Source organism: Pristiophorus japonicus, chromosome 3 (assembly GCF_044704955.1).
Source record: "Pristiophorus japonicus isolate sPriJap1 chromosome 3, sPriJap1.hap1, whole genome shotgun sequence".
NCBI lineage: Eukaryota > Metazoa > Chordata > Chondrichthyes > Pristiophoridae > Pristiophorus > Pristiophorus japonicus.
In genome coordinates, this window is record NC_091979.1 from 37,460,165 (window position 1) to 37,532,253 (window position 72,089).

Consider the following 72,089-nt stretch of genomic DNA (forward strand, 5'->3'; position numbering starts at 1 on the left):
CAGATGCAGACCTGGAGGAATCTGTCACCGAGGGGAGAGCGGCTAAAAAACTCGGTGGCAGCAGGCGGTAAGGCCACCAATTTCGGCCCCAAAATGTGTTTTTTAGTGATGTTGAGGGTTAAATATTGGCCAGGGCACCAGGGATAACTCCCCTGCTCTTCGAAATAGTGCCATGGGATTCCTTACACCCACCTGAGAGAGCAGACAGGGCCTCGGTTTAATGTCTCATCCGAAAGACGGCACATCTGACAGTGCAGCACTCCCTCAGTAATACCCGCCCTCCTGTATGGCTCAGAGACATGGACCATGTACAGTAGACACCTCAAGTCATTGGAGAAATATCATCAGCAATGCCTCCACAAGATCCTACAAATCCCCTGGGAGGACAGACACACCAACATCAGTGTCCTTGTCTAGGCCAACATTGAAGCACTGACCACACTTGATCAGCTCCGCTGGCCAGGCCACATTGTCCGCATGCCAGACACGAGACTCCCAAAGCAGGGGCTCTACTCGGAACTCCTATCATGGCAAACGAGCCAAAGGTGGGCAGCGGAAACATTACAAGGACACCCTCAAAGTTTCCCTGATAAAGTGCAACATCCTCACCGACACCTGGGAGTCACTGGCCAAAGACCGCCCTAAGTGAAGTGCATCTGGGAGGGCGCTGAGCACCTCGAGTCTCATCGTCAAGTGCATGCAGAAAACAAGCACAAGCACCGGAAGGAATGTGCGGCAAACCTGTCCCACCCTCCCTTACAACTATCTGTCCCACCTGTGGCAGGGATTGTGGCTCTCATATTGGACTGTTCAGCCACCTAAGGACTCATTCTAAGAGTGGAAGCAAGTCTTCCTTGAACCCGAGGGACTGCCTACGATAATGACTCCCTCAGCACTGCACTGGAGCGTCAGCCTAGATTTTTTTTTGTGCTCAAGTCTCTGGAGTGGGACTTGAACCTACAACCTTCTGACTCAGAGGCGAGAGTGCTACCCACTGAGCCACAGTCTTATCAGCTGTGGGAGCTTGCTGTATGCAAATTGGTTGCTGTGTTTCCTACATTACAACAGTAACTGCACTTCAAAAAAAGTACTTCAGTGGCTGCAAAGCGGGTTGGGACTTCCTGAGGTTGTGAAAGGTGCTATACAAATGCAAGTCTTTCTGTTTTTTCAAATGTGATTTGTTCAGTGCATCCTGTCGTACCCCCTCCCCCACCCCCAAGGTTGATGCAGCACTCTATTAGAACAGTATTATTTCATTTGTGGGGGATGGATTTCGCTGCAGTCGAGGCAGAGCGAATTACTATCTGCTGGGGCTATGAAGTCTTGGGTGTATGTGTGTGACCAGTTTTAGTTAGATCACACACACACACAATACATGTGAGAAAATAACCAGGAACTAGCAACAACGCTTACGTACGTGGGACTTCATAAAGTTGCAGCAACTGTTGTGGGTTCCGTGCAATGATCGTTCACTCTGTATTTAAAAATAATAAGAATGGGGAAAGAAAGGAAGAGAGAAAGAGGAAACTCCTAGGCAGCACGCTCCTGCGAAAGAATCATTGTGGCACACCCCAAGCAGCTCTGTGTGCCCACCTGACTGCGCTCTGGAGCAGTCCATTTTTCAGTGTGAGTCTGTGGTGTCAGCAGAAAGATTCAGTCAGGCAGCCAGGGCGGTGGAGAGAGAGAGAGAGAGAGAGAGAGAACACTATTCAGTAACGTGAAGGCAGAGAGAGAGAGAGAGAGAAGGGGGGCGGTTGTTCGACTTCCCAATCGTCTGCTGCAGCCTGAATCCCGGTTTAAAAGCTGCAAGGGAGCCCCTTGATGGAAGGGTTACTGCCCCCCTTATCCTGCGCTGCTATTTTTAAGCATCAGCTGTTGCAATATAAAGCAATGGATTAGAGTGTGAAGCCGGGGCAGGTTTGTGCAGTGATCAGGAGGAGGGGGGGAGGGTTTATTTTATGATTAAAGGGAGGTTTGCAGCGCCTGCATTTTTTTTAAAGAGGGAGAAAAAGCAGATCGCTTTGGAGCTGTGTGTGTGTGTGTGGATGGCAGAGATTCAGCCCAGGGGGGCTTTGCTACAGTCTTGACATGTTGGCCAGACCCGTGTAGAGAGAAAGAGAGAGAGAGGCAGCGGCGGCGGCTTGGGGGTAAGTTACTGGGCAAGAGCCAGGTCTTGTTCATTTCAGCCCCGAGTGTGGCGATTTTGTTGGATTTAAACCATTTAAAAAAACATTCTTCAGTTTCCATTCGCTTGTCTTTCTAATCCCCCCCCCCCTCCTCTCTCTCTATGCTATTTCATTTCCAAAGTAACAATCTTTCACTCAATAACCTGCCTCTCCTTCCATAGCTGGGAATCTGTTCCCAATTGCAATCCACACACATTGTGTAATGATTGTAATAATTCGAGACATTTATACAATTTGAAATAGGGTTTCTCACAGATCAGTGCCCACGCTGTATTTGACTGTAGACCTGTCTTAATGTAACGTTTTATTTAATCAAAATGATACATTTCAAGGGTCTGAAACTTTTTTTCTTTTACTTGGGAAATGTAAGTGTTGTGTTTGAGTTAATTTTGATTTCGGGATGTTTTGCATTGCTTGTGTCTCCTATCTTCTCTAACTCTGATGTGTAATACATACATACAGGGAGAGCACTTAAAGGTGCTGAAGCAACTGCAGGCCGATTTATGCTTGTTGTTCAGTGAAATTCAGCCAAATGTGAGAGGATAGCTGGTTTATGGATGGAGTTGAACTTCAGTTTCTGATCATTGCAGTATCAATTTACTCGGGCCTCTTTTTAGGCTTCTGGTAAAATACACAAAACAAGTGCATTTTTAAAAAAACTTTACATTGTTGTGAATATTCAATTGAGTGTTTTTCCTTTCTTTTATTAAACTTTATTGCAGTTGCCTGCTTACCAGGACCCCCTCCCTTTATCAGTAAATAAACTAGAGAACACCAAGATCATTGGCTGGTTCACCTTGAAGTTGAAAAGAGCCATTTAAAATTTACACCAGGAAAGTGACCTTACACCAACATTTAAAAGCAGGTTGACTTTTAAAGGAATTTGGATGTTCTATGTATTTATCACATGGTGGCTGTCACTCTGGAAAATGAAGAACTAATTCTGAAGAAGATCCTGTCAAATGACCTGATATTCTTTCAGATCTTGCCTCATTACATTGGTAATCCCCTATTACCACCTCTCTTAAATTCTTGGGGGGTGGACCTGTCTAAGAAATGGAACTGCCACAGTAGGAAGAACTATAAACCGAAACAGCACTACTTGATGTGCATTGCAAATGTGGATAATGTAAAAATGAGTTGCAAGGCAGTGGTTCTGATTATTAAGCCTGAACAGCTTAGTTCGATTATCTGAACCCCAGACAATCCTGGGGTTCAGATAATTGAGCTAAGCAGTTCAGGCTTAATAATGATGGTCCGGACCCCTCAATTAGATATGGTCTTGTAATTCACTTATGGAGTTATCATTTAATTCAAGCTTCTCATTCTCTATGGCAAATATAGTGTAGGTGAGAGAGGCAGCGGTCCAACAACTGGGTTAATTTCAATCAAGAGGAATTAGTCCTGCTCTAAATTAGGTCAGAGAACAGTTATATCAATTGAATATTTGATTGAGCTTAGCTCTGCTAACATGATAGTTAACCGACGCTTAAAACAGCAGTATGCCATGTTCGACTGCCTTTGAACAGTTGGACAACTTGATTCTTGTTTTGCTGATGAATTTTTAGCAGTCATTTTGAGGTATTTAAAGTTTAGTACATTATTATTTATTCCATTTTGTGTAACTTGTCATGTAAAAGTTAATGCATATTCTCAATCAGACCATACCGGCTTTGTTATCCTTTGTTTCAAAATAGAAAAGGAAAAGTAGAATTTTTAAATGTATAATTTTTGCTTAAATATATTGCAGCATTTCAGTACCTTAAATTAAGCATTACTAAAGAGTTGCAATGTGTATTAGGATTAGTGTTTACAATCTGTCATCGTGGACCCTGATTATGTGATTAAGTTGGCCTGTTAAATTTTACATAAACAATATAACTGCTGTTCTTCTAAACTAACCTATGCACAGTGCAATGGCCTTTTCCCATGCAATAGGCCAAGACACAGAAAAAAAAATATTCACGTACCACCAAACTTCAATGCAATAGGACTAGCCATACCAGAACCGATTTTAAATCAGGAACCACTTTAATGCTGGGTATCTATTTATAATAATTCTGTTTTCTGTCAAAAGTTTTCTTATACTAGGCTTGCATGTATCTATTACGTGGGTTTGGATTTGACTGCAGATAGAAATCAGTGGTTGGCTGGCCTTGTATTTCCGAAATCAGGCCGAACTAGTTGAAGGGCGTTGCGGCTTTGAGACATCTCTTCAAACTTGGGTTTCTGATCATTAACAGCGTAGCATTTTATTTTTTGAAGAAATAAAAATTCTGATCTCGGGATGAGTGTGAGATCATTGACATTCAGTTTTTATGTGGAAGAGAGCAGGAAGCTGTCTTTTTCCGAGAATTGTTGTAAGGAAGTTGGGGGAGGGAGTTGTTACTTTTGCCTACAGGATAGGTTTAAAGCTGCTTTTTCAGTAGCTTGTAAGGTCATTTTGGGTCATTGTGCTTTCCTTACTCTCCATGACAACCTTTCTGTGTCTTTCTTAGATTTTTTTTAACAGTTGTAAGAAATTCTCTTTAAACATGGTGCTGTGAATCATATCAGACATGGAACGAAGCGTCAAGGCTGTTGAGACCATCCTCAGCTGTTTCTTTACACAAGTTGTTTTTGCTTGACCAGTGTCGGATTTCACTGTTCAAAGCTACGACAGAGTGTTGAGTCATTGAGAGCTAAAGCATACAGTAGTGTATATGTACAAAGGCTTAATATAATGAAACAATAGTACAGAAAAAAAAATAATAGTCACATTGTTAAGCAAGAAACAATATATTGAACGAATTCCAGTGTCCACTGTGTTTCTCTGGGTTAAAGTACTGCCTGCAAGTTCTGACTTAACATGGATTGTAAAATGCATTTTGAAAGACTAGTGAATTCAATACTGATACTGCCCATCTTGAATTGTGTGAAGTCAAATAATTCAATAGTAAACCAACCAAGAATGTTGTTTGCAGAGGAGGAAAGGGAATGTGCAGTCCAGGTGACTTAAATTCCTCCCTTTGACATAAAATTGAAGTTAATCCCAGTTAAAATTGGATTGGCTTTATGATTGTTGAAGCAACCTTTTTTGTTAATGTACTGAGACATCATAAGTTGTAGAGAGCAGTCAGGAGATGCAATCATATGTGCAAGAATTTATTCTCGTTAAACATAAATAGGCAAACCAAAATTTAAAAAGATGACTGAAACTAGTGATTTTTTTTTTTTGCAAAGCCTTCTGTCTGGCTGCTTGTAAGGTTTTGCACAGAACATCAAGACATATCTTCACCGCTTTAGTGATCATGGGACATTCTTGGGAATCTCTGTAGTCAGCCTAGGATTTTTTTGTTGTTGTCCAGATCTCCTCTATGGCCTCGTATACTCTGCTGGCTTCTGCACAAAACAGGAAACTTAAGTGATTATGAAACCATAGAAAATGATGGCTTCCATTTTTGGATTGAACCCATTTTGCTCTCGATGCCTGAATACTGAATGCAGCTATTCCGCCAGTTCCCCATAACAACAGTAGACCAATTGCCACCATTGCATAATTCTTCCCAGAGTCATCCTAATGTCACGTCCACTAATTGTTGTGAGGGTGTGCCTTTTTTAAATCAGCGCTATTTTATAGGGCTGTTGCTGACAAGAGAAACAAAGTAAGAGTGAATCTGGTGGACTGGATTCTAGATTCTAAATGCAAACGTCTCCGCCTCTCTACCCCTCTCTCCTCCTTAAGTCGCTTATTTTAAAAAGTACCTTTTTTTCCAACCAAACCTTTGGTCACCTGTCCAAATATCTCTTTCTTTGGCTTGGTATCAGAATTTTGTCTGATAACTGTCTTGTAAAGTACCTTGGGAAATCTTTACTACGTTGGAGGGTCATGAATCTTTGGAATTCTCTGTCCCAGAGAGCTGCGGAGGCTGGGTCATTGAATATATTTAAGGTGGAGCAGGCTCGAGGAGCCAAATGGCCTGCTCCTGCTCCCATTTCTTGTGTTTTTATGTTTAAGGCGCTATATAAATGCAAGTTGAAGTACCTGAAGTTGGTTCTGATGTGCATGGGTACTGTGTTCCTGGAATATTTTGGAATCCTGGAAAATTATATTGGATATTTGCCTTTCTGGTAGTGTGCTATTTCAGGCTGTTACCTGAAGTACTGGCATGGAGTCAATCATGTTCCTCAACTGTCTCTTCTTTAATGAGGGTGTCTTGATATTAAACAACACCGCTGAGAAAAGCAGCAGCATTGCACAAAACTTCCAAACTGGTCAAATTAGCTGATGTGCTGGTTTTATGGATAAACACCTTATCTTTCAAAACACCAATCTAAATTCCATCCTTTCAACACATTACAGACAGATGATCACTGGCTGTATTTTATAACAGTGGGCTTGATTGCATAACTCATTGCAAGTATTGTGTCCAAATAAGCACTCTTGATGTATAACGGGCTTTTTCCACCTACACATTTTACAATGTTGTATTTCTTTTCAAAGGAGCTGAAGCAATGCCTGACGCTGGTTGAGCATGTGTCATTGTAATGATGTCACTGAGATTCTCACTGGTCCCATGAGATGCATCACATCGAGTGAAGAGCTATTTTCATTTTATTAAAAAAACGATTGGTATAATGAGTCATGGGCCTAATGCACCATTGTATAAGATATCCAGCTGCCTAGCCATCAAAGTTGAAGTTTGTACATGAAGGAAGAGAAATTTTGTTAGTGTACTTGGTCCAGTTTTTGAGTGGCCTTTCAATCTTTGTACAGGATCAAGTCTATAAAAAAGAAAGACTTGTATTTAGATAGTGGCTTTCACAACCTCAGGATGTCCCACAAAGCGCTTTACACCAAATGAAGTACTTTTGAAGTGTCGTTACTGTTATAATGTGGGAACCACGGTAGCCAATTTGCGCACAGCAAGCTCCCACAAACAGCAATGTGATAATGACCAGATAATCTGTTTTTTGTTCTGTTGTTTGAGGGATAAATATTGACCAGGAATAACTCCCCAGTTCTTGTTTGAAATAGTGCCGTGGAATCTCACCTGAGAGAGTAGACTGGTCCTCGGTCTCGTCTGAAAGGTGGCACCGCCGACAGTGCAGTACTCCCTCAGCACTGCCCTGGGAGTGTCAGCCTAGATTTATGTGCTCAAATCTGTGGAGTGGGACTTTAAAACCACAACGTTCTGACTCCAAGGCGAGGGTGCTACCCACTGAGCCACGGCTGAACTCGTATAATGATGTTTGTTAAGTATCCCAAAAATGTTATACATTTGTATCCTTTCCTGTTGGGGATGCATGGTGTCTGATTAGTCCATTTCCATGACCGCATAGGGAGAAATTGTGTGCAGTGAATTGAGGAGTTAATTATTGACCCCCATTTCTTAATACCTAGTTACGTCATTCAGTGGAGCAACAAGAACAACAGTTTGCATTTATATAGTCCCTCTTTTTAATGTAGAAGAAATGTCCCAAGGCGTATCAGAGGCATAAGGACAAAAGGGACACCGAGATTAGGTGGGTTTTAATAAGGGTCATAAAGGAGGTGACGGATTTCCAGAGAGTGGAGCACGCAGAAGCACAAAATGATGGGGTGGGGCTAATGCACAAGAGGTTGGTGTCGGACGAACAGAGAGTTTAGGAAGGAGAGGCTTGTAGCACTGAACCAGGAGATGGAGATAAAGAGGAGTGAGACCATGCAGGGATTTAAACATGAGCATGTTAAATTCTGAGGCAGTGGGGACTAGAAGCCAAAGTGGATCAGCACGGACAGGGCAGAATGGGATTCAGCTTTTGGATGAGTTGGAAGTTTATAACGGATGGGAGATCACCCAGGAGATTGTTGGAGTAATAGAATCTGGAGGTGTGGCTCAGTGGGTAGCACTCTCGTCTCTGAGTCAGAAGGTTGTGGGTTCAACTCCCATTCCATGGACTTGAGCACAAAGAAATCTAGGCTGACACTCCAGTGCAGTGCTGAGGGAGTGCTGCACTGTCGGAAGTGCTGCCTTTTGGATGAGACGTTAAACCGAGGCGCCGTCTGCTCTCTCAAGTGGCGTAAAAGATCCCATGGCACTATTTTGAAGAACAGGGAAGTTAACACCAGTGTCCTGGCCAATATTTATCTCTCAATCAACATGACCAAATAATCTGTTGTTTTGTTATCATATTGCTGTTTGTGGGAGCTTGCTGTGTGCAAATTGGCTGCCGTGTTTCCCACATTCCAACAGTAATTACACTCCAAAAGTACTTCATTGGCTGTAAAATGCTTTTGAGACATCCGGTGGTCGTGAAAGGCGCTATATAAATCCAAGTCTTCTAAGGCAAAGGGGAAGATTTAGTAGTAATGGGCTGAGATAGGGGTAGAGACGAGCTATGTTATGAATTGGATGTAGGCAGTCTTGGTAATGGAGAGGATATGGAGTCGGAATCTTCACCTAAGGATCAAATAGGATGTCGAGATTGCCAACAATCCGGTTCAGCCTGGGACAGTGGCTGGGAGGAGGATGGACTCCCCACCTAAGGGCACAGGCTCGGCGGCCTTCCGTGCTGTAACCATTCTATGATTCCATAACAGTCAAATCTAGATTGATTAATTCCACTTGTAATTCATAAATTAGCAATTCAAAGTAATTCTCCTTAAATTCTAACGATAGGACTACAGAGACGGAGCTATGTTAACATGCGTTCCACCTTAATTTATACAATTGAAGCACAGAATGGGGCTATTTGGATCATCACACCCATGCCGGCTCTCTGAAAGAGCTCTCCACTTAGTCATATCCCCTTGCCCTTTCCCCATATCCTTTTAAATTTAGCTTTTTTTTACATGTTTACCCACTTCCTTTTTAAAAGCTATTAAAGATTGTGCTTCCCTTATTATTTATGGTAGGGCATTCTATGTCCTGCATTCTAGGCCCTAACCACTCTCTGCATGGAGAATAATTCTCCTATCCTCCCCCTTTGTCTCTCTAGTGACCTTAAATTGATGTTTTCTACTTACTGACTGACCAAATCATTTTTTTTAAATTTCCCCCTTTATCTTATCCGAATTGCGAGGTTTTGATATCAGCTGTTCTGGTGAAAAGAGCACCAGTTTCTCTTGTCTTTCTTCATAACTAAAGTCCCTCATCTCTGGTATCATGTTAGTAAATCTCTTCTGTACCCTTTCCAAGGCCTTGACATCCCTCTTAAAGGAGCACCTTCTATTTGGATCATCACACCCAAAAAGAAGGTGCTCAAAGCTGGACATAATCTTCTACCTGTGGCCTAATCAATGATGTGTATAGTTTTAGCATTCCATCTTTACTATAGTACCCTGTGCCTCTATTTATAAAACCTAGTTTTGTTACAGCTTTAGCAATTTGCCTTCTCACTTTCACCGATCTATCTATCCCCTAACGCCCCGATTTTAACCTGGGGCAGGTTTGAGCCGGGTAGAGTGGGAGGCCTCCATGGACTCCTCCGCATGAGACCTGGGCCACTTTAACTCCCGGGTCTCACTTTTTTAAAATATGATTGTGATGTCTACCACCCAAAGGCAGCAGGACCAATGGTCAGAGCTGGCGGCCGATGGCGTCGGGTCCTAAGGGAACATTCTACCGCACGAGTTAAGTGCTGGGAGTGAGGGTTTCCAAAAGGAGGAAGGGAGAGGGAAGGCCGGGGCTGAGGAGGCCTGAAAATTCCTTACAGGGCCTGGGATGAGCACAAATGCTACAAGGAGTCCTCACAAAAATAAAAATATATATACTTGCCTTGTTGACCATTCTGCTGTTCTTAAGTTAAAATCGTGGCGTGGCGCCGGTTATCTCATTGGGCCACAACTTTGACACTTTAATTAGGCCGCACCTGCCTGTGACGAGGCCTCCACACTGTCAGAATCGCGGCAATTAAAATGTCAGGAGTGCAGAGGCTGTAGCCGTACTCATTTTACCCCCCCCCCACCCCAAACCCTGGAGTGCTGGGTTAAAATCGGGCTTTAAATCTCCCTGCTCTTCTACATTATTTTTTTCCATTTATTCCTTATTTCTACGTTGGTTGAAAATGTTCATGTTGTGTCCCCTACATTCAAGTTTTTTTTTAAAAAGAGGTTTGACATTAAGCGCAGGGGACATCACTGTTCACATCCCTTCTGTCTGAAAACATCCAGTAACCATCGCTCTGTCCTTCAACCAAATTCCTGTTGCTGCTGCTACATCTTCTTTAATACCATACATATCAATTTTATTAACAAGCCTCTATGCATGGTATCTTTCCAAACACCTTTTGAAAATTCATATGCACAACACCAATTGCATTTCCTTTATCAAAACACTGTTCTTCTTCTTGAATAAATTGATCATTCTCTCCTCCAAGAACTGTCAACAGTGACCTGCCTTTTTCAAATCCCTGCTAACTATCCTTTGTTAACCCATGCCTTTCTAAGTGAGTATTAATTTTATCACATATCTAGATGTTGGGATAAATTGCTGAATATTTTGGTACTAGATTTTCAAAGTTGAGTGATGAGACATAACCAATTTTTATATTGAATCAAATTAGCTAAGCTAACTAGGAAACAAGTGTATTAGAGTCTTGTGTTGCAAGCTGATATAGCAGACTTCTAGAACATGAAGAAATGGTGTCATACACAGAATGGAGAACAATCAGGATTGGTGAATAGTAGGTTTGAGTAAACACTAAATATTTGAAGACCACAACCCTTATTTATTTTTCTCATCTATGCCTTGTTATCTCTAGATTTGATTATTCCAAAGCACTCCAGGCCGGCCTTCCACATTCCACCCTCCGTAAACTTGAAGTCATCCAAAATTCTGCTCATCCAAATCATGCCCTAATTTGCACCAAATCCTTTTCACCCATCACCCCTGTGCTCGCTGACCTGCATTGATAAGCAATGCCTCAATTTTTAACATTCTCACTTTTGTTTTCAAATTTCACCATGGCCTCGGCCCTCCCTATCTCTGTAATCTCCAGCCCCACAACCCCTGAGATGTCTGCGCTCCTATAATTCTGCCCTCTTGCGCTTCTCTGATTTTAATCACTCCACCATTCAGCTGCCTGGGTCCCAAGCTCTGGAACTCCAGCCCTAAGCCTCTCCGCCTCTCTACCTCTCTTTCCTCCTTTAGGATGCTCCTTAAAACCTACCTTAATATCTCCTTATGTGGATCGGTGTCAGATTTTGCTTTATAACGCTCCTGCGAAGCGGCTAAAGACAGTTTACTGCATTAAAGGTGCAGTATAAATACAAGTTGTTCTTATAATCCATGTAACTTTGTCCTTTTGCTTTTATACGCAAAGGAATATCTCAGGCTTTCATCCATTATACATTCTCAAACCTTTCAGAAATAAGTGACCCTAGCTTGGTGGAGTTTAGTTTCTTCCCAGCAACCTCCTCTCACTCGCTGAATTCCCACGCTCTCCGATTTCCCAATCACAGCTGGGCCATCCAGTGGGGGGAAGGGAATGCGTATTAATTTATACACCTCTCAGTGGCTGCATTAGGGTGGACTTGGCAATGATCTTGACGAGCCAGTCACCTTCCTGCCAAGTCGACGAGTTGTGCGTTGCATGTGAGCGATTTAATGAGGCAGGGAATAGTAACTTGTAAAGTGAGGAAGGAAATGAAGACATTTCCCAATGTGACCTCACTGGCACTCGACACTTTGTGAAAGCTATTAGCAGTGACTGGGAGAACCAGGAACTGGAGGGGGGGGCAACCCCAATGGAACCCCAATATGGTTCCAGTCAGCACCTTTTTAGGAGAGAGGGCACGGAAGAAATGCTGCAGTAGATTATTTTTTCCTATTGCGAAGGAGCTTCCCATTGCCCACTTGGATCCTTTGTACACAGTAGCTGCATGCCTACCTCTGTTACCTAAGCAATAATTGGTAAAGATTGAAAAGTGATCAAAATTTGAGGGGAAAATTGCCCCTTTTTATATAGCCCCGTTAGCATCTCCTGGTGGTGCAAGACATTTTTCGCCTGGGGAGGGGCGGCACTACAGCCTCCCGGGAAATTGCCCAGGAGTTTGCGAAGGCGTTGGCACAGTTAGTGCCCCCGGGCCGTTGCAGAACCGACAATGCCATCATCGCCGTACGCGACGACCCCTTAACATCTCGTGAGGAAAATTGCCCTGCGGGCCATGAGGCTGGCGGATGTCTGCTCTCTGGGTGCTCCTTAAAGGGGAGGACGCAAGCACCCCGGGCTGCCATCTATTTTTGTTGGCCGACTCTCTGGTCGGCTCAATGATGGCAGCACTAGTATGGTCCGGGCTGCCATCGTGCAGCCTGGCACTCTGTCTTGGCTGCCAGGCTGCAGGACCAGTCGCACGCTGACCTGGTGGCTTAGTGCTGGTCATCAGAGGCCGTGCAGAGTGTGCAGTGGCCCTCCCCTTTAATCAAAGGGAAGGGGCGTTGAAGCGCATCAGAGCTACGCGGAGCATCTGTGTAGCGCTTCCTTCAACGCCCCGGTAACTGCCCCCAAAGGAAGTGGAGTGTGCGAGATTGTGCTCCGCTTCCTTTGAGGGACGGTAAAGGCAGTTCCGTTGCGGGGGTGCAATTTCTGCGCTGGGCGCTAAAAGTCCTGGCCCCAGAAGGTTACCGCCCTCAACCGGGGTGCAGGACAATTTCACCCCCTTTGTTTTTAAAAAGTAGATTCTTAATACAGTAATTCCTCCCATGCGCTGATATACCAGGTCTGCGTTTAGGACATGCATTGTTTATTGATTTCCTTGTTGGTAGAGAAACAATATAACACAGCTTTCTCTAGCACAATTTTTATTTCGCTCATAAAGCCACTGTTATACTAAAGTGGTCTACTGTACTTCAGACTCCTCAGTAATACTAGTGCTTCTCTGTAAAAAGCTGGTCTGAATGCCAATTTTTGCTCGGCCCATGAATGTGACACTGTGTGGTTTCTGAAGTACTACAGTAATCTGCTTTGTTTAAGTTTGTTTATAATTAATTTTAGATTGATGCCAAATGTTGAAAATGTAGATGGGTGGTTGTTGTTGGTGTTTAATAGTATTGAGCAATTCCAAAGAAGTTTGCTCACTGAACCACTTTTTGAGGCTCACGTCCCCCAAATACTGCATATTCTTTAGTGTTTTCAAAAGTGCACATTCAATCCTGCCAATTGTCACTCATGACCGGCAACAATCACTTATTTTGGCTTTTGAAAAGGGACCTGCTTTAAGTATGCAACTCTTTTTAAAAAAAAAAAAATGAAACGACTCCACATGTCCAAGTGTATATTCAATCTGTCTGAATCACAGGCACAAATATCACACCTAAATTTCCCTAATGTCAGTAACTCGGTATATTTTCTCGTGTGTGGAAATCTTTGCAAACAGAATTTCATAGTTTGGAAGTTAAGTATTTATTTTTCCTCCATGTTTCAGTCTCCAAAAGCTGAATACTTTACATTGCAATCGGGAGAAGGTAACTGCTATGAATTCAGGTCTGCTGTGGATACCTTCTCCTGGTTCGATGGAATCAGTCACTCCCTTAAGTAGTCCAAGCACCTTGCTTTTATGGGTGTTAGCTCCCACTGCCCTATATCTACTTGTCTGATATTGTGGCCCAGATGTGTCACAATGGAAGTTTCTTGTAACATGAAATGGGAAGGGTTAGCCAAAGGCTTGATGAAAGAGGTGGATTTTAGGGAGAGTCTTAAAGGTCGGGGGGGCGAGGGGGCGATGGGAAGGGGGAGAAGGGGAGAGGCATAGAGGTTTAGGGAGGGAATTCCTGAGCCTTGGGGCCTAGGCAGCTGAAGGCACGACCGCCAATGGTGGGGCTAAAGGAGGGAGATGAATAAGCAGTCGGAGCGAGCTGGACGGCGCGATCAGGGAGGGAGGACATGGTTGCAGCACTGGAGGAAGTGGTAATGTTAGCATCGTGGTAATGTTTTTGGACTAATAATCCAGAACCCTGGACTAATGATCCAGAGACGTGAGCTCAAATCCCACCACGACAGCTGGGGAATTTAAATTCAGTTAACTAAATAAATCTGGAATTTAAAAAGAAAAGCTAGTATCAATAATGGTGACCATGAAGCTATCGGATTGTCGTAAAAACCCATGTGGTTCACTAATGTCCTTTTTTAGGGAAGGAAATCTGCCGCCCTTACCCAGTCTGGCCTATATGTGACTCCAGACCCACAGCAATGTGGTTGACTCTTAACTGCCCACTGAAATAGTCACTCACTTGTACCAAACTGCGACAGAGAAGTATCACGGTCTGCAGCTGTTCAAGAAGCTGGCTCACCACCAATAAGGGCAATCAGGGCTGGGCAATAAATTCTGGACATGACAGCACGCCCACATCCCGTGGACACATACATTTTTTAAAAAGTTATAGATGAAGAAGAGAAAGGCCATGGATGATTGAAACATCAGAATTAAAATGTAACATTTTGAGGAGTTGGGCGGCAGCGAGGCAGAGTGTTTTAGGGAGCGAATTCTCAGAGCTTGGGATCGAAGTAGCTGAAGGCACGGTTGCTAATGGTGGAGCGATTTGAAAACCGGGGATGCGCAAGAGGTTAGGACTAGAGGAGTGCAGAGATCTCGGTGGGTTGAAGGACTGGAGGAGGTTACAGAAATAGGGAGTGCCGAGGCCAGGGAGCGATTTGAAAACCAGGATGAGAATCTTAAAATGTTTAGATAAACAAGTACCACCTGACTTCCCTCCTTTTAGCGTGCGTACTTTTCATTTTGTGTCTCCTCATGTCTGAACCCTTCAGAAAAGTAAATAACAGTTACGGGGTTAATGCTGTTTTTTTGTCTTTTTTTACAGGTTGAATTAAGACATGGCAACAAGTGCCGTTCCAAGTGATAATCTCCCCACGTACAAACTTGTGGTGGTCGGGGACGGGGGTGTTGGAAAAAGTGCTCTCACCATCCAGTTCTTCCAGAAGATTTTTGTGCCAGATTATGACCCAACGATTGAAGACTCTTACTTGAAACACACAGAAATCGATGGGCAGTGGGCCATTCTGGATGGTAAGTTAGTTGTATGTCAGCTACAGTTTGATCAGAAGGCTTATAGATTTATCCATCTAATAAGCACAGTTTTCTAAGTTACAGAAAGGATATTGATGTGGAGCACAGTGTTATGGACAGCAAAAGCTTTTTGTCGAAAAGGAGATATCTTGATATCTGGAGTTTTTTTTAATGTGTTATGTATATGGAGGTAACTTTCAACTTTGGCAGATAAGTGGCGGTATCTGATCGATGGCTCATTCTTCACCGGGCAGGCTGTGTAACAGATGGCAGTTTTCCACCCTCACCAAAGTTTCAGTTACCCCCCTTCCTGTTAGAAATCTAGTCTTGGGCTTGCACTTTCTATCTACAAACATTCCTATTGTCAGAAATTTTTGGTGAATATTCAGCACTTTATATTGCTACACCAACATTTCCCATTCATTTTTGCTATGTCAACAGTCATGCTGTAATTGCAGGCTCTGGCCACTGGGTGACTCTGTGGAGAGGGTTTCTGAGCTTTGTCTGCAACCATCTTGTATTCATCAACTGACTGTGGGCAACACCGCAGGCAATTTACTAATTGTCATAAAACTCAAATGCTACATGCCAATAACTCAGCCATTCATTTACACATTGAGCCGAAAATTTCGGTACGAAATGTGCACGGACGCGGTGGGGCCTCGCAAAACACAGTTTTCAGGGCGCAATGTGCATACACCAAAAACCGGCTTTTCTGATCTGCCAAGATTTCTCTTGACAGGTCCTCCACATCACCGGAAGAAGGACATCTGCACGGGAGAGATTGGGCTATTTGCCCAACACGCGCCCAGAGAATGTCCTTCAAACTTTAACGCCTGATAAAAGCAGGCGCATAGCTTACTTTTACCAGCATAAGAGTTTTAAAACATATAAAAATAACATTTAAACACTTACCTTAATGGACAGGGTTTTTAATATAAAAATAAGTTTCTTTTTAAAAAAAATTTTTAATTCCAAAAAATATATTTTTTTAAAACATTTAATTACATTTAATTTTAAGTATGTGAGGTGTTTTATTTATTTTATTTATTTATTGTGCAGTTTTTCGGTGTTTGTGGTTTTTCTCATTGATAGTAATGGGAGTCCATACAAACAGAGCTCCCATTTTTATCAATGAGAATACTGCATCGTAATTGGTGGTCCAGGCCCACGTGACTCCAGCATGTACATATGTATGTACATACGTACGTATGTACGTCCTGAAAGACATCTCCCTGTGCGCTGCGCAGTGAATCTAGGCCTCCGACCGGGAACCTACGTTGCTCTAGGACCACCAGGTACTTTTGTAAATTTTTGGGGGGTCGGAGGCATTGGTATGAAGGAAGCCCCTGACCGCAGTTTTCCTCCCATTATTTGCTTCACCGAGCCTGCATTCTTTTTAACTGAGATTTTTGTTTCTGACAGTGTAATTGGTTAATGTCTGAAGTTATCATTCGTTTTGCAGAAGCTGATCAATGCACTACTGCCCACGGCAATAATTTCTGTTTTGATTTCAAAGTTTTCTCTCTTCCCCTCCAATATTACAAGTAACTACTGCCCTATGTACTTCCATAGGGTTGTGGAGTAGAATTGTGCCAACAGATGTGCTTTGGGGGATTCTACATGCAGAGGAAATCGTATCCCTGTTGTTGGAGGCTTGTTCTCATTTCTTCTAAATCATATCCTTGCTATAGGTGTTTTAAAAGGTTGCATGTTAAATTCAGTGGTTTTTTAAAAATGCCTATCATTGTGAATAAAGAACAGAATTCTCCCCCACCCCCTCATGTTGTCAGCTGTGCCTCAAATGGTTGCATACTCACCTCTGTGTCAGAAGGTTGTGGGTTCAAATCCCATTCCAGGGACTTGAGCACAAAAATCTTGGCTGACACTCCAGTGCAGTGCTGAGGGAGTGCTGCACTGTCAGAGGTGCCATCGTTCAGATGAGATGTTAAGCCGAGGCCTCGTCTGCTCTCCTTGGGTGGCTGTAAAAGATCCCATGGCAGTATTTCAAAGAAGAACAGGGGAGTTATCCCTGGTGTCTTGCAGCTAATATTTATCCCTCAATCAACATAACATTAAAAAAAACAGATTATCTGGTCATTATCACATTGCTGTTTGTGGGAGTTTGCTTGTGTGCAAATTGCCTGCCACGTTTCCCACATTACAACAGTGACTATACTTCAAAAGCACTTTGAGATGTCTGGTGGCCTTGAAAGGCATTGTATAAGTGCAGGTCTTTCAACCACCCACATCAAGCATTCTTGAACACAAAAGGATACTGAGCAAATAAGGTTTGTTAAAAGTTGTTTTGGGTTTTTTTGCCCCAATTTTTTTCAGGCATTTCTTTAGGTTCTATTTTAGCGCACGGGAGAATATCGGAGAGGAAAATTCCCATGTCAGTTCAGCGAAAATTAAGTGTAACATTTAAAACTCAATAAAAGTAGCATGAGATTCAAAATAAGGCGCGGTTAGTCGAAATGACAGCCCACAATTATTTCCACAGCTCTCATGGACATAGTTTCTATGGCTCTCAATGGCAGTCGTTAAAAGTCTTTTCAATTTTACTTTTCAAAAAAAAAATAATAGACCTTTTTAATGTTGACATTACTGTGGGGAAAGAACAAAATTGACTGATTGAAGTCAAATTTGTATAAACCTGAATAATTGTAAGCGTAACCAATTTCCATATTAAAGTCTATTTGGCTTGGTGTATAATAGTGCAAAGTATGTCAAATTATATATCTAATCATCTTTAATCAAATTTCGGTTTGTTGAAACAAGTTAGCGTTATCTAAATGTACACTCGATACGCATTCATATGTTACAGAAACATTTGATCTCTCGTCGCAACACAATTTGGAGCTGAAAATTGTGTCTTGAGATGTGTTGCATTTGTGATGGGATGCACGTGCACCATGCACAGCATGTAGAAGGCACAGTGTGCGTAATGTCGAGTACAATGCACCACATCTTTGGACCCAGTTTTCATTGTGACGAACAAGGAGAATTTACGTGTTTTTTCCCACAAATACCAGGAAAGAATTGTTTTTTTTAAACTGATTCATAACCCGCATCCCGAAAAAAAAAATCCAAGAACTGATTGACTTTTTTTTTCATGTGATCATGAATATTCCCTCTATGTACCTTAACCTGCCCCACCTCTACCCTCCGCTTGTAAGAGTGTGATGTTTTATCTTGTACTTTCTCCAAGTAAGACCAACAGTCTTATTGCCCATTTGCTTTAGACTCGCAACTACTTTGCTTGAGGCTGGCCAAAGGTTCTAGGGCCAGAGAGGAAATATTAATCCCAGCAGTCTTGGCTTGATCTGAGCCCAGGCCCCAGAAATGGGGAAAAAAACACAAGTGAACCATTCAATTCAAATACAAAACCTTAAATCTTGATCGACATCCATCCTCAAAATTTACTTTGCAGAGTCAGCTTTTTCAAATTATTTTGAGGAGCATTGTAGTTTGAAATCGTGCAAATTATAGAGATCAGAGATCTGCAGTTTTCAGTGATGTTCGTTTTTTTTTTTAGAACAACTAATAAAGCAGACGGAGGCAGATTTAATTAATGAATTATGAAAGTTTTCACCATCCTGGCTATCTAGCGCCACCCCCCGCCCCCAACCCCGGCCCCACTCACCTATATGAGGGTTCCTGTAAGATGACTTGTTTGTCTCTTGGCAACCACTAATGCAGCAAACTCATTGTGCATACGTTAAGAACATAAGCAGCAGGAGTAGGCCATTCGGCCCCTTGAGGCCGAATGGCCTACTCAATAAGATCTTGGCTGATCTTCTACCTTGACTCCACTTTCCTGCCCGAGCCCCTCATCCCTTGATTCCCTTGATAAACAGAGAAGTAAAGCCGCTGGGAATGCAAGGATACAAATTATTTTTGGCCAACTAAAAACTTGATCTGAAATTTTGCAGAGGGTGGTCGGGAGATTGTCTCCCCATAAACGAGGTGGTTCAGGTTTGAATCCAGCTCTGATTTACATTCGATGTAAAATAAGTTTGAGTTGCTTTGATGCAGTTCCTGGTTGGTGTAGGGGCCATAGTGCAAAGCTGCTCTTAATTCAGCACTAAATAGCAATTTTACTGAGAGAGGCCAGTGTAACTGGCACGGAATTGACAAGTTGCATCGGTACTGTAGGAGGCGTTCTTCTTGGTTCATTGGATATATATTTGAAAAGTTGATGCTAGGTTTTAAATCTAAGATTGATAGATTTTTGTTAACCACAGGTATTAAGGGATATGGGGCAGAGGCGAGCACATGGAGTTAGGTCACAGATCAGCCATGATCTCATTGAATGGCAGATCAGGCTTGAGGGGCTAAATGGCCTCCTGTTCCTAAAACGAAAAGCTTGCAGGACTATGGGGAAAGGGCAGCAGAGTGGGTCTAATTGGATAGTTCTTTCAGAAAGCTGGCACAAGCACGATGGGCCAAATGGCCTCCTTCCGTGCTGTACAATTCTACGAAAGGGATGGTGTCCCCAAACTCCTGATATTTAACGCTTGAGTGCTGGGTGAAGTTTGCGCTGCAAGTTTTCTTTTCCAAATCATGCACATAATTTTTTTTTAAAAATAGAGCATCTAGAAAGGATCTTCAATCGTATTGCAGAGCTTGTCTCATCCTCATTTACACACGTAGGTGCTGCAGGACACTTTTACCATGGCAACAGTACTCCATGTAATACAGTGTATGTCACTGACTTAGAAAATCCCCAATTTGGGCAAGCTTAAAACCCATTGGCAAAGTGTGGTTTCTTAACTAGATAGTCATGAGCTTAAGTTCCAGTATTCAGTCATCAGCTTCGCATAGCATCATTGTAACTACCTTCAGATATTTGATGAAACAGTATATTATAACGTCCCATTTTCACCTCTATGCATTGAATACAACCAAGGATAATGAAATGATGGAGGTAAGAGGGAAAGAGAGACTTGGATTTATATAGCATTTTTCATAACCACTTGATGTCTCAAAGCATTTTGCAGCCAATGAAGTATTTTTGGAATGTAGTCACTGTTGTAATGGGGAAAACACGGCAGCCAATTTGCGCACAAGCAAGCTCTCACTAATAGCAATGTGCTAATGATCAGATAATTTTTTTTGTGATGTTGATTGAGGGATAAATATTGGCCAGGACACCGGGGATAACTCTCCTGCTCTTCTTCGAAATAGTGCCATGGGGTCTTGTCGAGCCAGACGGGTCCGCGGATTCGTGTCTCATCTCTGACAGTGCAGCGCTCCCTCAATACTGCACTGGAGTGTCAGTCTAGATTTTTGTGTTCTCAAACTTCTGACTCTGAGGCGAGAGTGCTACCCACTGAGTTACGGCTGACCCCAAGGGTCCTTGTGGGTTCAATCCTACTCCTAGCTGAATGTAAATGACCCATTTACACAATTGGCAATCTTTCTCCAATAGCTGGAATGGAAAATCACTGGAGAATTACAAGGTTTCTCTGAGGTTGGGATTGAAGAGCATTAGCAATGGAAAACCCAAAAACCTGAAAGGGGAGGGAAGCTCTCAGGTTAAGTACTTCTGTTGGTAAGGAGCAGACGCACTGTTGTCATACGAGCAGATTATCTTCACTGTTTCAGAAAAAAGTGCTTAAATTGAGTTTTTGTTTCAAAATTTGTATATAATGGATGAGCTCAAAGTAAATCCTATCAAAAACCACGATCTGCGCAGTGCTCTGCCGCTCTTGTACGGTCCGGGACCAGCGTTTGCAATGTTAAAGTTTGCACGTGTGCATGCACCCCCAAAAAAAGAGTTACGGGGAACCGTGCTGGTGACATCGCCGGAACAAGTTTGCTTCCTACCATTGGTTTATGTGCCCGGCCTTCTCAATTACTCATTTCCAAAGTTTCCTTCCCTTTTTAAAAGAAGCGATTGAGTTTAATCGATTGCAGGGCAGCTTGCTTGTGAAGGCTGCACCAGGAAGGTTATGTTTGATGACCTCACACTTGCAGTGAAAGCGCATGGACAAAGCAATTGCCATGGGAATTGGGGCACGCAAACCTTTCTAACTTTTCTTGTTTACTTTGGCCACATGGGACTCGAGTAAAGGAATTTTTATTTTAATTGAATTTGTGAGATGTAGTCTGAGTGTTGGCGATCTTAGTGGCTGAATTAATGCGCCATGTTTACATGTTAGCCCTCAGCAACATGATTCACACACACTGGGTTCGTTTCCACCGAGCTCTACCTCTCCACCACCCTCGACACCCATGACTGTTTGCGTAATCGGTCTGATTAACCGACATCAAGTTATGGATGATAAGAACGTGACTGAATACGAGGAAAGCTAAAGCCATTGTATTTGCTCCAGTCATAATCGCCATAATCTTGCCCACTGACTATCTCCTCACCATACCTATCCAAGCTGAACCATATGGTGTATAACTTTGGTATCCTGTTCGATTTTGAGCTGAGGCTCTCTCCATTACTGAGACTACATAGTTCCACCACCACAACACTGCTTATCTCTTGCCCCACCTCCCACCGCATCTACCACTAAACCCAATATCATCACCATTGTTACTTCCAGATTCGACTTCTGCAACGGTTTCTCTTGCTGGCCTCTCGAGGTCCATCCGACACTATGCCCAACTTGTGCAAAGTTCCACCACGCACATTCTGTGCCCCAAAGTCCTGCCCCGCACCACTCTGGCCTCTTCGGCCTCCACTGGCTCACTGTCCCCCCCCCCGCCCCCCCAGTGCACTGAATTCAAAATCCTTGCCCTTGTTTACAAACCTCTCATGGCCTCCCCCCACTCCATTTCTCCGTCCTCCTCCAGTCCTGTGTCCTGGCTCATACCCTCCAGTCCTCCAACTCTGGCTGCCTGTACATTTACGCCTCCACTCCAGAAATTTTGGGTCTCTTGCGTCTTCATTCCAGAACACCCTCCTTTTTAAAACCCAGACCTTGAGGCTTCACTCCCTGGCTTTGGAAACCTATCCTTTCGGCCACACTTTCAGTCATGTTTCTTTGCTACTGGGCCTCTATGAAACACCGTGGGACACTTATTACATTAAAGGGGCTATATAAATACAAATTGTTGTCACCATCACATTTCTCTATCTAATATTAACTGACATTAACCCATTTAAAATAAATGGGCAACTGCCTCGGTTAAATAGCTAATAGAGATGTCTTAAGAATGTGTTAAGTATTCATCCATTAATATTTGCAAACCTTAATTTCTAAACTCATGTTTTTTTTTAACTCTAGGATCATTCAATTATGAGGGGCCTAGATAGAGTAGATAGGACGGGCCTATTTCCCTTAACAATGGGATCAATAACCAGGGGGCATAGATTTAAAGTAATTGGTAGGCAGTTTAGAGGGGATTTGAGGGGAATGTTTTTCATCCAGAGGGTGATGGGGGTCTGGAACTCACTGCCTGCAAGGGTGGTAGAGGCAGAAACCCTCACCGCATTTAAAAAGTACTTGGATGTGTACTTGAAATGCCATAACCTGCAGGGCTATGGACCAAGAGCTGGAAAGTGGGATTGGGCTGGATTGCTCTTTGTCGGCTGCCGCGGACATGATGGGCTGAAATGGCCTCCTTCTGTGCTGTAAATTTCTATGATTCTATGATTCCTGTTTATCGTATAAAATCAGTCACTATACTTTGGAGTAAATGTTTGCTCCAAAGTGTTGGATTGGGTAAAGGGAAATACAGGAATTTGTTTAAAGGTATTTAAGGTTCTTAGTAGTTTTATATTTTGCTGTGGGGATGGGGGGCTGTTTGTAGGAACCGCACTTTTGGGAACTGGGTCAGTCATCCAGGTGCCATGCAATGTAAAATCACCACATGGTTCCAGGTGCAGTTATAATGTAAGTGCAGCCTCAGTCAGATGACTAGACCTGATCTGTCACTTGAGCAAAGTGCACTGAGACCCTCTGGAGGAAGGAATCTTGCGTTCACTGTGGAGTCGGGGTCGGGCCCTCGCACTCCATTTACAAGTTTGGCATCGGCGCAAAGCAGCCTTCCCTCTGCACTGATGCGAACCTCGCAGAATCTAAACGCACTGATCAAGCATCAGGGGCAAGTTTCTTCATTTGGTGTAAATCGAGTGCAGAAGGCTAAGAAATGGCCTGCTCCTCCTGGCACATGTCTGGAGCACACATTCCAACGTTGCTTCTACCCACCCAGAAAGGTGGTCCATGCACTACCGGAGCAGAGATTTGTTGATCTCCGACCAATTGTTCTTGTCCGAATGCTCCCAAAACTCTCTCTAACGGGGTGCTCCAATGAAGAAATCTGGCCCCTTCATCTCCATGTTTTACTTGTATTTTAAGTTGCATCACGGCACTGCAATTCCCTGCAGTTCGGTGTCCAGGATAGTCTACATCCTAGGCTCATTATCATCATAGGCAGTCCCTCGGAATCTAGGAAGACTTGCTTCCACTTCAAAAGTGAGTTCTCGGGTGACTGAACAGTCTAATACGGGAATTACAGTCTCTGTTTGTCCCACCTGCGACAGTCATTGAAGGAAAGGGCGGGGAGTCTGGTTTGCCGCATGCTCCTTCCGCTGCCTGCGTTTGTTTTCTGCATGCTCCCGGCGATAAGACTCTAGGTGCTCAGCGCCCTCCCAGATGCTCTTCCTCCACTTAGGGCGGTCTTTGGCCAGGGATTCCCAGATGCCGGTGGGGATGTTGCACTTTATCAAGGAGGCTTTGAGGGTGTCCTTGAAACATTTCCTCTGCCCACCGGGGGCTCGCTTGCCGTGCAGGAGTTCTGAGTAGAGCGCTTGCTTTGGGAGTCTCTGTCCGCATGCCGAACACATGTGACTCTAGGCTAGCTACTCGCTCACGCCTGGTACCCTGTGTTAATCTACTTTGGACATGATTGCTTGTTGCATTCAGGTTAGTTGTGGCTTAATTTTGCAATACTTATTGCTAGTCAGTGGCAGGCAGACAAGAAAATAAAACAATCAGTCTGCTTTTATTCATATACAGGAGAAAAACTGTTGCATTTTTCTATTTTCATTGGCTACCACAGCATCACATGAGCCCTGTATTCTGACCGTCTTGACCGGAAACCAGGTTCTTGCATCTATAATTCCAGGCCTGTGAAAAGCTCTCTTGCTTAAGTAAATAATGATTTATTCATTATTCCTCTGTGTCCCACCCCCCACCCCCCACCTTCCCTTTTCCATATACAAGAAAATTCAGGGATGTGGCCCGTCAAAGTTCATCCCTCTGAAACCCTTGCTTTCCTATTATAGCATCCAGCTGCATTTTAAGTGACTGTTTTTGTGTGTTATTGTGCATCTTGTATCCATTCAAGACTACAGTAGAAATGATTACACGTTATTGAATCCATAAAATGCGGCCAAAGTGGTTACTGGTTTTAAATGTTTAAAAGGAATTGTGTTACATCATTTCATTCTACATGGAATAAGGTAGAGAGAGCTAACAAATTAGGATTCCTGATGTGGGAGTTATCGCATGATGTAATGTAGCTTCTCAGTAAAGCGCTTGCTGTAATCGACCCTTTGCGTTAATTGTTAGGGTAGATTGCAGTTGTCTGACCATGGGCAGTGCTGCTGTTAATGTTTTGACTCGTATGGGGGAGTAGCACTAACTGGATTGCTCTTTGGCACAGACTTGATGGGCCAAATGGCTGCCTCCTCTGCTTGTACTATTCAATGATTCAATATCTGTGAGACTCCCAAAGCAAGCGCTCTACTCGGAGCTCCTTCACGGCAAACGAGCCAAAGGTGGGCAGCGGAAACGCTACAAGGACACCCTCAAAGCCTCCCTGATAAAGTGCAACATCCCCACTGACACCTGGGAGTCCCTGGCCAAAGACCACCCTAAGTGGAGGAAGTGCATCTGGGCGGGCACTGAGTACCTCGAGTATCGTCGCCGAGAGCATGCAGAAAGCAAACGCAGGCAGCAGAAAGAGCGTGTGGCAAACCAGTCCCACCCACCCCTTCCCTCAGCAACTATCTGTCCCACCTGTGACAGAGACTGTGTCTCTCGTATTGGACTGTTCAGCCACCAAAGAACTCACTTCAGGAGTGGAAGCAAGCCTTCCTCGATTCCGAGGGACTGCCTATGATGATGATGATGATGATCTGTGCGGTTTGAACTGGTTCAACTGTCCCAAAATGAAATTACAGCCGGGTCAGAATCATAACTTTGGAAGTGTCTGCTTTTTTTCCACTCAATCAAAAAAAAATCCTGTTCAGTGTAAGAGAGCGAGGCAGAGGAGGTCTTTGTGTCAGTCCACTCATTTCTTACAAAATGGGGGAGAGTGTTACAAAATCATATCCACCTTCTTTGTAAATCGTGATCCGATTGCACAGAGGGTCGGTTTAATTTTTTTTTTTTAAGTGCTCATCAACATTGTAAAGTGATGTTGGTTGAGGGATAAATATTGTTCAGGACATCGGGGGGAAACTCCCCACCTCTTCTTGGAATAGTGCCGTGGGATCTTTTACATTCACACGAGAGGGCAGACAGCCTCTTCTGAAGGACGGTGCCCTCAGCACCGCACTGGAGTGTCAGCCTCGATTTTTGTGCTCGAGTCTCTGGACTGGAACCCACAAGCTTCTGACTCCGAGGCGAGAGTGCTACCCACTGAGCCACATGTCCAATCTCGCCGTGCGTGTTGGTAAATCACTGGTTGGCTATGGGGCAAGGCGATCATCCGGTTCGGTGATGCAGCAAACAATTGACTCTTTACCCTGTTGCTGACCTTCTCCAGCTGAAGGGTAGAGCGGCTGTGTGTGTGTGTGTGTGTGTGTGGGGGGAACGCACGTCGCCTGTTGACGGATCGCTGACTTCTGTGCTGTTCCATGGTTCAGCTGTCCCAACATGAACTTCCATGACCTCTATTCACATTCAGTTGTCGGGCAGTGTGTCGAGTTTGCTGTCAATTGATTTGGTAATTTTTTTTTTAAACCGCCAGATCACGGGATTGGGCAGTGAAATGTTTTATTCGTCGTATATTTATGAAGATCCAATCCATTTTCCCACCCACTCCTGAAAGCTCATCGTTAACCCTTCAACTGCTGGCAGGTCTAGTGACCTCCAATTCCCTCATCTGCTTTTAAAATTGGCTGCGTTAAAGTAATAGTAACTCTCCACACTTAAAATAAATCAGCTCTGCCTTCTCATTGAAAATTGTTTTAACCCTCTATCTTCCCTGTCATCCAGTCATCTTGCTCAGTCTCTTTTTTTTTTTCTCTTTTCTTTTATGTCTCGTGGTTAACATTGCGTAGCAACAAATGAATCTTGACTATTTTTCTTCCGCGTTTGTTCATTTTGTTTTTAACAATTTTGTCGTGACCCCACAAGTTCCCATTTCTGAAGCTGGCCTCTGCTCTAATACCAATTGCACATTGCAACCGTAACTATGGCAACCTCGCCAGTGTGATATAAACATTGCCACATACAGGCTGCGTGTACAAGTCAGCGATGCAATGCTGTTTCCAGTAATCCAACTGGTAAAAATATTCCCTACATGACATGAAGCTGCCGTTGTATTCAGACACCAGTACGTGGTTTGGGAACGGTGTGAGAGGAATAATGCTCAGTCATACCTCCTCACTCCCATCGTTTGCTGCTCAGACAAAGTGGAGCTTTGTGTAGGCTAACTCGTAGACACACACAGCTCCACTCACTGTTGTGTCAACACTCTTCACGAGCATTAAAAACTCTTGGGCTAGCCCAGCAGAGCACCAGGGATAACACTTTAATCTTAAAACCCCTTCATTTTCCACTCCTACCATAACTTGCATTAACCAGTGCATTGCAGCTGAACTGATGCCAAACTACCTCCTCCAGGTCGCCCCACACTGTTTCTGATGGATCAGTCAGTGGCCTGAAACTCCAGTAGCTTTTTAAAATTTTATATAAAGAGCCAGTCCTACTTACTACAGGTTCTGTACTATTTGCTGTGTGAAAGCACCGTCCAATTGCTTTCGAAGTATCCCTTTTTTAAAAAAGTAACTGAAGCATTGGAGTGAAACGAGCAGAGTGAGCCAGTTGCTGGGGGGGGGGGGGCTTTATTCGAAGCGATGAAATTGCTTTCGCTGCAAAGCGGGTTCAACAACAAGCGATTCCTGCGAGTGAAGTGAAACTGAAAGGATTGTCTTTGCTGGTAGCCTCCTTCAGCAGCATTAATAAAACTACAGGCTGCGCTCTTAAGTTTCGAATGGCTACATTTGGGGAAGTATGCAGAGTTCCTGTTGAAATAATATCTGTACTTAATGGAGTTGGGGAGGAAGGTTCACAGTGTTGGTGTTTTGGGCATAGAGCTTCACGTTCCGGGAGTTTGGTCGTGGAGGGCATTCATTTTAAACGGGCAGAATATTCGAGGCTATGGACCCACGCTCCCGCCACACCACTCCTTGATTTTCCAACCAGCCCTAAGTGCGGCTTCTTGCCAGGAGCGCCCGACTGGGGAACCAGCGCCTTGTATCTTCCAAGATAAATCATTGTGGGGGAAAGATTTGAGCTCGCTATTAAGACTGCAGCCATTAACTCCTGTAATTTTTATAATGCTGTTCATGAATCATTTTAAAAATGGCATTTAGCTGATAATCGAAGTTATGTGAGACACGATTGGAAACTGCTATTTTGGACATGCCCTGACATGAGGTCACTGTTTTGGTGGTGATGATGATACAGGTCCTTTTAACCTGCTGAAATGACCCTGTCTACAGCAGAGCTACAGGCAAAAGCAGACTTGACTTAAGTGAAATAGGTGAGAAAGGATAGGTTGCAGTCAGTAAATGACAATCGTTAAAGGGACTCCACTCTGTTTGGCAGCAGAATAATACACTGCACTCCATGGCATTCCTGTCCTTCTGAAGCAGCATCATATCCAACGTGCTGTGACATCGCTGGGCGATCTGCTCGCATTGTATAAATAATGGGCCAGAATTTGTGGTCGAAGGCACGCCTCCGGAGTACACCGGCACGCCTCCGGAGTACACCGGCACGCCTCCGGAGTACACCGGCACGCCTCCGGAGTACACCGGCACACCTCCGGAGTACGCCTGCACGCCGTTTATTTAAAAAAAATTTAAATCCACATCTACCTTCCGGCTCCTGGACTTCGGGGCCTAAAATTGCCCTCTGCCCAAAACGTGTCGCCACTCTCGCTCTTGAAGTTTATGGGGCGGACAATCTGCAGAAATTCAGCTGTGGTTGATGTTTCCAGTCAGAGCGGTGTTAGTATGGGGAGCGGGGCGGAAGTGCGGTCAGGTCACAGTGGCCGTCGCTAGCGGGGAGGAAGTGGGGGCGGGTCAGAGTGGCCGACGCTCCAAGTCATTGGCACCGCGCTGATGACGTCATTGCACTGGCGCGTCACAACATCCCTCCCCTTCAGTTAAAGGGGAGGGACACTGTGAACCCTGCAGCCACTTCAGTGGAAAACACTCGGCCACCAGGGAGGGTTTTGGCCGGGCCTGCGGTCTGGCTCCCAAGATGGGGTGCCAGGCTGCCTGTTGGCGGTCCGGCCAAACCTGGGGGCATAATTGTTGGCCAGACTTGGCAGTGTTCGCCGCCAAAAAAAACATAGTATGGAGTCGCCGGCAGTGCCACCTTCTCTTTAAGGGTGGCCATGCCGGCAAGCCACAGAAAGGGTGCCGACAGAAAAAACTGTCGGGGCACCGACCGGTGGCACCGCTGCTCCTGCGGGCCAATTTACGAACGGGACAATTTCTGGAAGGGTCGCCGCTGGTCGGTAAGGGATCGCCGCATGCACGAAGCGGTGGGAAAATGGGCGTGGAGGTCCCCAACGTAAAGGAGGGCAATATCTAAAATGGCGGCCCCTACGCGGCGACTGGGCAGCCAGTCTGCACCGACCCGTGGCCGCTGCTTTCAGGCGACCATGGGCCTTATAGAAAGGGGTAATTTCAGCCCCTTCCAGTCCTGGGCCTGCAGGCGTACGCCTGCGTAAAGGCCCACGGATCCCAGGGATGCAGGTCGTTCAGAAGCATTCCTGGAATCACACGGGCCTGATCCTCCTATCAGAAAGCAGGATTCCTTTGCTGCCATTTCCGAAAGGAATCCCCTAATGAGGAGCAATGGAATCCTTAAGTAATTAAACAATTTTCACAATTCTAGTAAGAATAAATGTTCCCATTTAATTTTAGTATGTTTAATATTGGCTTCGATCCATGTGGAGTCTGACATAACGTTGTGTCTCATTATTAAAATAAACCTATGAGAATGAAATGCATTTTTAAATCAAAATGAGGTGAGTCTATCTCCAAGTGAGATATTGGGCTGCCTGAAGACTGACGATAGAAACATAGAAAATAGGAGCTGGAGTAGGCCATTCGGCCTTTCGAGCCTGCACCACCATTCAATAAGATCATGGCTGATCATTCAACTTCCGTACCCCACTCTTGCTTTCTCTCCATACCCCTTGATCCCTTTAGCCGTAAGGGACACACTGGAAAAAAAAAAAAGTATAAATGTGCGGGCAGGGTGGTGGATTTGCAAGGGTTTAACCATTTGCACTTCATCACACACCGGGTAGTGGAAATCTGCAACTTCCAACCCCCCCCCCCCCCACCCCCCCACCCTGCCACTGCCCCTCAAGCCTGAAAAAGAGCTGTTGGGGCTGGGCGTCAACTGAAAGTTTCAAAACTGAGACTGATAGACTTTTGTTGGGAACCAAGGTGGGTAGACGGAGTTAAGACACAGATCAGCCATCATCATCATCATCATAGGCAGTTCCTCGGAATCGAGGAAGACTTGCTTCCACTCCCAAAGTGAGATCTTTGGTGGCTGAACAGTCCAACACGAGAGCCACAGACCCTGTTACAGGTGGAACAGACATTCGTCAAGGGAAGGAGTGGGTGGGGCTGGTTTGCCGCACGCTCCTTCCGTTGTCTGCGCTTGACCTCTTCACGCTCTTTGCGTTGAGACTCGAAGAGCTCAGCGCCCTCCTGGATACACTTTCTCCACCTCGGGCGGTCTTTGGCCAGGGTCTCCCAGGTGTCAGTGGTGATGTCGCACTTTACCAGGGGGGTTTGAGGGTGTCCTTGTAATCTTTCCGCTGCCCACCTTTGGCTCGTTTACCATGAAGGAGCTCCGCATAAAGCATTTCCTTAGGGGGTCTCGTATCTGGCATGCGAACTATGTGGCCTGCCCAGCGAAGCTGATCGAGTCATGATCAGCCCTGATCTAATTGAATGGCGAAACAGGCTCGAGGGTTGAATGGCCGCCTCCTGTCCCTAGCAGTGCAATCCACCACCGATCCATTTGGACAGTGCAGTTACCTTCGGCTGCACCCTTCAGAGAAAGGCTCCACTGGTGCCTGCAATGTTCATGAGCTGAAATAAGTGCGATTGCATTACAGAACAAATATCATGCTCTTTATTCATGTGTCACGGGGAGCCTGTACTTAGAACTCTGGGCAAGTGTGTTTTTCTGAATTAGTTCCAACATCTAAGGCCATATATACCTTAGAGAAGAGGCTGTCTGTATCCCAAATGCTGTAGGTACGAAACCCAGTTATACAAATGAAATACGGCATTTATTAGAACTTATTGACATTTATTCAGTGTTTTACTTTAAATTTGTGCTGTGATTTTATTCTTTTTATTGCTTTGAAACTGTGTATGATGTAATTCCCATAAATGAGTTCAAATACTATTTTATGTTTCAGGTAGAGCTCTATAAAGAGTGAAATACAACTGTTATTTTTTTGCCTTCGAACACTCCTGTGAAGTGCCCTGGGGGTGTGTAACGAAGTTAGAGGCGCTATATAAATACAAGTTGTCGAATGAGGGGACTTTTATTGAGGATTTTGGAGACTCGAGGCAAAGTTGTTCACTTTAGGTGGAAAAGTGAATTTCTGTTTCTCACCACATTGCCATCAAAGATGCCCCTAAGTTGGGAGGCCGGCAGCGACTGACAGGTCCCGCGCAGGCTGCTCACCAGCTGTAACGCTCGGACAGATACGGGCCACGCAGCAAATTTAAAGGGACGTGCACCAAACGTAGAAAATAGGTGCAGGAGTAGGCCACTCGGCCCCTCGAGCCTGCACCACCGTTCAATATGATCATGGCTGATCATGCAACTTCAGTACCCCAAAGTTAGAGGGAACATTGATTTCCATCTGACTGAGTTTGTGAGCGGCAGCCACTGCAATGAATTGAGAATCTGCAAGATTTGTTTAGGGACTTGTTGCTCATTTTCCTCCAAATTATTTTTGTCTTTTTTGTTTTGAAGATGACAATTATTTGGGTCCTTTTTGCTTTTGAACTCTGTGCTAACATCGGCAGGGCCATCAAAAAACAAGCAGGGGCCTCACTCTGTGCAGCCATTGTATTGGCAACTTTGCAGATGAGAAATATTTTGTTTTTAGCAAACCACATTGGCACCATTGGAAAATGATGCCCAAGGCTGGATTTGCGGTATGAAAAGTCCAAAGTTTAGCTTTCACTCATCGCTGTGATTCCAGTCGTTGTGCGCGATTTTTTTTCAATAACTGTCTTTTTGTGTTCTCTCACTGTGACTGTAGTGCTTGATACAGCGGGTCAAGAGGAGTTCAGTGCCATGAGGGAGCAGTACATGAGGACGGGGGATGGGTTTCTCATCGTCTATTCAGTCACTGACAAGGCCAGCTTTGAACATGTGGACAGGTTTCATCAGCTGATCCTGCGGGTCAAGGACAGGTGCGTCTGATGTTTAACTAACACTGTGTGCACTCTTCTTCCTTACAAACTCTGCCCACTTCTCTATGACTTAGCACTGCCTGCAAACTACTCCTTGGTCTAGAATGCTGGCTTGCAGTATTAGCATTTGATGCTTGCACTTGTTTGATATCCCTTTAGTCTCCCATTTTAACAGAAGTGTTAATCCATTCACCTTTTAAACTGATTAGTTCCTCCTTTAAAATGCAAAACAAGGGAATGTTATACACTCGCTAGTACAATAAATAAATTAAAAGAAAAAGTACTTGTATTTACAGAGCTCCCTTCACTATCTCAGGACATTCCAACATTCCATGAAGTGTAGTTCCTGTTGTGACGTAGGGAAAAAAAACAGCCAATATACACACAGCAAGGTCCCACAAACAGCACTGAGATATAATGACCAGGTAATCTGTTTTAGTGACGTGTGTTGAGAGCTAAATTTGGCCAGGACATCAGGAGAGTGCCCTTGTTCATCTTCAAATAGTGCCGTGGGATCTTTTGCATCCACCTCAGAGGGCAGACGGGGCCTCGGTTTTACATCACATCTGAAAGACGGCCCCTCCAACAAGTGCTCGGGTCCCCTGGAGTTGGGCTTAAAGCCACAGGCTTTTGACTCAAGAAGTGAGCATGCTACCACTAAGTCACAGCTGTTCAGCACATCAATATTGCAAATAGTGATTTCCAGGCTATAGTATGAATGCTAAATTAGTCAGAAACCTCAGGAATATTTTTATTCTATGCATTCTTGTAGAGGGAATATCACTATTTTGTATCTGATTTTTAATGGTGTGCAGAGAATTCTAAACTTATTAGTATTGCTAATATTTGGAGCTGAATTTTCTTTTGTCATATAATACTCCTGTGAAGCACCTTGGGACATTTTACTACGTTAAAGGCGCTATATAAATACAAGTTGTTGTTGAACACAACCAGCTTGGCATTCCTTTTTCTGCTATTTTAATGCAGACGTTAATCTGATTATTTTAAATGGGCTAACGCCTCCATGTTAAATACCAGATGTTGCGAGACGGCATCAAGTGGTCCCGGCTAAAGTTAACATGAACATCTTTAACTTGTTGCCCTATTGAGTACTTTTTTTTTTAAACGGTGGGTTCTGGTACCAGTATCTGGAATGATTAGCTTGAAGGAGTTAACAGAGTAGCCTGCAGGGAACTGAATTATTTGCAGTGATACAATCAGAATCTGAGAATGATTCAGCGTTGACTGTGCTATGTTAATCCAGTTTGCTTAGACTGTCCGGTTCAGTAACTTTTCCAAACCAGCGCTCCGAATGATGCCATTAGCACTAACCTTTTCAAAATAAGGGTTGCTGTAAAAAGTAAGACCAGAAACAGGAAGGGTAAACCTAAATGCTGCTGCTGGAAAGTGCAGAGAAAGGGTTAGTCTACATCTGGGGGGGCAAAGGTCAATTGACATTTGAGGTGGAACCATTATCAAAACACACATTTTATTTCAGATTTCCAGCATTTATGATTCTAATTTATATACTTATTTGCACCTACGTTAATATCTAGAGGTGCCCAAATGATGAACTAAGGAGTTGCTAACAGAACATGGGGTTACTTACTGGTGTTCTGAACTTGTACCTCCTGAAGTTGTCCAAATCTCCGGCCCCCTCCCATCAGTTGAACTGTGAGTCCTAAACTAAACAGATGTTGTACCCCATATCATTTATAGATCCGCCCAAGAGCAGATAAAATAGGAAGTACATTGGCAGAGGTTAATGTTTTTAAAATCATGAAAGTTCACAGCACGGAAGGAGGCCATTCAACCCTCCTGTGCCAGTTCTCTGAAAGACCAGTCCGCTTAATTCCATCCCCCTGCTCTTCTAGATTTTCCTTTTTTCAGATAGTTATCCCGTAATAGTGAAAGGAAAAGCACCCTTCTGCTCATTTAGTTTAGAGGTTTCATTGAATTCTCCCCATAGAATTTAGTGATTTTCAATAAGACTATCCCAACTGTGTGATTTAGCAATATTCATTCTTAGGCTGGCATTTCTGGCCCATTGCTAGTTGCCCTTGAGAAGTTGGCAGTGGGCCACCTTCCTGAACAGCCGCAAATAGTGGTTCGATACAACTCGTGGTTTGCTAGGCCATGTCAGAGGGCAAACATCAACCACGTTATTGCGGGATTGGAGTCACACATAGGCCCAACTGGGCAAGGGGCGCAGATTTCCTTCCCCAAATGAAGCAATTAGGTTTTTATGACAACCTGACAGATTCGTGATCATTTTTACTGATGCCAGCTTTTTATTACTAGATTTTTTTTTTAAGCTGAATTCAAATTCTTGAGCTTCCATGATGCGACTTGAACTGCATTCTCTAAATTACTCGTCCAGTAATATAATCACTGGAACTTCCTACCTAACAACTATGGGCGTACCTTAATCACACAGACTGCAGCAGTTCAAGAAGGCGGCTCACCACCACCTTCTCAGAATCTCTTTCATTAAAATCTCTCTTCAAAATCCTCAATCCATATTTTAAATGTCCTGATTTTAAAATTACTATTCCTGTCACCTTTCCTTTGTCTGAACTATTCTACTGGATGATGTGCTAGTTGAGCAGCAGACGTGAGGAGCATGTCTGATTCTGTGACTGCAGCACTGAAAACTGAATAGTCCTTCTGATGTATTCCGAAGCACGTGCTCACCCAAATGAAGTATAGCATTTCATTATATCTCTCCGAAATCTGTCAAAGCACTTCACAAACCGTGAATTACTTTGAAGTGCAGTCAGTCACTGGCGGAATCTCAGGCCTCAAATATTTAATTATGAGCAGCCTCAATGCAGTTTTTGTTTTCATAGAAAATTCTACTTCAGTTATGTGGTCAAGTGCAGCAGTCATGTTGGACAGCGCAAGATCGTACAAACGGCTATGACGTGGATGGCCATAGAAACGGAGAACCTCGGAGCACAGAAGGGGACCATTTGGCCCATCAAAAACTTGTGCCGGTTCTTTGATACAGTTGTTACTTTTGTAACCATGGCAGATGGCTTCTTTAGGAGTTAAAGATATAGGTTTTTCTTCAGCACAGGACAGCCTCCAGCTCACCCAAGAGGTGTGGCTTTGATCGACTCCGTTCTCTACCGGTCAACCAGGGTGGACGCCACTGCTGTGCTCTTCTAGGCCCATCCTCGTGGCCAGACCATGCAAATGACCCCACAATTTGGGACGTGGTCTGGGTCATCCAATATTGACATCTCGGTGCCCCAAATACTTAATTATGAGCGGTCTTAATGCATTTATTTGTTTGCCATTGAGAATTCGACTTATATTTTGCCCTCCGTTCCCAAAATTAAATTTAGTTTTTAAATCTGCTGTGGCACAGTGGGCAGCACTCCCACCTCTGAGTCAGAAGGTTGTGGGTTCAAGTCCCACTCCAGGGACTTTAGCACAAAAAAATCTGGGCTGACACTCCAGTGCAGTGCTGACGGAGTGCTGCACTGTCGGAGGTGCCGTCTTTCAGATGAGACATTAAACCGAGGCCCCGTCTGTGCGCTCAGGTGGACGTAAAAGATCTCGTGGCACTATTTCGAAGAAGAGCAGGGGAGTTATCCCCGATTTGTCCTGACCAATATTTATCCCTCAATCAACATAACAAAAAAAACAGATTATCTGGTCATTATCACATTGCTGTTATGTGGGAGCTTGCTGTGCGCAAATTGGCTGCCACTGTTTCCTACATTACAACAGTGTCTACACTCCAAAAGTACTCCATTGGCTGTAAAGTGCTTTGAGATGTCCGGTGGTCATGAAAGGTGCTATATAAATCCAAGTCATTCTTTCTATATCTTCAAAACCTTCTGTCAAAATCTCCTTTGGGTTTCAGGAATTTCTTGGAACTTGTGCTCAAATTTTGTCAATTAAAACCCCTCCAAAATTCCTCACTTATTGTATTAAACATATCTGCATGCTTATATGTGCTCATACAAAACTGGAACCAGTGCTATTTGTTGACCCTGAGTCTACATTTATGGCAGCTCACGTTGCTGTCTCCTTGCCAGCAAGTCTTGACAAGCCTCGCAATCAAATATCAATAAAGTTGTTTTCCTTTCCACTTGTATTTACCAATATTAGCTGTTCCAGTAAGACACCAAAATACTTCTGTAGATCTTTTTAACTCCAGAAATGTTGCCTGACCAGAGAAGGAATCCAGCGGCAGCCTTGAATCAGTATCTTTTGCCATTGAATCAGAAGGTTGTGGGTTCAAGCCCCATTCCAGAGACTTGAGCACATAATCTCGGCTGACACTTCAGAGAAATACTGAGGGATTACTTGGGAAGTACGGCACAGAAACAGGCCATTCGGCCCAATCAATCCATGCCAGCATTTATGCTACACACGAGCCTCCTCCCAGTTTTCCTCATTTTAACTATCAGCATGACCCTCTATTCCCTTCTCCCTCATATGCTTATCTAACCGCCCCTTGAATGCATCTATACTATTCGCTTCAACCAATCCCTGGGGTAGAGAGTTCCACATCTCGCCACTCTCTGGGTAAAGAAGTTTCTTCTGAATTCACTATTTGATTTCTTGCTTGGAGTGCTGCACGGTTGGAGGTGTTGGCTTTTAGCCGAGTCATTAAACCGAGGACCTATCCACCCTGTCAGCTGAACATAAAAGATTGAATGCTCCTATTTGAAGAAGGACAAGGGAGTTCTCCTGGTGTCCTGGCCACCATTTGTCCCTCAACCAACATCATTCAAACAGATCATCTGGTCATTTACCTCATTGCCGTTTGTGGGAGCTTGCTATGCACAAATTGGCTGCTGCATTTCCTTACATTGCAAGAACCACTTTAGGATGTCCTGAGGTGATGGAAGTTGCTATATAAATGAAACTTTGTTCTCATATCACTTGTGCCTCCAATCTACTTGCCCACCAACCACTTATCTGATGGGTCAGTGGACAAATGCCCTGGTGTGGCACTAAGACACACACACCAGTGGCACTAAGACACACACACCAGAAAAGCCGTGTTTTTAATCCTTGATCTGTGCTGAGCTAGCTGATATCAACCGACAGCAGTTAATCATTGCATTCGATTTCAACACCCCATGGAATAGTCATAAAATTATAAGAAATAGGAACTGGAGTAGGCTATATGGCCCCTCGAGACTGCTCACCATTCAATAAGATCACAGCTGATCTTCGAACTCAAATCCACTTTCCGTCCTATCCCCATATCTCTCGATTCCCCTAGAATCCAAAAAGCAATTGCACTCAATCTTGCAGTCTTCATTTGAAAGATTCACTACCCTCCTGAGGGTAGAAATACCTCCACATCTCAGTCCTAAATGGCCGACCCCTTATCTGGGGACTATGAATCTTAGTTCTAGACTCGCCAGTCAGGGGAAAAGTTAATGTCATGTGACCTCGGCTAACTCTTTACAGGTAGTTGTCAAGTCAGGATAGAATTGGGCTTGGCTGTGATGTCCCACATGGTCAGATAGCCAGAAAACGCTCATTGTCCAGGATCATGGGCCCAAGTTTCCACATGATTTGCGCCTGATTTTTAGGAGCAACTGGTGGAGAACGGACTATCTTAGAAATCGCAATTCTCCACATTTTTTTTTCTGCAGTTCTAGTCAGGTAGAACAGTTCTACTTTGGAACAGAACTTTTTCTTCAAAAGGGGGCGTGTCCGGCCACTGACGCCTGATTTCAAAGTTTCCACAGTGAAAACATACTCCAAACTAACTTAAAATGGAGCAAGTGAAGATTTTTGTAGAACTGAAAAAACCTGTTCTACACATTAAAAAATCAGGCGCAGGTTACAAATTAGGCGTCCAGAACGAGGTGGGGGGGGAAGGGAAGTCATTAAATTCTACAATAAATCCTTATTTATACTTCTACAAATATTATACAAATAAATCCAACCTGAATAAATATTTATAAGCAAAGAAAAGATTAAATAAACCATCTTCCTACCTGTGTGAAAGTGCTTCAGCCAGGGAGAATGCTGCAGGCGTTCGTTCCCGCGGAGCGGGGGGGGGGGGGGGGGGGGGAAGGAGACAGTGAGAAGGCTGCAGGAAGCCTCAGTGCTGATGTGCTATGTGCTGATGGCAATGTGCTTTTATTAAAAAATGTTCAAAAATTAAACAGCTACAAAGAACTACAAAAATGGCCGAGTGCCAATGTTTCCTTCTCACTGCGCGTGCGCAAACGCTCCAACGCGCACGCGCAGCGTTGCCGGCAGGAAAAAAACTAATTTAAATAGTACCCGTCCCCTCCCACTTACAAAATCGGTGCGAGTGTAGGCTCCGCCCCCCTGGGCACCGCGCCAAACAGACAAGGAGCTGCAGGGCTCTCCAGAATCGCGAGTTTTTTTTCCGGCGCCGTTTTAGGCGCGAAAAACGGGCGCCCAGCTCAGAGGGGCCCCCGTTTTTTATCGTGTGGAAACTTGGGCCCCATGTATCTAAAAAGGTGTCCTAAACTTAAACAAAAGAGATGACAAAGGTTTGAAGACAGTGTTGGCTGAAGTGGACTGAGAAAATAGATTATTAAAGTGTGGGACGGTTGATGAGCAGTGGCAGACATTTAAAGAAATATTTCATTACTCTCAACAAAAATATATTCCAATGAGAAGGAAAGACTGTAAGAGAAGGGATAACCATCCGTGGCTAACTAAGGAAATAAGGGATGGTACCAAATTATAAACCAGTTCATACAAAGTGGCCATGACTAGTGGGAGGCCAAAGGATTGAGAAACTTTTAAAAGCCAGCAAAGAACAACTAAAAAAATAATAGCGAGGGAAGCTGGATTATGAAAGCAAATAGCACGAAATATTAAAAACAGAGAGCAAGAGTTTCTACAGGTACATAATGAAAAGAGCGGCTAAAGTAAATGTTGGTCCCCCAAAGGATGAGACTGGGGAATTAATAATGGGAAACATGGAAATGGCAGTGACTTTGAACAAATATTTTGTGTCAGTCTTCACGGTAGAAGACACTAAAAACATCCCAATAGTGGATAATCAAGGGGCTAGAGGGAGGAAGGAACTTAATACGATCACTATCACTAAAGAAGTCGTACTCAGTAAAATAATGGGTCTAATAGCGGAAAAGTCTCCTGGACCTGATGGCTTACATCCTAGGGTCTTAAAAGAAGTGGCTGCAGAAATAGTGGATGCATTGGTTGTAATCTACCAAAATTCCCTGGATTCTGGGGAGGTCGGAGCAGATTGCAAAACTGCAAATGTAATGCCCCTATTTTTAAAAAAAAAAAGGAGGCAGACAGAAAGCAGGAAACTATAGATCAATTAGCCTAACATCTGTTATTGAGAAAATGCTGGATTCCATTATTAAGGAAGCATGATTCAATCAAGCAGAGTCAACATTGTTTTATGAAAGGAAAATCATGTTTGACCAATTTGCTGGAGTTCTTTGAGGATGTAATGAGCAGGGTAGATGAGGGCGAACCAGTGGATGTGGTGTATTTGAATTTCCAGAAGACATTCGGCCTCCCTGATAAAGTGCCACTGACACCTGGGAGTCCCTGGCCCAAAACCGCCCTAAGTAGAGGAAGTGCATCCGAGAGGGCGCTGAGCACCTCGAGACTCAACGCCGAGAGCATGCAGAAATCAAGCGCAGACAGCGGAAAGAGCGTGCGGCAAACGAGTCCCACCCACCCCTTCCCTCAATGACTATCTGTCCCACCTGTGGTAGGGTCTGTGGCTCTCGTATTGGACTGTTCAGCCACCAAAGAACTCACTTCAGGAGTGGAAGCAAGTCTTCCTCGATTCCGAGGGACTGCCTATGATGATGATGATGATGACATAAAAGATTACTGCCCAAGATAACAGTTCAGGGATTGGGGGTAATATATTAGCATGGATAGAGGATTGGCTAACTAACAGAAAATAGAGAGTCGGGATAAATGGGTCATTTTCTGGTTGGCAAATAGTAACTAGTGGTGTGCAGCAGGGATCGGTGCTGGGGCCTCAACTATTTACAATCTATATTAATGACTTGGATGAAGGGACCGAATGTAATGTAGCTAAGTTTGCTGATGATACAAAGATGGGTGGGAGAGCAAATTGTGAGGAAAAGGCTAAGTGAGTGGGCAAAAATTTGGCAGATGGTATAATGTGGGAAAATGTGAGGTTATCCACTTTGTCAGAAAAAATAGAAAAGCAAATTATAATTTAAATGGAGAAAAATTGCAAAGTGCTGCAGTACAGAGGGACCTGGGATCCTTGTGCATGAAACACAAAAGGTTAGTATGCAGGTACAGCAAGTAATCAGGAATGCCAAAGGAATGTTGGCCTTTATTGCAAGGGTGATGGAGTATAAAAGCAGAGAAGTCCTGCTACAACTGCACATGGTATTGTTGAGTCCATACCAAGAGTACTGCTGACAATTTTGGTCTCCATATTTAAGGAAGGATATATTTGCAGTGGAGGCTGTTCAGAGAAGATTCATTAGGTTGATTCTGGAGATGAGGGGGTTGACTTATGAAGGTAGGTTGGGACTATACTCATTGGAGGTCAGAAGAATGAGAGGTGATCTTATCGAAACATATAAGATAATGAGGGGGCTCGACAAGGTGGATGCAGAGAGGATATTTCCACTCAAACTAAACTAAACTACGCTCAACTAAAACTAAGGGGCAGAGTCTCAAAATAAGGGGCCGCCCATTTAAAACTGAGATGAGGAGGAATTTCTTCTGAGAGTTGTAAATTTATCGAATTCTCTGCCCCAGAGAGCTGGGGAAGCTGGGTCATTGAATATATTTAAGGCAGAGATAAACAGATTTTTGAGTGATAAGGGAATAAAGGGTTATGGAGAGCAGGCAAGGATGTGGAGCCATGATCTTATTAAATGGCGGAGTGGGCTCGGAGTCAAATGGCCTACTCCTGCTCCTATTTCTTATGTAGGAAGGTGCCCTAATATGAGTCAGCTGCAGGGGAGGAGGAGAGAGAAATGGGGATTAAAATGAAGCCATGGAGCAGAGAGGACAGAGACGTTCAGTTGAAGCCTGTTCACCATCTGGAAATAATTGAGGGCAAGAATCCAAGTAGAATTCTCGATGAAAACACAAGATGCATTAAGGCTGCTCCTTTAAATTGATTTAAGTGATATTGGGAATTGGTGGGGATCGTTCATTGTTTCCTATTGACTGACACCAGCCGCATTACAGAGCCACTTGGCCGAAAGATACCGACTCAAGTCTCTGCATGCCCGTCTTTATGGCGGGTGACTTCAGCAGTCAGTAAGAATTGATTGCTTTTAATGCAATGTAATTGGGCCACTAACTAACTAACTAAATTGCTTTAATAATTTGGCTGCTTTGCTGAAGACTTCCCGGTGCTTTTATATTGGTGTCATGGGCTCCCGATGCTCGGCTCCTGCCCAGACGGCAGTACTTCAGATGGTAAATGCATGGCAACAGCAGATTGCGATAACCGAGTGCGGCAAGAACTGAATCTCAACATATTTCCTGGATTTCGCCAGTAAAACAAATCTAATGTAATTAAAATGGTGCTCAGCTAGTTAATTGGAAATGGCGTTCATTTTTGCCTTTTTTAGATTGAAAGACGAACTTAACTTGTTTGACAGCAGTTAAACAAAATATATGCTCTCAAAAAAAATGTGCTGTTAAACTTCAGTATCTTTTGTGTTCAGGTCAATGATTTTTGGATTTTATAAGAACATAAAAAATAGGAACAGGAGTAGGCCATACGGCCCTTCGAGCCTGCTCCGCCAATCAATAAGATCAAGACTGATCTGATTATGCACTCAGCTCCACTTTCCCGCCCGCTCCCCATAACCCCTTATGCCCTTATTGATTAAGAAACGGTCTATTTCTGTCTTAAATTTATTCAATGTCCCAGCTTCCACAGCTCTTTGAGGCAGCGAATTCTACAGATTAGCAAGCCTCAGAGAAGAAATGTCTCCTCATCTCTGTTTTAAATGGGCGGCCCCTTATTCTAAGATTATGCCCTCTAGTTCTAGTCTCCCCTATCAGTGGAAACATCCTCTCTGCAACCTTGTCAAGCCCCCTCATAATCTTATATGTTTCGATAAGATCACTTCTCATTCTTCTGAATTCCAATGAGTAGAGGCCCAACCTACTCAATCTTTCCTCATAATTCAACCCCCTCATCCCCAGAATCAACCTTCTCTGAACTGCCTCCAAAGCAAGTATATCCTTTCGTAAATATGGAAAGCAAAACTGCACACGGTATTCCAGGTGTGGCCTCACCAAAACCTTGTATAGCTGTAGCAAGGCTTCCCTGCTTTTATACTCCATCCCCTTTGCAATAAAGGCCTTCCTGATCACTTGCTGTACCTGCATACTTGTGTTTCATGCACAAGTACCCCCAGGTCCCGCTGTACTGCGGCACTATGCAATCTTTCTCCATTTACCATCTGAAATACTGCCGGCTGGGCAGGAGCCATGGCACCAATATAAAAGCAGTGGGAAGTCTTCAGCAGAGCAGACAAATTATTAAAGCAATCTAGTTAGTTAGTTAGTAGTCAAATTACATTGCATTAAAAGCAATCAATTCTTACTGACTGCTGAAGTCACCCGCCATAAAGACAGACATGCAGAGACTTGAGTCGGTATCTCAGTCCTTTCAGCCAAGTGGCTCTTTGATTTTTTCTGCCAAAGTGCATGACCTCACACTTTGCAACGTTATACTCCATCTGCCACATTTTTGCCCAGTCACTTAGCCTGTCTATGTCCTTTTGCAGATTTTTTGTGGTCTCCTCACACATTGCTTTTCCTCCCATCTTTGTATCGCCGGCAAACTTGGCTACATTACACTCAGTCCCTTCTTCCAAGTCGTTAATATAGATTTTAAATAGTTGGGGTCCCAGCATTGATCCCTGTGGCACCCCACTAGTTACTGGTTGCCAACCAGAGAATGAACCATTTATCCCGACTCTCTGTTCTCTGTTAGTTAGCCAATCCTCTATCTATGCTAATATATTAGCCCCAACCCTGTGAACTTTTATCTTGTGCAGTAACCTTTTATGTGGCACCTTGTCAAATGCCTTCTGGAAGTCCAAATACACCACTTCCACTGGTTCCCCTTTATCCACCCTGTTCGTTACATCCTCAAAGAACTCCAGCAAATTTGTCAAACATGACTTTACCTTCATAAATCCATGCTGACTCTGCCTGACTGAATTTTGCTTTTCCAAATGTCCTGCTACTGCTTCTTTAATAATGGACTCCAACATTTTCCCAACCACAGACATTAGGCTAACTGGTCTATAGTTTCCTGTTTTTTGACTGTCTCCTTTTTTAAATAGGGGCATTCCATTTGCAGTTTTCCAATCTGCTGGGACCTCCCCAGAATCCAGGGAATTTTGGTAAATTACAACCAATGCCCTACCCCAGAGGGTTGTGGAATCTTAGTCATTGAGTATATTCAAGACAGCGATTATGTCCATCTAGAAAGCATGTTCTAATAATTAGTATTAACATGAAAGTGTCTTTTATATAAATTTCTATGACCCTATATTTTTGAACGAGTCATTGCTGTGATGATGTATGGTTTTCTAGATATTTGACTGTCACTCCGTAATCCTCGCCTCATGGTGGTGCTTTGTGCTGATCGCGGTTCCACGTGTGATATCCGGTGCCTCACTACATATTCTTGCTGATGTCTTGAGACCAGAAGCGAAAAAAGTCTGCGGGTTAATTGACCTTGGTGATCACGCCCTGACCCACTTATGACCCAATCTCCGTGTACACACTTTCAGCCTGGGTCACTAAATCAGCAGTCATTTTCATCCACTCGAAAGATGCTGACACCAACTGCAGCACCTTTCTCACCTTTGATCAACTAACTGGGGACTGCCTGGTCTATCTGGCTCAGTCGCACTGCAAATTGTGTTGTTTGGAGGAAGTACTGAACCTGTTTAAGAACATAAGAAATAAGAGCACGAGTAGGCCATTCGGCCCCTGGAGCCTTCTCCGCCATTCAATAAGATCATGGTTGATCTTCTACCTCAACTTCACTTTCCTGCCCTATTTCCCCCTATCCCTTGATTCCCTTAATATCTCAAAATCTATCAATTGCCGTTTTGAATATACTCAATGACTAAGACTCCTCAACCCTCTGGGGTAGAGAATTCCAGAAATTCCACAACCATTTGAGTGAAGAAATTTCTCCGCAACTCAGTCCTAAATGGTCAACCCCCTATTCTGAGACAGTGACCCCCCCCTGGTTCTAGACTGCCCAGCCAGGGGAAACATCCTCCCAGCATCTACCTTCTCAAACCCTGTAAGAATGTTATATGTTTCAATGAGATCACCTCTCATTCTTCTAAACTCTAGGGAATATAGGCCTAGTCTACTCAATCTCTCCTCAGAGGACAACCCGCACATCCCATGAATCAGTCTGGTATAGCTATCGATGAGTGGATTGAGGTTCGGGGCTGATTCTGCCAATGCAAGAGTCATAGCATTTCAAAAGTTTTTCATATTGTTCAAGGCTTTTGAGATATTTTGATGTGAAACATGCTCTGTAAAGGCAAGGATTATTCTTCATTGGCAAATGGGTGCTTTTTGTTTGTGAATGGAGGAGGTCGATTGGTTTCTGTGTGACCCTTCATTGTGAGCGTAGTTGAGTATGCTGTCACCTTGGTTTAATCTCTGTTTCTATTTAATTATTGCAGAGAGTCTTTCCCCATGATTCTGGTGGCCAATAAGGTTGATCTGATGCACTTGCGTAAAGTCACAAGCGAACAAGGGAGAGAGATGGCAGCTAAGTACAATGTAAGTATTGCAATTTACCCACAGAAGCTTCGCTCCATAATTCTTCATAATTAGCTCAGAAACTTTGAGATTAGTGTCTTATCGGTAATAAACTGATATCATCTCGCTTTGCATGGGAGGTTCTTTGTGTCATGAAGCCCAAGTGAGGATGTGTTTCCCAGCTCTGACCTTCCATTTATCTATCATTTGTTTTTGAACATCTTGTTAAAACGGCGGATACTTTGCAGGATGGGTGGGAACAGACTGGGAGGTCAGTCTCTCGAGGTGTTCCCTTGACCGTTATCTTGCACTCCAAAGTTTAATTTTCCTCGGATGTGACCGTATAAAATGGCTTTAAATGATGCATGTGTCGTGACACAATGGCCTTCTGAATCTCCATGACTCCTTTCACTGCCTTGCCCGATGCGTCTCACCAAACTCGCTTATTTGGAAAGGAGTTAATTGTGTTTCCCCTATTTTATGGCCAACAATCTTTTCCCTCATGAACCCTAGGTAGACTTGGAGACAAAATGGAGGGTGTTTGTCCAAGCTGAGGGATAAAGAAAACTGATTTCCTGCTCAGTGGTGCTACCTTAATACTCAAATCCAAGTTACAATCTCTTTTTTTAAATACTGCAATCCCAGTTTAAGACCCTTGTAAAATCCTAGTTTTAGTCCCCAAGTGCATGATACCTTAGGCTTCATTGTTTCTTAAATGTAGATGCATACCTGTCGCTGGAAAAAGAGAAAGACTTGCATTTATATAGCACCATCCATGACCACTGGATGTCTCGAAATGCTTTACAGCCAATTAAGTACTTTTAGAGTGTAGTCACTGTTGTAATGTGGGAAATACGGCAGGCAACTTGCGCACAGCAAGTGCCCACAAACAGCAATGTGATAACGTAATCTGTTTTTGTTATGAGGATTGAGGGATAAATATTGTCCGGGACACTGAGGAAAAACTCCCCTGCTCTTCTTTGAAATATTGCCATGGGATCTTTTACGTCCACCTGAGGGAGCAGACTGGGCCTCAGTTTATGTCTCATCCAAAAGACAGCACCTCCAACAGTGCAGGACTCCCTCAGTACTGCACTGACGTGTCAGCTTAGATTTTTTTTTTCTCTAATTCCTGGAGTGGGACTTGAACCCACATCCTTCTGACTCCGAGGCGAGTGTGCTACCCATTGAGCCGCATCTTTGTTCCGTGCCATTGAGCATAAAGTGCCAGCAGCAGCAAAGTTAAATGGGACCCCACTTGTTGCTGGTGCTGCCATCTTCTTTTTATGTGCAGGCAGGCCGAGTTCCTAATTCACCTGTTCAGGCCAGCTTGCATCCAACAAGGTCTGCAGCCAGAAGCATAATGACGATTCTGAAACAACTTTGCAGGCTTAAGATTACTCTGGTGTTGCCGTCGTATCTCCAAATCTGCCTCACCGGGTGAATTTAGAATATCAGCACCTTCATCGGAATTGAAGTGATGTACTCACTCTCAGCCCCAGTTGGCTGAAAAAAGGATCACTTAATTATTGCTGTGTGGTAGATTCAGTTTCTCCTGCATGAGTTTTATGCAAGTTTCTACATGTCAAAGTTTCATTGTTGCCATGGCCACCAATTTATTTCAGCACCATGCTATATTTAGCTGCCTAGCTCAGTGCTTTCACTTATACCCATCCTCCGTATTTAAATGAAAAATTCATCTTGTGGCCATAAAGTTATGCACTTGATCATGACCAGCCTGCTTTCCTGTTCATTCCACTAATTGCACATGTGAATTTTTATATAGAAATGTTCCAATTCTTTGGGTACCCTAATCTTTACAGAATCTCGGCTTCCATGCATAACGCATGTAACTCTGCTTTTTGCTTTTGGTGAATTCTTGCACTTGCCAATGTGAAGGATGTTGGTGATAAAATTGGGAGCACTTCCCCATTTCAGGCACAGAGTCGGCATCAAGTACTTCCAGGTCAGGGGTATAGCATGGACGAGATATAGGGTAATACTCTCCTTGCTTTGCACTAACAATTTGCATGATTTTTTTTTTCTGTTTCCTACTCCAGTCTTCATGGGCTTCACCCCATGAAATTGCCCATTTCGACACTATTCCATTTCCCCCACCACTTGCATCGTCACCATTAACAGCGGGCGCTAGCCATTTGCCATTTCCACTGAAACCAATCACAAAGGCGCTGCTTATAACCCATTGGCTATTTCAGTCAGCAGTGGATGAGACTTGTAGTATTACATATTATACCAAACAACATATCTGGAGTCTGGGAGTCTCAAAATAGTCATCCCGCAAAAGCTTTTCGATGGCATCCTATTGATTATGTCGGCCCCTTCGAGTCCTTTGGTGGATTAAAGCCTTATTGTCCCCAGACACTCTACCTCGGAGGAGCGCAGTCACCAGATCATTCAAGAAAGAGATGCGACAAGATGTGCTGTTTAACGCTCTCTTTTTTTTTTTCAGGCACCAATTTTCTTTTGTAGCCTCCCTGCTTCCCAAAACATGCACTGCCCTCTGCACCCCTGCACCTACCAGAGTGTTGCAGTTGTGATAGCCGGCAGCAAATATGCAATATTACCGTCCATTCATGTAGTGACCCAATCGCCACCAGCACTCCCGTTCTAAGTGGTGGGGACTGTGTTGCCAAATTAAGAGCTGTTCTGTGTTCTGGGCCCGTGTTTCCTATGAACTGGATAGAGACTTGTTTTTAAATTCTATTTTGAAAATCACCAGAGATACTGAATGACATCAGACAGCTAGTGTGTACATAGTAAATGGTTTTAATGCCAACCTCCTTCTGAATGTTTGTACCCACCCTCTCCCCCCACCCACACTAGCTGAGATATCCCATTCGGGGCTTTAATTTCTGCCAGTAGTCATTCTCTTGCTTCGTTATTCGCTGTTGGTAATTTAAACAAAAAACCTTTCTCTTTTGCTCAAGATACCTTACATAGAAACTAGCGCCAAGGATCCACCTCTGAATGTCGACAAAGCCTTTCATGACCTTGTCCGAGTCATAAGGTAGGTTCTTCAAACGGGATCGGACTGCGCTAATGTTGTTCGTAAGAACATAAGAAATAGGAGCAGGAGTAGGCCATTTGGCCCCTCGAGCCTGCTCCACCATTTAATAAGATCATGGCTGATCTGATTATGGACTCAGCTCCACTTCCCTGCCTACTCCCCATAACCCTTTACTCCCTTATCATTCAAAAATCTGCCTATCGCCACCTTAAATATATTCAATGACCCAGCCTCCACAGCTCTCTGGGGCAGAGAATTCCATAGATTTATAACCCTCAGAAGAAATTTCTTCTCATCTCTGTTCTAAATGGGTGGCCCCTTATTCTGAGACTATGCCTCCTAGTTCAAGATTCCCCCATGAGTGAAAACATCCTCTCTGCATCTACCTTGTCGAGCCCCCTCATTATCTTATACGTTTCAATAAGATCACCTCTCATTCTTCTAAACTCCAATGAGCACAGGCCCAACCTGCTCAACCTTTCTTCATAAGTCAACCCCTTCATCTTTTTGTTTTCGGTGTGAGTTGCCGGAATCTTTTTAATGCTGATGTGTAAATGAAAGGACAGTATTGATGCTCTGTGAACTCGGTGGATGGTGTCTCCAAGTTTACAAGAATAATTGAGGGAAAGGTACATTCAGACATACGGACATTCCCTCATGAACTACCAGATGCAATGAACAATCAACTTTGCAAGTCATTTTTATTCTCTAACCTTATATTGGCTGGTGGGACAGTCCCAGCCATCCAGTTTCCCCTAAACCAGTAGATGAATGGCCACCTTCTGTTCTATGCTGTATCAATCTATGACTATTTAGGGCACATTACAGCAGTCCTTGAACTCAGCACTGAGTTATAGCAGAATTTTATTACACAAACAAATTAATCCTCAGCCTCACATCAGTTCCTATTGGGCATGGGTTCACAGCATAAAACTGCCCCTAGTTCCGGGTTAAATCGGCAATCACTGTCTGAGAGGCCACGGAACAGCGAGTGTAGAAATTTGACACACTGGCAGATCATAAGAGCATAAGAAATAGGAGCAGGAGTGGGCCATTTGGCCCCTCGAGCCTGCTCCGCCATTCAATAAGATAATGGCTGATCTGATCATGGACTCGGCTCCACTTCCCTGCCCGCTCCCCATAACCCTTATAGTTCAAAAATCTGTCTTTAAACAAAGGATCGCCTCAGGTTTAAAGATGGGACCTTTTTTTCTTCTTCTTTTGTTCTCTGATGTGGACAACACTGCACTTATTACCCATCCTGATGATTGTTTTACAACTGAGTGGCTTGTTCGGCACTTCAGAGGGTTTTAAGCATCAACCGCGTAATGTGGGTCTGGAGTCACGCGTTTCCAGACCGGTGTAAACGGTACATTTCGCTCCTTAGAGGAGATTAGTGAATCAGTTGAGTTTTTAAACACCGTAGTGGGATTGACTCCATAACCTCTTGAGTTGCTAGTCCAATGCCATGACTAGCACACTTCTGTGCTGTTATTGTTTGGGAGAAGTAGAGGTACCTTCACTGTGTATCTCCCTGCCCTCTACCTAAACTGGGAGTGCTCCCGACCAACTCTGGGTGGTGAAAGTAACAACACTAACTTCAATGACCATGAAATTCACATAAAATAAAGTCAAACAAATAATAAATTCCCACTAGGGCGACGAAAGCTTTCATCATTTCATCACCAAATCAGGCATAGAATAATTCCACTGCCACACCCTGATTACACTATTACTTTGAATTTATAAGCACAGCAATAGACCATTTGGCCCAACAGGTCTGTGATGGTGTTTGTGCTCCCACTCTACTTCATCTAACCTTATATGCATCATCTTCTATTTATTTCTTCCTCATGAACTTATCTAGCTTCCCCTTAAATGCATCCATACTATTCACCTCAACTATTCCATGTGGTAACAACATCCACATTCTCACCACTCTCTGGGTAAAGAGGTTTTTCCTGAATTCTTTTACAGGATTTATTCTGCCCACAAAGGTGGTATGTAGCAAGACCAGGAGCCAATTTTTCATGCTTCTCCTCCACTCCCCTGGTCCCGCTCCCTTCCGCCCCACTTCCCCAGTAAGAAAACAAAGGAGTCCATTTGCCTGAAGTACGAGAATAATGAAACAGTTGACACAGGCAAGGCATTGACTAAAGATGTGCTGTTTCTTTGTATCTAATTCCAAACAGGCAACAAATACCAGAGAAGAGCCAGAAAAAGAAAAAGAAAGCAAAATGGCGTGGAGACAGGACAGCTGGCTCAAACAAACTGCAGTGCTCGGTCATGTGACTGGCCTCTCTCGCCTACTTGAAAGCTGCTATTGTTCAAGTCAATAGGAACGTTGAACCCAATGCTAAGTTATGTACCGCCTGTGTGCTACACAAGGACCTTTCAGACTGTGCGCAGTAAACTGTAGCAGTGTTATGTATGGGGTGGGGGGGGTGGGGGGTGAAACACACTCCCCTCCGCGAAGCAGGTTTGCACTCTTGATGATAAAGACCCGTCTTGTGAAATGCAAAGGCCTGGCCGAGCACCTCGTCTGACTTCACTCGAACTGAATTTGGCAGAGAAGCCACTCTTTTTTTTTTTTTCCACTTCTGTTTTCTGTTTTGCCCTTCACTTTAAGCTGTGCATCAAACCTAAACTGCTGCGCTGGACTGAGTTGTCGTGCGTCCAAACTCCGTGAGCGACGTGGCACCTTGCCCCATTTTCCAAGACGCAGGGCGACGTCACACGAGAAACCAGCTGGTAGAAAAAAGGAAAAAGGGATTGGAATGTGACCGAGAGAATTAAATCCATCTGCTGTTTCCTCCTGGACATTGCTTCAAACTTGGCACGCAGCAAGCTTGCAGTCCATGAATTGAACAACTACAGTTCTCTTTCTCTATTCCCCCAGCCCCCCACACTTTTTTTTCCCTTTCAAACGTATGTAAAGAAAGGCTTCACATTACTTGGCCCATTAAACTGTGGCTGCACAATGGCTCACAGTCTGCAACTACTAAACACAGAATGGAAGACCCTCGCAGAAGAGAAGGGGTTTAAAGCGACTCTTGTCATGATTTTAGGTTTTTTTGTAATTGTTTAAAATATCTGCACTTTTGTTGGGTTTTCAAACCCGTTTTATATGCCTGTTCTCGGTTGTTAAAACTGCACTGCAATTTATTGTGTTTTTTTTTTTTTAAAAAGTGTTCGGATAAATGGCACCTTTTCTGGTACCAGGTATGTGAAAAGGATATCACTGATCAAAAAGGAAATTATCCTTTTCCCAAGCAAGCCAACAACAACAGCAACAAGGAGAAAACAAGCTCGCGTGTTAATTTGCTCTGGCATGCGTACAGCATTCTGTAGCCCGAGAGCTGGAACAGGAAGCCGTAGGCTTTGGTCTGTGATTTGCCAGCTGGAGATGGACTCATGAAAACAGGCAAGGTGGAAACGTCCACTGTTACGAATGCACTGCACGGGTGGAGAGTACGTGCAAGATGTGTTTAAATTCTGTTTTGATTGCGATACTGCAAAGCCAGCAATGAGAAACTTGGTAATAATTCCCAACATTAGCAGGAAAGTCAGATGCTGGACAAATGCCAGGAGACAATGCATGAACCAACTCTACACATAGAAAAGCCAACTCTCATTCGAGGCGATGTTTACAGTGGCCTCTGAAGTGAGATGGCAAGCGCTGACTTAGTCTTTTGAGGTTTTTGCATCATCTTATGAAGCTCACACTACAATTTAGGTTTATGCCTTGGTCGTTTTTATTTCTCAATGAATAGGCCATCATGGTGAATGATCTGTTGCCATTGGCCGTGACTTTACTGATGGCTTCGGGCATGACTCTGGAGTCCGGTGTCACTATGTTCCGTGCTGTGTGAACAGGGCCTGTGGCTGGTGTCACTCCAGTGATGCCCAGCTTTTCTCCTTGAAGCCATCACTGTCTGTCTAATTGGAAGGTCGTGTGGTTGTTGCTGAGCAGGTCTTGAGCAACTCTCGAATTACAAGGCTGTTGTTGTCCCACTGGGGCAGTTTTTTTTCAGATGGGCTCAATGCCAGGAGCAGCATTGCCTTGCACCCAAAGATTGTGCCACTTGATAGCTGGGAAAATTCACACTGCTGCAAGCTAGTTTTAAATGAATTGCTTTCAGCTGAGGAACTGATTTGTGTGTCCTGCACAGTAGTCTACATTAATTGCTAGATGACTGACTGTCCATGAATGCTCATACATAACAGGACAGACATGAGAATGCAAGAGTGGGTGACGTCCCAGACAGCTTCTGTCCAATGAAGCGCTTTGAATTACTGTTGTAGATAAATGTGGCAGCCGGTTCGCGAACAGCGAAGTCCCACAAACAGAAAGACGACAAATGACCAGATAATCTGTATTAGTAATGTTGCTGAGGGAGAGCTTTTGGCCAGGAGAACGCCCCTGCTCTTTTTCAGAAAGGGCATGGGGTCTCTTGCAGGCACCAGAAAGGACAGACTCTATTTAACATTTCATCTGAAAGGTGGCACATCGGACAGTGCAGATGTCCCTCAGTGCTGCACTGGGCTGTCAGCCAAGATTGTGTGTTCAGGTCAGTGGAGTAGGGTGTGAACCCATGACCACCTGACTGAGGTGAGAGTGTACTCTGTGAGCCAAGGCTGGCACCTTTCTGACCTTTAACCTCTGAGACTACAGTTAAAATCCAGCCCAGACCGACCAGAGGAAATTCTCTTTTGCGCATTGGCTGGAAGGGTCTTAAACGATTTCATAGCCATCAGCACAAAACTGTCCCTAACTTGGTATTAGTTGGCAATCTGGCCCCGAGAGTCTGCAGGATGATTGGTGTGGGGAATGCAAAATGGTGGATCACGGAATGCTTTTCTGATATTGGGACACCATAGACTTTGAGTTGCTATACAGCTGCCAATATGGGAATTGGATCAGCATGAACCTGTTCTGTTGGCATCTTCCTGCCAGAATAATTTATTAAGACTTGTGATGTCACAGCCTCCGTTTTGTTAACACATTCCCTGTACAGGAAAGTAGGATCAGAAAAGTTGCCTGCCGATGCTGTGAACACAACCAAGCTTTTCCTTGCACTTCCTAAATGCTGCAGAGTTACCAGGTGACCTGAACTGTTGGCACCAGTTGGTTACAACATACCAGCGTCCGTCAGTAAGTGACACAGTGACATCTTCAGAGCGCCAATACCTTTTAAAAGTGCAATTTTGCATATACATTCATTACATTGTTCACAACAGTTTAATGAGACGGCGACGACGACCCCTTCAGTATCTGGTACCAGAGAGGGAAAAGGGCTTGAAATTTTGGACTACACCTTTAATCGTACGAGTACCACGCTGGTGGTATAACATGTAGACCCTTTGCCTCCACTACCCTAATTGTTCCTCATAGTGGACTGTCGTTTTAGTGAAAAGTAAATTGGTGGCATTTAAGGGTTAACCACAGAGCCATGTGAATAGTATTCATTGTGAGATGAATTTGAGCGGTTACCAAGACAACGGCCAACTGAGTCTATTGGCTACCGCTGTAGTTCAAGTTAATTCGAGACTTTGAGGTTTCATGTGTGGTGAGTCGTATAATGTGACCTTAATTGCAAAAAAAAAGAGAAAAAAGGTTTTAAACAAGTGATGTAATATTTTAATAAAATTCTAACTGGAGAACTGGTTTCTGTGAAGTTGTTTTGAGTAAGACTTGCACGTGTGTAGATGGGTGGACTAAATGGACCAATTCTCATTCCCACAAACCTATTCTTGGATTTTGACCCGAGATTTTTCTTTGTATGATCTGTGAATCTGATCATACCATGTCTTAAACTGTGTAGGACTGAAGCTCTGCTATTGGTATATCCTGGGGTCCAGTTGGCTGAAGTGTGAATATATCTGCGAAGGGAGGGAATTTTATTCGCCTCTTTCCCTCAGATCCATGGAAATAAAAGTCGGGAGAGACATAAAGCGGGCTGCCAACTCGCCAGCACCTGTTTTACACCTGGGTCTCATAAAGGTGCAGTAGCTGAGGACTTTGTTTCTCATTCCGTTTCTTCTGCCACGGAGTGGTGTCTCCGGGCTGGAAAAGATGCACTTTTAATGGCACGTGGCAGCTCCATCTTCAGTCAACTGTTGAGTGAGTGGGAGCAACGCACATCATCATTTGGTTTGACATATTGGTATCCTGAGAATATTTTCTTTTATATAATAAAAAAAATTGAATGTACTCTGCTTAGTCTACAGGGGTACGTGTGTGTGTGTGTGTATGTGTGCTCGGCCCATGCAGCAGAGCCTAGTCTCCAACCGTCCTGGATCCCCTTGCCACTGGACCAAGACCTAGCTCTGCAGGAACATTGGCAGGACCCAGGTACAGAGGAGTAGCAAGGTCGGGGCAGATGAGCGGCGAGATGCGGTGTATGTTTGTGGCGGAGGAGCGGCGAGAGATTGTGGTGGAGGTGCGACAGATGAGGGTACGGGTCCCAGAAGAGCCGAGGGCCCAGGGGCAGCACGGACCAGCCCACACTGCGCTAGGTCCGTGCAGCAGAGCAGGTCTCCAGTCGTCCTGGTTAATCCTTGCCACTGGACCAAGACCTAGCTCTGCCAAGCCCGTGTGGTGGCTGATGTGCAACGGTTACCACACATTAAAAAGATTCACGCACAGGCATTTTTCCACCCCCTCAACCGGAGTTCAGGACTGGAACATCGGGTCCTTCATCGAAACACCTGTGAACTCGTGGAAACAAGTCATCCTCGTTCGAGGGACTGCCGATGATGAGCTCTGTCAAGTCCATGTGGGAGCTGATGTGCAACGGCCACCCCACATTAAAGGAATTCACGCACAGGCATCTTCCACCCTTTAATATGAAGTTCGGGATCTGCCATCAGTACCTTAAAACTCATATTTTAGTGCGGAAGCAAGTCATCCTCGACACCAGGGGACTGCCTAAGCAGAAGAAGAGTCTGCAGGGGATTCTATTTTTTGATGGGCCTTTTGTCACTGTTACCCAGTTACGCCCTCCATCTTGTCTATAATTTGGGCAAAGTGCCAATGTAGTAGGTTGACTATTACATCTGTTGCACACTGCCTGGGAAAGTAGCCCGGGTTCCAATTGCGCAGAAATGTGCAGCTGCAGGTCACTGCTTCTGCCTCTATTTAAAATGATGGGCCGAGTCTGGTAGCAAAAACATCTTGCTGTTGGAACTGTAGCACTATTGACGGGACTGCCGACCCACTTCAGTTATGGTACACCGTTCCCTTTTAAGCTTCGGCTGTAACTGTAAGCAATGTTAAGTAGGAAATTCCTTCCTGTCTGGTGCTTTTGCTGTACCTGCCAACATTAGCCTTTCTTGACTGCTGGAGGCTGTTTTTTTTTTCTTTTTCTTCACCAGTTTCTCATTAAAGTAGCTTTCATGTTGTTATTGAAATAAGAGACGGGCAAATATATTTCATCTTCTGCTAAATGTTGATGAGTCAGTGAAATGTGAAATTCTCCAAGGTTAATGGGGGGCATGCTTGTTGGGCAGAAGCGACTGCGTTGAGAGCATAGCTGCGTTACAAGAACAGGAATGGATTTTGCTTGTTGAGATCATTAGCTTTTTGCATCGAGATTGTTTATTGTTGTTTTTTTTCTTTTTAAATGAGACTTGATTGATGTAATGGTGCAGACTGTCAGTGTGCCACTTCTAGCTCAAACAAGCGAGCCTGGAATAGCAATGTTGTCGGAATTTATGACCTTTCACGTGCTCCTGCTGGTTTACGGTGGAAAGATCAGACGGAGGAAGAATTTAAAAAGCAGTGGACAGGTAAATAGTTGGGAAGTCTCCTGCTTGGGGCCCACTGACTCCACGGTGTAGGATGCGGAGAAAGAGGGTCATCATCACACTGGGTCCCTCGTGGCTGAAAAGAAGATTGAGGTGATTTCGTAATATTTTTATCTTGCATTCTTGCTTAACTACAAATTTTAAAATGTACCACGCTGAGGCCCCATCATGGGGATTGACAGTTCAAAGGTTTCTCTTCCCCCACCCCACCCTCCTCGGGGAAGGAGGTCAGTATTCGCGAGCCATTGTTCATGGACTATTTGAGCACCGATGTGGTATCCGAATGGAATGCATCCCCTCCTTCATGTGTCTAAATAGGCCACTGAACATGACTAACAGCCTCATGTCTCCTGCTGTCTGGAGTTCACAGCAGCCTTTCCAAAAAGGGCGTGTACAACCCACTGGTTTGATGCAGCAGGTCCAGAATAATTAACTCATTAGCTCAGACACTAATTCTGCACTACGTTTAAAATAAATATTGCAAGATTATAGTTGCCAGGTAGGGTAGCATAGCAGTCATGTTCCCCTGGACTAGTGATCCAGAGATAGGGGTTCAAGTCCCACCATGGCAGCTAGGGAATTTATATTCAGTAAATTTTGTTTTAAAATCTGGAATAAAAATCTAGTCTCAGTAATGGTGACCAAGAAACTACTCGATTGTCATAAAAACCCATCTGGTTCACCTAGGGACGGAAATCTACTGTCCTTACCCAGTCTGGCCAATATGTGACTCCAGACCCACAGCAATGTCATTATCATAGGTGGTCCCTCGTATCGAGGATGACTTGCTTCCACGCCAAAAAAGGATGAGTTCACAGGTGTTTCAATGAAGGACCTAATATTCCAGGTCCTGAACTACATCCTGAAGGGTGGAAGATGCCTGTACGTAGATTTTTTTTAACGTGGGGTGAGCGTTGCACACCAGCCACCACACGGGCTTGACAGAGCTAGGTCTTGGTCCAGTGGCAAGGGTTAACCAAGACGACTGGAGAGCAGCTCTGCTGCACGGACCTAGTGTGCACACATATAACAGTGTGGGCTGGCCCGTGCTGCCCCTGGGCCCTCACCTCCTCTAGGCCCCGAACTCCCGCCTCTCCTGGGCTCCGATCACATCCCTCTATGAACTCTTGCCACTCCTTCGCCCCAACCTCACAACGTGGCTGACTCTTAACTGCCCTTTGAAATAACAGCTCACCACCAACTGCTCAAGGGCAATTAGGGATGGACAATAAATGTTGGCCTTGCCAGCGACGCCCATATCCCATGAAAGAATAAAAACAAATTCTCAGTCAGTAAATAGATGAATATTTCGGCATTTTTGTTCAGGGATGGTTTACAAAAACATTTTATTACGATGTTTAAACTCTGTCAGAAAATTCTCTTTTTTTTTTTAAATGCGACTGTGTTGTTTTCACTACTTTCTTTTTAGGCAGTTCCCCAGAGTTGAGGATGACTTGCTTCCACACAAATGAGTTCTAAGGTGACTGATGAGACCAATGCAGGAGCTACAGTTTCTGTTACAGGTGGGGCAGACGGTGGTTGAAGGGACGGGTGGGTGGGGTGCTTGGTTTGTCGTATGCGGTTTGTACTTGGCTTCCGTGTGCTCCAGCGAAGAGACTCGGTGTTTGGCGGCTTTTCGGATACTTCTCCTCCGCTTTGAGCGGTCTTGGGCCAGGGATTCCCAAATGTCGGTGGGGATGTTACATTTTTTCAGAGAGGCTTTGAGGGTGTCTTTGAAGCGTTTTCTCTGCCCTCCTGGGGCTCGCCTGCTGTGACATAGTTCAGAGTAGAGCGCTTGTTTCAGGAGTCTTGTATCAAGCATGCGGACAATGTGGCCTGCCCATTGGAGCTGGTTGAGCGTGGTCAATGCTTCGATGCTGGGGATGTTGGCCTGAGAGAGAACACTGATGTTGGTGCGCCGATCCTGCCAATGGATTTGCAGGATCTTGCGGAGGCAGAGTTGGTGTGTTTTCAGGTGCCTACTGTACATTGTCCATGTCTCTGAAGCATATAGGAGGGCGGGTATCACTACTGCTCTGTAGACCATAAGTATGGTGTCGGGTTTCCAAACACTTTTCCTCTGGCGACTGAAGGCTGCACAATGTGGCCTGTCATCCATGTCTGTCCTCACTGACAGAAGGCTCCCAATATATGGAAAGTGGCCCATGCTGTCTGAGGCTTTGTCATGGATCTTGATAATCGGGGGGGGGGGGCAGTACTGCGTGGCGGGGGCAGGTTCGTGCACACAAAGCCACAGGGACAGCAAGAGGCGGGGCTCCCTACTAGTGGGGCAAACTTAGGAAATTGATGCTAATATTCCAGTATTACTTTCTTGTATATAGGCAGCTAGGCCCATGCAGCAGTGTCTGGTCTCCAGTCGTCTTGGACCTCCTTCCCACTGGACCAAGACCTTGCTCAGCTTAGCCCGTGTGGTAGCCGGTGTGCACCGACCACCCCACATTAAAAGAAATCACGCACAGGCATCTTCCACTCCTCTAACATGCATCGCAGTCACGGTCCAAACATCCTTCCTCATATAAAAGTTACTTGATGTTTACATCAGAATTTTAAGTGTGTTTCACACACAAATTTCTGCCAACAACTTGCTATATCAGCTTGGCTCAGTGGGGTACATTCTTGCCTTGGGGAAAAAAAAACCTACATTTACGTAGCGCCTTTCACGACCACCAGACATCTCAACACGCTTTACAGCCAATTAAGTACTTTTGCGTGTAGTCACTGTTGTAATGTAGGAAACATGGCAGCTAATTTGGCCACAGCAAACTCCAAGAAACTGCAATGTGACTGGATAGGTTAGATGCAGGAAGAATGTTCCCAATGTTGGGGAAGTCCAGAACCAGGGGTCACAGTCTAAGGATAAGGGGTAAGCCATTTAGGACCGAGATGAAGAGAAACGTCTTCACTCAGAGTGGTGAACCTGTGGAATTCTCTACTGCAGAGAGTTGTTGAACACAGTTCGTTAGATATATTCAAGAGGGTGTTAGATATGGCCTTTACGGTTAACGGGATCAAGGGTATCGAGAGAAAGCAGGAAAGGGGTACTGAGGTGAATGATCAGCCATGATCTTATTGAATGATGGTGCAGGCTCGAAGGGCCGAATGGCCTACTCCACCGATTTTCTATGTTTCTATGTGATAATGACCAGATAATCTGTTTTTGTGATGTTGATTTGAGGGGTAAATATTGGCCAGGATAACGGGGATAACTCCCCTGCTCTTCTTTGAAATAGTGCCGTGGGATCTTTTACATCAACCTGAGGAGGCAGACAGCATCACAGTTTAATGTCTCATCCGAAAGGCGGCACTTTCGACAGTGCAGCACTCCTTCAGCACTGCACTGGAGTGTCAGCCTAAATAGTTTGTGCGCAGGTCCCTGGAGTGGGACTTGAACCCACGACCTTCTGATTCCGAGGCAGAGAGTGCTGTCCCCTGAGCCACAGCTGACACTAGTGTACACAAAGCTGCAGTGATTCAAATTGTCGGGGGGGGAAACGGGTGACAAGAGGCAGGGCTCCCTACGAGTGGAGCAAACTTGGGAAATTGATGCTAATATTCCAGTTCCTTTCTTGTATAAAAGTTGTTTGATGTTTACTACAGAATTTTAAGTCTGGTTCATATAAAAATTCTTGCCAATAACTTAACTTGTTTTTATGTCAATACATCAGCTTGGGTCAGTCCTGGGGCATATTCTTCCCTTGGGTCAAAAGGCTATGGGTCAAGTCCCACTCCTGCACTTGAGCACATCATCCAGTGAGTGCCGGAGATATATCATCGTTTTAGATGAGAAATCAAACTAAGGTCCCATCTGCCTGTTGCAGAGATTCACTGATCCAAACACTATTTGAAGAGGAATAGATGGGGTATCCCAGCCAACATTTCCTCCTCACCCACCACCATCAAAAACAGATTAACCGGTTGGGCATCCTGATTGAGATTTTACACTCCAAAGTAATTTGCTGTATGCATAGCTGTGATGTTTTTGAGAGATGTACTAAGGCCCGATACAAAATGCAACTCTCTCTCGTTTCAAAATATTAACAGAATAGGCAGTCCTGATCTATGCAAGACTGGCTTCAGACAATATTTATCTGACTTCTCCGCACTTCAAAATATATTGGAATGAATGGCGAAGTAACATCCCTCTGAGCCGATTAAAGTTCTCTGGCACAGACAAATGGCCTCCTTCTGTGCCGTCCGTTTTTATGGTCAGAATTGTGTCGGCTTCAGAGGCCAGGATTGGAGGCGGGTCAGCTGTGAAATTTGAAATGATTGACAGCCCCGCTATCCACCCGCCTCTACGCTACTTTACCAGGTGTCGGGTCTGTCACAGTTGAACAGACCCGACACAGCCGGGGAGGTGATTGAGGTGATTAATACCTTGTTAAATGACTATTAAACATTTTGAGCTGCACTTACCATTTTCCCAGCTTTTTGGCAAGGTTCACGGCGCTCAGGGATCACGTCAGGTAAGTAGGTCAGGTGTTCATCAGTATCAATTCTTCTGAATGCTTGACAGCTGCAAATGCAGTAAAAAAGCTCCCAATTTACAGCTGTTCACTTTCCAATCTCAGATGCTGCAGCTTTCAGAATTTGAAAGACACATTTGAGCTTTATGCAGGTTGGAAGTGTTTGGAGTAAACACTCTATTCAGTGTTACCTCATTGGAACAACCTCCCTCACCATTGACAGATCGCTTCTGTCTTCTCTACTTCACCTGCCATTTATTACATTAGCATCGGTGCCCTTGAAACAACCTCACCTTGGTCCTCAGAATCCCATCACAATCAGCCCCAATACCAGCAGCACCAGGCATGCCAGCAGCACCAACAACAACACCAACCTTCTTCGCAATCAACTGATACTGCACAGGACACAGGGCATCAACACCCGACCACATTGCTGCCCGGGAGCCCAGGGATGATCTCACCAGGGCCAGATTTACTTCGCTTGACGCTGTCACATGATGCGCCAGGTTGGCACCACCCCACACCAACACCATAAAGCAGTCCATTCCTTTCACACATCACCATTACGGGGGTACCATTATGTCCCACCATTCACAGCAACTCACTAAGCCACTTCGAAAGGTGCCCACCGATCTGTCCAAGAACACAAAGGGCTGGATTTTCGGTTGCCTAACGCCTCAGTTAGCAGCCAGAAGGGGCGTTACTGGGAGCATAAGTGGTTACTGACTGGGAGGGCAGCTTTTAACACCCCGACCAAAAATTCATTAGAGGCTCACCGGGGGCACAAACTAGTAGCACCTGGCTGCTGATGACCAGTGCGATCCTGACGGCAGTCCTGGTACAACACCCACGCTTGCTCCCCGGTCAGTAAATTCTGCGCGGCCACCAAGAACAATGTCTGGAAAACAGTCGGTACAGGCTTGCAGAGTCATTAACTTCAAGGGATGAGGAAGCGCTTCCCGCGGAGGTCACAGTCAATGTAACGTTTACACACAGCACGGTGCGTGAGCCTCCGAGTTTGCCGCGGCAGACAAACATAACAGTGCGGGTTGAAAACAAGTGATTTTGAAAACATTAATGGGGTGCATTACTACGCTGTGCCTTTAAGACTCGGCTTTTCCCAGGATCTAATTCAGAGTTCCATGCATGCACAATGGATCCACCAAATTTACCGACCGAACTTTCGTTATTGCCCCTCACTCCAGCTCTGGTGTGCAATGGCTGATTTATCGCCCCTGTCAGCACTTCGACAGATTCTGACGAATTTCTGGGCGGGAGGCGCAAACTTTTTCAAGGCGCTAAGAGTACCGCTCGGCCTGGATTACCGCCCCAAAGGAGGCACGACCAAATTTCCATCCTAAAGTGTTCAAAATAAAGATTTCAATGTTTGACAGCACATTAACAGAAACTTCACATGGACATTGGCAAAAACACCCAAGTGCCTACCCTTGTGTGTTGTTAGTTGGTATGATTGGACTAGGATGAGGTTGAGTGTGAGGGGTGGCTAGTGAGATGGGGAAGTAATAATGTAGATAGAGAGAGAGAGGGATGGGTGGAGGTGCAAGGTAAGTTGGTGTGAGTAAGGATGTGCAGGAGTAGGGCAGGGAAGACCGAATGGTGGGGATGTGATGAGTGGCATTGCAGGATGAGGTTGAGTGTGGCTTTGCAGGATGAGTAGATGGTTCGTGATCTACTGAGATCATTGAAAGGTTTGCGCCACTGCAGCCAAGTCCTCCTGCCGGCATCCCTGCTTGTGCCCTCCTGTGCAATGTGCAACCAGGCTGCGTTGGTCTGCTGCGGAGGTCTCTTCTGCCCATTTGGAGGGACGAGAACCTCCCTACATGCTGTGACTCCATTGAGGAGTCATGGGAGAGCCTGGCTGCAGCCATGCACCTCTGTGCAGTGCTTGTCAGTGTTTGCAGCGCCTCAATGCTGTATAACACTGACCGCACAACTGTCAAAGTAAATTTGGGCATGGTTACTTCAAATTACATCATCAGACAACGCTTCCTTTTAATTGGCTGAGAACCTCGTTGGGTGGGGTTAACAAGCTTCGTCAATGTAAAATGACTTCCACAGAGTGGAATGGAGCTAGCAGTGGCTGGGAACAGCCTACAGACACAGGATGCACCGTAGCCGTCTCGGTAGGCACAATCGTGACCTATGATTCTATGAATCCAAATGTTTACTCCCAGAACAGAGCAATCTCTACTTTTAAGCAAAATGGTTCATCGATATTATTAACCTATATTTTATATAAGAACATAAGAAATAGAAGCAGGAGTAGGCAACCTGACTGCTCGAGCCTGCTCCGCCATTTAATAAGATCATGGCTGTTCTGATCATGGACTCCGCTCCATTTCCCTGCGCGCTCCCCATAACCCTTTATTCCCTATTGCTCAAAAATCTGTCTATCTCCACCTTAAATATGTTCAATGACTCAGCCTCCACAGCTCTCTGAGGCAGAGAACGCCATAGATTTACAACCATCTGAGAGAAGAAATTCCTCCTCAGCTCAGTTTTAAATAGGCACCCCCTTATTCTGAGTCTATGCCTAGTTTTAGTTTCCCCTATGAATGGAAATATCCTCTCTGCATCGACCTTGTCGTGCCCCCTCAGTATCTTATATGTTTTGATAAGATCGCCTCTCATTCTTCTGAACCCCAATGGGTATATAAACATAGCAACATAGAAACATAGAAAATAGGTGCAGGAGTAGGCCATTCGGCCCTTCGAGCCTGCACCACCATTCAATAAGATCATGGCTGATCATTCACCTCAGTACCCCTTTCCTGCTTTCTCTCCATACCCCTTGATCCCTTTAGCCGTAAGGGCCATATCTAACTCCCTCTTGAATATATCCAATGAACTGGTATCAACAACTCTCTGCGGTAGAGAATTCTACAGGTTAACAACACTGATTGAAGAAGTTTCTCCTCATCGCAGTCCTAAATGGCTTACCACTTATCCTTAGAATATGTCCCTTGGTTCTGGACTTCCCTAACATCGGGAACATTATTCCTGCATCTAACCTGTCCAGTCCCGTCAGAATTTTATATGTTTCTATGAGATCCCCTCTCATCCTTCTAAACCTCAGTGAATACAGGCCCAGTCGATCCAGACTCTCCACATATGTCAGTCCTGCCATCCCGGGAATCAGTCTGGTGAACCTTCGCTGCACTTCCTCAATAGCAAGAACGTCTTCCTCAGATTAGGAGACCAAAACAGAACACACTATTCCAGGTGAGGCCTCACTAAGGCCCTGTACAACTGCAGTAAGACCTCCCTGCTCCTATACTCAAATCCCGTAGCTATGAAGGCCAACATACTGTTTGCCTTCTTCACCGCCTGTTGTACCTGCATGTCTTCTTTCAATGACTGATATGCCATGACACCCAGGTCTCGTTGCACCTCCCCTTTTCCTAATCTGCCGCGATTCAGATAATATTCTGCCTTTGTGTTTTTGTCACCAAAGTGGATAACCTCACATTTATCCACATTATACTGCATCTGCCATGCATTTGCCCACTCACCTGTCCAAGTCACCCTGCAGCCTCTTAGCATCCTCCTCACAGCTCACACCGCAACCCAGCTTAGTGTCATCTGTAAACTTGTAAATAGTACACTCAATTCCTTCATTTAAATCATTAATGTATATTGTAATTAGCTGGGGTCCCAATACTGAGCCCTGCGGCACCCCACTAGTCACTGCCCGCCATTCTGAAAAGGACCCGTTTATCCCAACTCTCTGCTTTCTGTCTGCCAACCAGTTCTCTATCCCGTCAGTACATTACTCCCAATACCATGTTCTTTAATTTTGCACACCAATCTCTTGTGTGGGACCTTGTCAAAAGCCTTTTGAAAGTCCAAATACACCACATCCACTGGTTCTCCCTTGTCCACTCTGCTAGTTACATCCTGAAAAAATTCCAGAAGATTTGTCAAGATTGATTTCCCTTTCATAAATCCATGCTGACTTGAACCGATCCTGTCACTGCTTTCCAAATACACCGCTATTTCATCTTTAATAATTGATTCCAACATTTTCCCCACTACTGATGTCAGGCAAACCGGTCTATAATTACCCGCTTTCTCCCTCCCTCCTTTTTTAAAAAGTGGTGTTACAGTGGTGGTATAAACCCAACCTACTGAACCTATTCACTCAGAGAGTTGTTAACTTGTGGAATTCTCTACCGCAGAGAATTGTTGATGCCAGTTTGTTAGATATATTCAAGAGGGAGTTAGATATGGCTCTTATGGCTAAAGGGATCAAGGAGTATGGAGAGAAAGCAGGAAAGGGGTACTGAGGTGAATGACCAGCCATGATCTGATTGAATGGTGGTGCAGGCGCGAAGGGCCGAATGGCCTACTCCTGCACCTATTTTCTATGTTTCTATGTTAAATGGACTATGTCCCCTAGTTCTAGTTTCCCCTATGAGTGGAAATATCCTCTCTGCATCCACCTTGTCAAGCTCCTTCATTATCTTATATGTTTCGATAAGATAAGCTCTCATCCTTCTGAACTCCAATGAGTACAGGCCCAATCTAAACCTATCTTCATAAGTCAACCCCCTCATCTCTGGAATCAACCTAGTGAACCTCCTCTGAACAGTCTCCAATGCAAGTATATTCTTCCTTAAATACAGAGACCAAAACTGTACGCAGTACTCCAGGTGTGGTCTCACCAATACCCTGTACAGTTGTACCAGGACTTCTCTGCTTTTATACTCTATCCCCCTTGCAATAAAGGCCAACATTCCATTTGCCTTCCTGATTATTTGCTGTACCTGCATACTAACTTTTTGTGTTTCATGCACAAGGACCCCCAGGTCCCTCTGTACTGCAGCATCCTGCAATTTTTTTCCATTTAAATTATAATTTGCTTTTCTATTTTTTCTGCCAAAGTGGATAACCTCACATTTTCCCACATTATACTCTATCTGCCAAATTTTTGCCCACTCACTTAGCCTGTGTATATCCCTTTGCAGATTTTTTTGTGTGGTCCTCACCATTTGCTTTCCCACTCATCTTTGTATCATCAGCAAACTTGGCTATATTACACTCTGTCCCTTCATCCAAGTCATTAATATAGATTGTAAATAGTTGAGGACCCAGCACTGATTCCTGCGGCACCCCACTAGTTACTGTTTGTCAGAGGCAGAGGAAAAGTTTCAAAGCCTCCTTGATAAAATGCAACATCCCCACCGATATCTGGGAGTCCCTGGCCCAAGACCGCCCTAAGTGGAGGAGGTGCATCTGTGAGGGCGCTGAGCACCTCGAGTCTCGTCGCCGAGAGCATGCAGAAAACAGGTGCAGGCAACGGAAGGAGCGTGCGGCAAACCAGTCCCACCCACCCTTTCCTTCAATGACTGTCTGTCCCACCTGTGACAGAGACTGTGGTTCTCATATTGGACTGCTCAGTCACTTAAGAACTTACTTTTAGAGTGGAAGCAAGTCTTCCTCGATTTCGAGAGACTGCCTATGATGATGATGTTTGCCAACTGGATAATGACCCATTTATCCCGACTCTCTGTTTTCTGTTAGTTAGCCAATCCTCTATCTATGCTAATATATTACCCCCAACCCCGTGAACTTTTATTTTGTGCAGTAACGTTTTATGTGGCACCTTATCGAATACCTTCTGGAAATCCAAATACACCAAATCCACTGGTTCCCCTTTATCCACCCTGCTCGTTATAACCTCAAAGAACTCCAGCAAGTTTGTCAAACATGATTTCCCTTTCATGCTGACTCTGCTTGATTGAATTATGCTTTTCCAAATATCCTGCTACTGCTTCCTTAATAATGGACTCCAATGACAGATGTTCGGCCAACTGGTCTATTGTTTCCTGCTTTTTGTCTGCCTCCTTTTTTAAATAGGGTCGTTACATTTGCGGTTTTCCAATCCGCTGGGACCGCGGAACTTGTTCGCCTTTAGTCCCATTATTTTACCGAATATTACTTCTTTAATGATTGTATTAAGTTCCTTCCTCCATATAGCCTCTTGATTATCCATTATTGGGATGCTTTTCATGTCTTCTACTGTGAAGATTGATACAAAATATTTGTTCAATGTCTCTGCCATTTCCCTGATCTCCATTATTAATTCCCCAGTCTCATCCTCTAAGGGACCAACATTTACTTTAGTCATTCTTTTCCTTTTTATGCACCTGTAGAAACTCTTACTATCTGTTTTTATATTTCGTACTAATTTACTGTCATAATCTATCTTCACTCTCTATTAGTCGTTCTTTGCTGGCTTTTAAAAGTTTCCCAATCCTCTGGCCTCCCATTAGTCTTGGCCACATTGTAATCCATTGTTTTCAATTTGATACCATCGCTTATTTCCTTAGTTAGCCACAGTTGGTTATCTTTCCCCTTATAGTCTTTCCTTCTCATTGGGATATATTTTTGTTGTGAGTTATGAAATATCTCCTAAATGTCTGCCACTGCTCATCAACCATCCCACACTTTAATCCCAGTCCACTTTAGCCAACTCTGCCGCAATATTTTGATTGAGGCTGTTATTCCAGAGAAATTGAATAAAGGCTTCCTCCAAAACAAGTCAACAATGCACAGGAAAAATACCAAAGCCAAAAGGGTTTAGAGGTCAGCCTTTCATTGTCGATAAATTGGCAGCAGAAACCAAACGTTTTTCAACACTATGTACACACATATTCAAGAACAAGTAAAAAAATATTGGAAGTTTAAAAAAATATTTGCAAAATGAAGAATCAAAAAAAGATCAAAGGCCCGAAATTCAGTACCGCTGGAAAGCTGGTGCTCCCCCCAACTTTTTGGGGCCATTAGCTCTGACATTTTTTTCGTGGCTGGGCCACCCCATATTCAGCTCCAAAAATTTAAAAAATGGGTTTCAGCACTAATGAACCCTTCCAAAATGGTGTGGCTGTCTTAATTTGAGCATTATGACCGCTGAGAAATTCAGCGTGAAGGAAAGGGTTTCTAATGAGCCAGCTGTTCCCTGGCCTTTTTAAAGGGCAGAGTTTGCAGCAAGACCCTGAGGGGGGAAGGAGGTTGAAAGGATGGCTGGTGTCAGAGTGCAAGGAGAGCCAACAGGTTCACTGATATGGCGCTGGAGACACTGATGGATGGTGTGGAGGACAGAAGAAGAATATTGTTTTCTGACGTGCGGAGATCTGGCAGACTGCCAGTACATAATGCATGGAGTGAGATTGCAGGGAGGTGTCAGGCACCTCCATATATGTGAGGACACACCCTCCCAGTCTGCACCCGGACCCAGGCCCAGAGGTGTTCCAGGGCGTCCTTGAAGGACAGCTGTAGGTCCCAGACAACAACCACAGAAGCCTTCCCGGACCCATGATGCAGCCACAGGGATGAGTTCGGTGTAGTGTTAGGGTAATCACGCCTGACAGTTGTTATAATATAATGCACAGGAGTAAAAAATGATTACTAGTATTATTATATTGTTCTTTGTTCTGTTTTTGCAGTGATTTGGATAATTGGATAAATCTTTATTTTTGGCACATATATCTGACCAGGCGTTTTATCTGGGAGTGGGTGATTCTGCGTTAAGGCATTCATTGCGATGGCCATTGAAACTGGTAGCTGAAGAGTCATGTGTGGATGGGATTACCTGAAGCGAGCAGCTATGAGAGGCAGCTGCACCTCCCTTCCAGAGTGGCGATGGGTCAATGCCTCCTAGCTCTGGGGCGACAGGAATCCTCCTCCTCCTCCTCAGGTGGTACTGCTGGCTCGACCTCCAGCGGCTGTCCCCTCATGATGGCCAAGTTGTGCAGCATGCAGCAGACCACGACAATTATGGAGACCCATTGAGGAGAGTACTGCAAGGTGCCACCAGAGCGGTCCAGGCACCGGAACCTCTGTTTCGTGATGCCTATGCAGTGCCGATGATGCACCTGGTGGCACAATGAGCATCATTGGGTGCATGCTCTGGCACTGTCCTGGGGTTCCGCAGGGGAGTGAGCAGCCAAGTGGACAGGGGATATCTCTTGTAGCCAAGCAGCCAACCGCAATCTTGATTGGGGCCGGTGAAGACGGCGTGCCCACTGGTCTGGCACAGAATGAACGAATCATGGCTGCTGCCTGGGTACCTCGCATTAACTGCCAGGATCCGACACCGGCGGTCACACAACGAGCTGCACGTTCAGAGAGTGGAAGCCTTTGCGGTTCACAAAGATCTCGGGGTGATGATGTGGCGCCCTCAGCCCAACGTGTGTACAACAATGGCATCCTGTACCCTCGAGAAGCCTGCCATTTGGGCAAATCCGGCCTGCCGCTCCAGCTGTTTGTCCCTTTTCATCGGGAAGGAGATGTACTGGACCCTTCCCCTGTACAGTGCATCTGTGACCTGCCGGATGCACTGATGTGCCGAGAATTGTGAGATGTTGCCCGTGTCTGCAGTGGCAGACTGGAAAGACACTGTGGCGTAAAAATTCAAGGCGGTGGTGACCTTGGTCTGCACAGTGAGGGCGGTCCTGAACCGTGTTTGAGGCTGCAGAGCTTCTCGCAGGACAGTGCAGAGCTCCTTGAGTTCTTCTTTCTGAAATCGTAGCCTTTGCAGGCATTGCTCATCAGTGAGCTGGAGGAAGGAGAACCGAGCTCTGTAGACCCTTTGAGGGTATGGCCTCCTTCCCCCACCTCTGCATTGGCCACCTCCCCAGGCAGCTGCCTGCTGGCCATCTCGCTGGTCCTCCTCATCCTCGGGTTCCCGTGGAGGCTTTTGCTGGAAAGGCTCCTGTCCCATTATTTGGAGGGGGTGGTCAGCATCTCTCCCTCTGATGCCATCTTCCTCCTGGGCACCCTCTCCAGCAAAGGCCTGCGTACATCTGCACGCCCTTCTCTCGGTAGTGCAGCCGTGGCTGCTGCCTCCCTTGCCCGCTGCCTCTCTGCACGGTGCTGACGGCGACGCCTTCTCCTGCGTGCTGCCCTGCGTCTGGCCAGTTGTACCAGGTGTTGCCCTCCCAACTTCAGGGTGAACCCAGCCAAGCAGGTCTCTGCAGCCCACAAGGAGGCTTACAGGCCGCCACTAAATAGTCAGACCTGAAAGTTGTGCAAAAGTCTGTGAGAACCTCTGAGCAGCACTCAGCAGGTTTAATGAAGCTAAAACTATTTAACACAAGAAACGGACCCGATCGCGGCAAACCTCGAGCGGTGTCGCATTTGTGCAGCGACTGGAAAACTTCGCGTGGGCACCGTTGGGAAAAATGCTACCTTTTCATGCCTGAATTTCACTGTCTTGGCCGCTTTTCAACGGCCCGCACGCTGCTGGGGTCACCGCTGAAAATCTTCCTTTACCGTGGCTTTACCCAGCTGTTTCCGGCGGTTGTGCGCACTGCTCAAATCCCTCCCCCACCCCCGCCCCGATGTTATGTATGTAAACTTTATAATAGTGTAAGTCTTGCCACCAGGGGGAGCACCTGTTGGAGACTCAAGGGTCACCTGCACACCTCGTGCTATAAAAGGTTGTCTGCCATGTTGATTCTTCACTCTGGTGTTTGATTAAAGAGACTAAGGTCACATCAGTTTGAGCTTAAAGCACACAGTCTTGTGGAGTTATTCTGAACATAACACCACCCCCCCCCCCTCAGCTGAATATGGCTCGGGGGGGGAACAACACTCAGCCGCCCAAACTGCCCAAACCCTGCGGCAGTCGTCCCTTCGGGGACCGTGAATTTGGACCCCCAAAACATTGTTAAACCGTAGCAGCTTCAGCTTTCGGTTGGGTTCTCTTCAGCCTTATATTTTCTTCCCACAAATGAAATATGGACATCCTGTGGATCACTACTGCTGAACTGTTAGTATTGTCTTACAAGTTAAAATATTGTATTCACCCAACAATCCAACTGGGATGTGGCTGCTCCCATAAATAAGTGGAAGTTTCACCTTTTAAAGACCTAACTTGAACTATAAGGGGCAGCATTGAATTTTTACCCCACCTCTCCCCTGTAAAACATGCACATATAACAAATATTTTTTCCAAGGGTGGGATTTGAAATGTAGGTAGACTGCAGGTATGTGTTCACCTGGCCACCAGGTTTAGAGGTACTGCACTGACAGTGCCAGATGGGTAAGCATCATGATTGGGTCTTATCAATAGGCTGATCAGGTGATGTGCACACAGGACTGACTAAAATAAAATAATTAAAACACAAGGGTCCAACGTATAGAATGGTTACTGCACAGAAGGAGGCCATTGAGCCAATGCCAGCTCTCTGCAAGAGCACTTCAGCTAGTCTCATCTCCCGCCCTTTCCCCGTAGCCCTGCAAATTTCTTTCCTTCAGGTACTTATTGAATTCCCTTTGAAAGCCACGATTGAATCTGCCTCCACCACCCTTTCAGGCAGTAAATTCCAGATCCTAACCGCTTGCTGCGTAAAAAAGTTTTTCCTAGTGTTGCCTTTGGTCCTTGTGCCGATCACCTTAAATCTGTGTCCTCTGGTTCTCGACCCTTCCGCCAATGGGAATAGTTTCTGTCCATCTACTCTGTCTAGACCCCTCGTGATTTTGAATACCTCTTTCCAAATCTGCTCACAACCTTCTCTGCTCTCAGGAGAAGCCCAGCTTCTCCAGTATATCCGCATGACTGAAGTCCCTCATTCCTGGAACTATTCTTGTAAATCTTCCCTGCACCTTCTCTAAGGCCTTCACATCCTTCCTAAAGTGCGGTGCCCAGAATTGGACACAATACTCCAGTTGAGGCTGAACCAGTGTTTTATACAGGTTCATCATAATCTCCTTGCTTTTGTACTCTATGCCTCTATTTATGAAGCCCACAATCCTGTATGCTTTTTTAACCGCTTTCTCAATTTGCCCTGCCAGTTTCAATAATTTGTGCACATATATCCCCAGGGGGTTTCTCTGTTCCTGCACCTCCTTTAGGATTGTACCCTTTAGTTTATATATACAAGCTGAAATCTCCTTTAACAACATTTGATAGTCTGTAATATAATCTGGCAACAGTGGTATCTCTATTTTCTTTCTAAATTCGTATAAAGATCCTTACAAATGTTGTTCCCAGCGCGTGAAGTACCATCTGCGTGAAGTACAACTTAATGAGAACAAGACAAATAAACATCAGGTTTTAAAGACAAATCTATTTGTAACTATAAGGATGCTGTAGATAAAAGCAGTACAGGCTAGTAGTTGCAGCGTTGGTGTTTGATAATCCAATATGGAACAGTAAATCCGCCTTCCCTAGGGAGCCGTGACCTGAACGATGGAGAAGGTTAATGGGATTACTGCTTCTGGTATGCGGTAGAAAATGGTCGAGCATAACCTCAGAGGCTGGTGTTTTCAGCCACAGAAGACATGAATATTATGTAAGGCTTAGCCTTGATCAATTATCTGACACCCACCCCTCCCGCCCCCCCCTCCCCCGACACCAATGGGTCCGATGGGGTGTGTAAGTGCGAGAATGTTCAATCTCACTCACACCTGAGCCCACACCCTCCTAATGTGCTGCTTCTATCTCCAGGGACCGGCAATTGATTTTTCAGATGAGGTATTTTCAAATAGGTCATGACCTACATTTCTATTTTGATGGGTTCTTTGTTTTTCCAGCTTTGGAGCAGGTTTATCCATTCTTATGTCCAGGTTAATTCCAGGACCCAGAGCCATAATCTCGGCTCAACGTTGAAATTCATATGCACGGCTTAAGTGGAGCTGCCATCTTTTAAATCACGTACCGTCTGTCAGTGATGAGGCACTGTGCTTTTCAAACTGTTAACGCATCCATACTTATTTTTCTCATGTACGGGTAAATAGAATTTTTTTTTAATGGACTGCTTCTAAAAGAAATACACTGCCCCATTTGGAGAAGCTCAATGGGAGGAGGGAAGGAAGATAAGGTTAGCTTGTGGGCTGCTGCCAACATGGTTGATTGAAGCCTGTTGATGTGAGACTGGATGAATTTTCTGGAGTTTTGCTTCAGAACCATTGGGGATCAGGGAGTAATGATGTAGAACTTGCTCTCAGGAAAATAAATGATGAAATGGGAAAAGCAGTCAACGTGCATTTAAAGGGAGTAGATCCTGCCAGACAAACCTTCTTGACATCTTTGAGGACATAAGACCGTAAGAAATAGGAGCAGGAGTAGGTCCTTCGACCGCTCGAGCTGCTCCGCCATTCAATAAGATCATGGCTGATCTTCGACCTCAACTCCACT

General features: G+C 44.7%; 1 protein-coding gene across 2 annotated transcripts; it reads left to right on the top strand.

Annotated features, from left to right (window-relative positions):
- The first annotated feature begins 1,527 nt into the window (after positions 1-1,527).
- LOC139259702 (ras-related protein M-Ras) lies at positions 1,528-53,282 on the top strand. 2 transcript variants are annotated; one of them, XM_070875276.1, is made up of 6 exons: positions 1,528-1,626; positions 14,966-15,171; positions 31,687-31,840; positions 44,521-44,620; positions 47,548-47,627; positions 49,820-53,282. In XM_070875276.1, the coding sequence occupies exons 2-6, from the start codon at positions 14,979-14,981 to the stop codon at positions 49,917-49,919; spliced, it is 627 nt and encodes a 208-aa protein (XP_070731377.1). In that variant the 5' UTR covers positions 1,528-1,626; positions 14,966-14,978; the 3' UTR covers positions 49,920-53,282. The 2 variants fall into 2 exon arrangements, with proteins under 2 accessions (XP_070731377.1, XP_070731376.1); XM_070875275.1 differs by lacking the exon at positions 1,528-1,626 and adding an exon at positions 1,665-2,147.
- The last annotated feature ends 18,807 nt before the right edge of the window (positions 53,283-72,089 follow it).

What these genes read in the sequence shown, in the direction of transcription:
- LOC139259702 (XM_070875276.1), top strand. Translation starts at nt 14,979, where the DNA reads ATGGCAACAAGTGCCGTTCCAAGTGATAATCTCCCCACGTACAAACTT. An exon ending in AGATGGCAGCTAAGTACAAT is followed by an intron (nt 44,621 to 47,547) that starts GTAAGTATTGCA and finishes CTTTTGCTCAAG; the next exon opens with ATACCTTACATAGAAACTAG. An exon ending in GACCTTGTCCGAGTCATAAG is followed by an intron (nt 47,628 to 49,819) that starts GTAGGTTCTTCA and finishes AATTCCAAACAG; the next exon opens with GCAACAAATACCAGAGAAGA.